The 71,274-nt window shown below is 43.6% G+C and overlaps 3 protein-coding genes across 7 annotated transcripts in view; all 3 read left to right on the top strand.

Annotated features, from left to right (window-relative positions):
* The window catches only part of tcf3b (transcription factor 3b), a 38,118-nt gene extending 14,804 nt beyond the window's left edge, over positions 1–23,314 (top strand). For 2 of the 3 annotated variants that reach the window (XM_083648197.1, XM_083648195.1), the window contains 18 exons: positions 1,449–1,522; positions 2,318–2,390; positions 3,362–3,402; positions 3,618–3,750; positions 5,058–5,104; positions 9,031–9,130; positions 10,001–10,101; positions 10,472–10,595; positions 10,775–10,833; positions 11,191–11,266; positions 13,332–13,393; positions 13,672–13,866; positions 14,702–14,813; positions 15,214–15,361; positions 15,771–15,824; positions 16,630–16,871; positions 18,016–18,167; positions 19,697–23,314. In XM_083648197.1, coding sequence (XP_083504323.1) covers positions 1,449–1,522; positions 2,318–2,390; positions 3,362–3,402; positions 3,618–3,750; positions 5,058–5,104; positions 9,031–9,130; positions 10,001–10,101; positions 10,472–10,595; positions 10,775–10,833; positions 11,191–11,266; positions 13,332–13,393; positions 13,672–13,866; positions 14,702–14,813; positions 15,214–15,361; positions 15,771–15,824; positions 16,630–16,871; positions 18,016–18,161 — 1,787 coding nt within the window. In that variant the 3' untranslated portion in view covers positions 18,162–18,167; positions 19,697–23,314. The remainder of the gene's footprint in view (positions 1–1,448; positions 1,523–2,317; positions 2,391–3,361; positions 3,403–3,617; positions 3,751–5,057; positions 5,105–9,030; positions 9,131–10,000; positions 10,102–10,471; positions 10,596–10,774; positions 10,834–11,190; positions 11,267–13,331; positions 13,394–13,671; positions 13,867–14,701; positions 14,814–15,213; positions 15,362–15,770; positions 15,825–16,629; positions 16,872–18,015; positions 18,168–19,696) is intronic. The other variant, XM_083648196.1, reaches the window with a different exon arrangement.
* A 7,934-nt stretch (positions 23,315–31,248) lies between these two features.
* Positions 31,249–40,228, top strand: mbd3b (methyl-CpG binding domain protein 3b). 3 transcript variants are annotated; one of them, XM_083647965.1, is made up of 7 exons: positions 31,249–31,316; positions 33,757–33,916; positions 35,555–35,692; positions 35,944–36,034; positions 37,304–37,481; positions 38,296–38,448; positions 38,807–40,228. In XM_083647965.1, the coding sequence occupies exons 1-6, from the start codon at positions 31,303–31,305 to the stop codon at positions 38,441–38,443; spliced, it is 729 nt and encodes a 242-aa protein (XP_083504091.1). In that variant the 5' UTR covers positions 31,249–31,302; the 3' UTR covers positions 38,444–38,448; positions 38,807–40,228. The 3 variants fall into 3 exon arrangements, with proteins under 3 accessions (XP_083504091.1, XP_083504090.1, XP_083504092.1); XM_083647964.1 differs by lacking the exon at positions 31,249–31,316 and adding an exon at positions 32,427–32,705; XM_083647966.1 differs by lacking the exon at positions 31,249–31,316 and adding an exon at positions 33,067–33,158.
* Positions 40,229–40,602: 374 nt separating this feature from the next.
* LOC310786059 (unconventional myosin-Vb) lies at positions 40,603–64,864 on the top strand (the record flags this gene model as incomplete). Its single annotated transcript, XM_083647242.1, is given in 36 exon segments — positions 40,603–40,629; positions 41,364–41,474; positions 41,614–41,782; positions 42,322–42,466; positions 42,692–42,848; positions 42,998–43,141; positions 43,341–43,422; positions 43,581–43,688; positions 44,302–44,414; positions 44,553–44,821; positions 45,015–45,096; positions 46,141–46,281; positions 46,714–46,845; positions 47,277–47,360; positions 47,573–47,698; positions 47,923–48,020; positions 48,147–48,233; positions 49,007–49,327; positions 49,843–49,999; positions 50,273–50,512; positions 51,212–51,421; positions 51,570–51,663; positions 52,376–52,524; position 52,666; positions 52,669–52,850; positions 53,187–53,278; positions 53,410–53,518; positions 54,003–54,102; positions 60,944–61,066; positions 62,294–62,445; positions 62,773–62,862; positions 63,185–63,323; positions 63,425–63,716; positions 64,251–64,425; positions 64,532–64,612; positions 64,703–64,864. Coding segments are annotated over 36 exon segments (4,944 nt in total).
* Positions 64,865–71,274: the final 6,410 nt, after the last annotated feature.

Below are 71,274 nucleotides of genomic sequence, written 5' to 3'. Positions count from 1 at the left end.
TAATTTGAGGTCCCCTCTCCTCCCTTTGAGCAGGGCTGGTGTGACAGTGAGAGAGGCTGGTCTCTTGAGGTCCCCTCTCCTCCCTTTGAGCAGGGCTGGTGTGACAGTGAGAGAGGCTGGTCTCTTGAGGTCCTCTCCTCCCTTTGAGCAGGGCCGGTGTGACAGTGAGAGAGGCTGGTCTCTTGAGGTCCCCTCTCCTCCCTTTGAGCAGGGCAGATATGACAGTGAGGGAGGCTGGTCTTTTGAGGTCCCCTCTCCCTGCTTGCCTGATTCTCCATGCCACTGGCATCAGCTCCATAGATCAGGGCTGTCGCAGCGTGTGTAGGTGCTTGCACCGCTCTGTTAGTCTCATCACTCATTCTCACTCGTCAGCCAGGCTGCTGATCTCACCCAGACCCCTCTCACTCTCCCTCCCTCTTTTCCCTCTCTCTCTCCCTCTTTCTATCTCCCTCCCTCTCTTTCGTTCTCTCACCCCTCCCTTTCTTTCTCTCTCTCCCTCTCTTTCTCTCTCTCTCTCTTTCTCCCCCTCCCTCCATCTCTTTCTCTCCCTCTCCCTCTCCCTCTCTAGTCCCCTTGCTTTCTCCTTCCATCCCCTCACTCACTCTTTCTCTCTCGCTCTCTCACACACATTTTTTTAATTAGGCAAAAATCAAAGGCGGAATATGAATATTCATAAGGAAACTGCATTAATATGCACAATTATGCAAATCAGCATGCAATTAAGCCTTGTGTCTCCAGAGAGCCTGGATAGCATTAGCGCATAAGACAGGGAGAAGGGGATGATGAGGGTATTTTGGAGTTTTCTGCTCCACCAATCTTTTGGACGTGTTTTTCCCCCATCTTCTGCCACACATTGGCCCTTTGTTTACCTAAAACATATTGGTTAATGTTTTGAGCTTCACACATTTGTTGTATGTCTTTAGTTTATGTCTTTATTTTCGATCCATTTTACCGAATGGATTTTAAATGTGGTTTAGATGGCACTTTGTATCCTATTGGGCTTCTTTAGAGACTATGAATCGTTTTCTACTATTCAGTGGCCATAAGGAGCACTTATTGATGGGCTTGATAATGACTATATTGAGCAGCAGCTCCCATAGGTTTTTCAGGAATAGCCCAACATTGCGTCGCATCGTTAATGCGACAGCGACATGCTTGTTGATCAATAGTGATGCTCTCTGTGTTCTGGCTGGTCCAAGCCCAGTGAGACCAGTTAATGACACTGCCTAGTTTAGAGGGGGACTTGTTGACAGGTTCCCCTGACTGATACGATTCCGGCATCGCAACATTTCCACATACCTGCAGTGACACATAGGATCATAATCTTGTATTGTCATTTGGAGAATGCTAACATTCTTTCACAGCAGTAGCCAAACCTCCTCCTTGTTTATGTCAGCTGTAACGCACTGGTCTCCCTGCCTATCAATCTAACAACGTGTCTTTCTCAGCACTAGATGAGCGCAGCGGCTCCGGGTCCTGGGGCTCGGCAGAACAGAACAGTCCCTCTTTCAACCAAGGACGGGTAAGCGCTAAACACACATACACACATGCACACGCACGCACACACACACACACACACACACACACACACACACACACACACACACACACACACACACACACACACACTCTAGGTAGTACATACCATTTAATGTGTTTTTTGAGATGTGCACATTAATATCTGATAGCATGACACTATCAACACGCTGTCTCGGTCATACGCATATGAATGCGTCCGCTCAGCCACAGAGGAGCACGCGCGCGCCCCCTCTCCCCCCCTCCCAGCCACCATAACAGCTTAGTGTTTTGGCATGCTGCGTGCCTTTTTGATTTGAAGTGGTAGTTTTACTTTCTACCTAATAACCTTGGCTCAGACTCGTGCGTTGGCACGCTCTCTGCTAGCCCTGAACCTCTGTGGAAGCCCACCGGTAATTGCAGCTTCACATCCGCCGTAACCGTCTTGGCACAACTCTGTGTAAATACAAGGAACAGGGGGTGAAATGGATGCGGCAGACTTTGATTACCACAAGTTGATAATTAAGAAAGTCGGTGTTTGAGATCCCCCGAGCGAGCGAGCGGATGCAGATCCGCTTGGCACGGGTCCTGTCGGTTGGACAGGAAGGCAGAGGGAGGGTACCCACTACTACACTACAGCCATACAGTGAGAACAAGACGGGGGTGGCCTTGAAGCACTGCTTATTATTATGCAGGTCTGTGTGTGTTAGTGTGTGTCTGCCTAATGTTAGTGGATGCATAGCTCCTTCTTCTTTTGGCTCATCACTTTGTTGTGTGTGTGTGTGTCATTGTTCCCACATAGGGCTATGGAGAAGGACCCCACTACAGTGAGCATGAAGGCCTGTCCTCTCCGTTCCTCAGTTCAGGGATCGCGGGTATGAGTGCCACAATTTTAAAACATTATATAGTGTGTGTGTGTGTGTGTGTGTGTGTGTGTGTGTGTGTGTGTGTGTGTGTGTGCTATCACGACTCACGAGTGCCGATTCGTCAACGATTTGTTGATTCCTTCGAAGGAGTCTGATTCGACTGCCAATCTCACAGTCGAATAGTCGCAAAATGTGGTGGTTATGAAACAAGGATCATTCCATTCCGGCTATATGGGGGTGCTGAATGTCTTGATTTATACATATAATTGCTTGGTTTCTCCCAATAGATTGTGATATATAGCCTATTTTGGTATAAGTATCAGCCTCTTAATACCGTAAAACCAAGTCCCAATTAATCAAACAAGCTCGTGACAATGGATTGCCTGATAGTCTTATAAAAAAAAGAACAACAAAAGAAAAGGGAATAGTCGAATATTCGTATTGAACTCCGATTCAACTGACAGAATTCTGAGTCGGGTACAGCCCTACTAGGGCTTGTACTATCCCCCAGTGTTATTTTAAAATGTCACATGATAATGTTTTTTTACTGTGGTCAATATGACTGTTTGTGCATATTTTTTTATGACCACAAAATTGTTATCTAGGCGGCAAAGTGTGTGTGTGTGTGTGTGTGCGCGCGCGCGTGCATGCCTATGTGCCTGTGTTCATTGGTTGAGTGTTGGGGATGTTAGGGCACTGGAGCAGAAAGCCTCCCCAGGGTTTTGTCTGGCAGGCAGCTGAGCCGACTGAAAAAGGGGAGGGCATCTCTGGACTTTTTCTACTTTCCAAAACCTACTTTTCATTTGCTCTAGCACACACCATTACCTCGTGTGTGTGTGTGTGTGTGTGTGTGTGTGTGTGTGTGTGTGTGTGTGTGCGCGCGCGCGTGTGTACATGTGTCTGTACATGTGTGTGTGTGTAAATACAGCTCAGTGTTTTACTTGCATAATCATTCAAACAATTGGCATTTTCTTTGGCAGGTAAAAATGAGAGGCCACCGTACACTCCCTTTGGAGGCCAGGTAAGTTCCCATTAGGCTAACTCCTAGCATCTCACTGCACGGCTGTAAATTCATGTAGGTACAGTAGCAGTATGAAGATAGCCCTGTTCTCTCACTTCTCTTTTCATGTGAAACACTTTGAATTGGTGCTTTCCATTTCCTGTTTGTTTGCACTGTGCGCTCCCACACCGCTGAATGTATTCTTAGTAAACGCTTGTCTCCCTGTGTTCTTCTAGCCTGGTTTCCTCCCAAGTGAAATAGCGATGCCCAGCCCAGATGCCATGTCCCCCTCTGGCCTGAAGTCTGGCTCCCAGTTCTACCCCTCGTACCCCAACAACCCCAGGAGAAGGCCCCCTGATGGAGGGATAGGTAATGGAACTGAACAAGACACACTTTTCAGGGTTGAGATTTCAAGCACACACACACACACACACACACACACACACACACACACACACACACACACACACACACACACACACACACACACACACACACACACACACACCTTTTTTGTGTGTGTTTCTGATCATATATCCCTGTATCTTCTGTGATCCCACACACAAAGACAGTGTAACAGTGTGTATTATTTCCGAACTATAATCATTATTATTTTAAAAAAAAATCCCACCCCCAAACAAAAAACAGTTCAACTCAACGCTGGATTGCAGATGAATCCACAGCAACATTCATTCACACTGACGTACAGGCACACACACATACACACTGGTCGTGTTTCCATCAACGTATTTTGGTGCACATTTTGAAATATCGCATTAGAAAAGGTCGAACACCAAAATTTGAGAGAGAGAAAAAATCCTAAATTTTGCAAAAAAGTTTATGCTCGCTTGAGGTGGTTTTTGCCTTCTTCGAAAAATGGATGGAAAACACCTTTTTGTAATAAGTTCTGACATAGCGATCATTGAAGTCACATGATTGATGAGCTGCACCCTACAGCTGGCAGCTCGTCCGGTCTGCTGCCATGTGTTCTGCGAATGACGCCATAATCCTGCAGCAGATCAAACGCTGTTCTGATCCGAACATGTTGCACCCAAAGGCTCTCACTCCGTCCCTTATAAAGGCTCTCACTCTGTCCCTTATAAAGGCTCTCACTCCGTCCCTTATAAAGGCTCTCACTCCGTCCCTTATAAAGGCTCTCACTCCGTCCCTTATAAATGCCCTTTGCTCACTCCCACAACTGCTTTGTGCCACTTGTTTCCAAGATACATGACGAGCGTCGCACCATACGCATTTCTCCTGTGATATTTATTTACTCGCCGCCACCAGAAAGAAAGAAATACGGCCACCAGCAGATTACATGACATAATAATAATTACTTCTCCTATGGCAAGTAACCATTCATTGCAAAGCTCTCTCTCTCTCGCTCTCTCTCTCTCATTTCACCCCCAGCTCGCACATGCAACCTTTATTTATTCTCTTGACAGCGGCTAATGGGAACCCACCTGATTCCAATTTGAATTTTCCAAAGTTCGCTTAGAATTTGCGCAAAACCGGAATGGAAACGCGGCTACTGAGGCAGGCATATCAAGACCTGACACTAACCACTGCACCTGAACTGACATAACATCGGCGAAATCTGTCATGACTAAATCCTTATTTGTGTTTTTGTCTCTTTTTCACCTTTGTCTCTGTGACGTCTGTCTGTCTGTCTGCAGACACCCAGCCAAAGAAGATTCGGAAACCCCCTGGCCTGCCGTCTTCGGTGAGAGCTCATTTCTGCTCTTCTGCTCGCCTTCACAGCCAGTCTAATCTCTCTCTCTCTCTCTCTCTCTCTCTCTCTCTCCTCTCTCCCCTCTCTCTCGCTCTCTCTTCTCTCGCTCTCTCTCTCTCACTCTCTTTCTCTCTCTCTCTCTCACACACACACACATGCACACACTGTGCTCCCCGCTCTGCATGAGCAGTGCTGTGACAGACAGGGGTGAGGACCCTCTGCTCAGTCAGACTCTGGGCGCGTTGACAGTCAGGCGACTCAGAGAGAGCCCCCCCAATAAACAACATCGCTCTGGTTGTCTCTGCACTGCACTCCGTTTCAAGTGGTGGTCAGGCTCTGGCTCTCTGTGGCCAGTCAGGGTCTGGCTCTCTGTGGCCAGTCAGGGTCTGGCTCTCTGTGGCCAGGGGGGGAAATTATACTGTGACTGTGTCAGGCTTAGTAACTGACCACCTCCTACTGACTGTGTCAGGCTTAGTAACTGACCACCTCCTATGTCCCAATCTGGAGAGGTCTTCATTAGCGCGCCGAGGCCCTGCAGCTGGGGGACGATGGTGGAGATGTTTCAGGCAGCCCAATGCAAAGTGGGGTCCAAACAGTATGTAGTTAACGGGGCTATCATCTAGTCCTCTTGATTTAATATGTTCAGTGACACGTTTTGTCAGTGGGCCCAGAATTCCTCGCAGCTGATGCAACTTATGTGTGGATGCTAGCAACCGCACAGAACTGGAAAAAGTCGCCACAGATATACAGTATACTGTATGTAGCTTGTATGAATCTTACAGTTGATTTAAAGTGATTTGACCATGAATCATGGTGCAGTTGGCAAATATAGTTTCCAAAGGCTAAATAAAGCTTATGCTTATGAGTTGATTACCAGCCAGCCATACCATAGGCAAGGCAAGGCAAGTTTATTTTTATAGCACATTTCAGCAACAAGGCAATTCAGAGTGCTTTCCATAAATCATTAAAAGCATCGAGGAGAAAAGGTTGAAAAAGATACATTTCATATAAAAGAAGAAGCAAAATATACCCTACATGCATATACATTTGCACCTAGTTCATAGAGGACACAAAGTACATTTACTCATTTGAATATCACATGAGATAAACACAACAGAAACTCCTTTTAATACAGCTAAATGTAAAGCCTCCCAGGGTCCTGAACTGATGCAGAGCTTTTCGTAAGACAGTCCAGATTATATTTCAAGTTTGGACGACGCTGGCGGGCGGTTGCCCGTGTTACTGTCGCTATTACAGGCTGCCGGAGCTGCCATTGGATCATCAATAAGAAATATTGTCATTACACAAACATTTTCTGTAACTGGAAGCCCGTGCCACGCCAGCGCTCGGATGACGGGAGTCTTAGTCACGTCACTGGAGCCCCGTTTCCACTACATGCCGATGATGCCGCGCCACGGCTCAGTCATTACTGAGCCCCGTACCAGTTCTGTAACCAAATGAAAAAAAAAATCTCAGAAAGATAACAGGTAAATAAGTAGAGCCATCAAGCACGTCACTGATCCTGTCGTCCACCTGTTGGTGCTGGTGTGTCTGTTCTGTTAGAGAGCCTGGTGAAAGTTCTGCGGCTAGACGCAGCTCGTCTTGCTGACTACATCATGGAGATTGAGTGTAAACACTCTTGTCTGGCGGAGGCCCCGTCTTTTTCACTCTCTGAACCCCAGTCATTCCCCGCAGTGTGAACGATGGCCATGTGGTTTTAGTGCAAGTGTGTGTGTGTGTGTGTGTGTGTGTGTGTGTGTGTGTGAACCCCCCCCCCCCCCCCCCCCCCCCTTTGCATAGCCGTCCGCCTACGCTTCGCCACATGATGGCCTGGGTGGGCCTCCCCCTGTGAGTGACCCAGTTGTGAGGCGCGGTGCTTGCGAGGCCTCTTAGCCCCGTGTCTGAGCCCAGATTAATGAAGGCTGATGATGATCCTGTGGTCTCTCCTCCCTCCCTCCCTCCACCCCTACCATCTCACACTCTCTCTCATCTCTTTCTAGTGCTGTTCTTGCCATCTCATTATAAATGAGTAAACACTTGCTAACGTCTGTTTGTCAGTAACCCGTTAAAGGTCCATCTTTTCCCATCTTCTATCTCCCGCAAACTGCTTGACTTGTGTAATCCACCGATACCTGTGCTGCTCCAGGTCCTGATGCTGAGAACCTTGACCCCCCCTCTCCTCAATCAAACCGAGAGAAACTTCTCTTCTGCCCCCTAGTCGTCCACTAGACTCAGCCAGATAACCCTGAATAAAGCGCGTTTGAGTTGAGTTTGATGTTAATCTTTCTCCAGGCCCCGCCCCCTTGTTGCAATCCATGTTTGGCCAGTGTTAGGACCTTTACATGGCCATAACCTGAATTACATTAAACCCCCTATTAGCCGAGGATTTTACCCTAGAAATCCCTTTTTCTTCCGGAGAATACAATTATCCAGCAGCAGCAGTCATTGTGCACGTCTCTGTTCCCATCTAGAGCGGCAGGATTCGCTCGACATTGTTCCCGGCGTGAAAGAACAACTCAAAGCCTATTGTTAAATGAAGCCATCTCCGTCATGTTTTCCCCTGAATTAACCGTGATCATTTTAAATCCCCTGCTTCCTTCACACTCCCCTGGCCATATCAAGCTTTGTTTAAGTCATTTAGATTACCTTCTTCTGCCCCCCCCCCCCTCACCACCCCTTATCTCTCTAACCATTTCATAAATCATCAGGGCCTTCATCCACCACCCCCCCCCCCCAACACCCCCCCACCCTTGCCCCTTTACCACCCCCCTACCCACTGCAACCCCCCCCCCCCCCTCTCTCTCTCTCTCTCTCTCTCACTCTCTCACACTCACTGACTGGATCCCAGCCCCCATCTCTCTCCCTCTCTTCTCTCCCTCTCCTCAGCCCAGCTGCCTGTGGAGTTGGATGTGGTCCAGGAACAGGCAGATGGCTCTGTAATTAGAAGTGCATCTCTCCATTCCCTTTCCACTTCTCCCTGTTAAATCAAATTACAGAAAAAAATCCCTTTTCTGGATTAGCATTCTTTGCAGCATAGCCTCCATTCTCCCTCTCTTCCTCTCTCTCTCTTTCTGCCTCTCTCTTTCTCCCTCTCTTCCTCTCTCTCTTTCTGCCTCTCTTCTCTTTCTCTCCCCCTCTCTGGCACATGTGAGCTAGAGTGAGCGCTGGTTGAGAGGATGGTGCCGGGGAAACTGAGGGCTTCTCATGTCCGCCTTCAATCTATGGCTGCGGCGCACATAGGAGGGGGGAATGTTACTTCAGGCCCGCCGGCGTCCATTTTTGTTAGCAATACCTGGGAAGGATTATTGAACCCCTTGCGGGACTCATATAAAATGTCCAATTTCATTACAGCTGTCCTTTGCATGTTTTTCCGTAACTTGCCCACCATAATCCAAATCGCCATTCATGTCGGATAAAATGCGATAGCGCTTGTTTAATGCTATTGGCAATGGTGAGTGTTGGCTCACTGAATGCATGGTATGTGTGCGAAGGCGAGCTGACACTGTCTATAGGGAGGGGCTGCAGGCCAGGCAGTCAGTGCGATGTCACTGGGCTCCTGGGAGCGAGAGGAAGCGCTCACTGTGCACTGGGATTCAAGCCGTCGCTGTGCCCAGCATGCCATGGCCGCTGTGCTCTCCTCCACAGGCAAGGAGCTGGCCCTGCCTGCCTCCCTCCCCAGCAGACTCCCTCTTGCCATCTTGTGGCCACTTGGAGCTACTGTAATTAAATGGCTTTGGAGAGCATGCAGGATAGGGTGGAGCAATACCCCTCACTACTGACACGTTTCATTGTATTGATGCTCAGGGTTATATGTATAGGGTAAATGCTATGCTACTTTAATTCAGAAACATAAAATATGTGTAGTCATTGTAGAAAGCATGGGGATAACTGCTCTCTGCCTGTGTGTGTGTGTTTAGGTGTATGCTTCCACATCTGGTGATGAGTATGCCAGAGACAATGGAGGATATCCTGGTGCTAAGCCTGGAGCCGTCTACCCTGGCTCTTTTTACATGCAAGGTAACCTCTCGCATAGTACTGGCAATAAAACAATATCAATTATCTTGATTAAAATTGTTCTTGATTTTGAATTATAAGCAGCTTGATAACCGATAATGACCATAGCAAAGTTCCTCTCATATGTAAAATATTATTCCAATTATTTTCAATACATTTTCATTGCTTTATTTTGTTATTCTTAATTAAAAATGGTTATAGTGTTGAAAAATATGACTGAAAAACGATTACACTCCTGCTTGTTGCCTCTTTATTTTTATTATTATTTTATTATTTATTAATTATTATTATTGTTATTTTTGTTTTATTCTGGTAATAAAGAATTGTTGACTGGAGCGAAATTCCATGATGTGAAGTCACCTTTAGGTGACAGTCACCTTTTTCATCGCCAAGCAGGAAATTTTTGAGTGGTTTTGTGTCTGCCCTGGTATCTGTCACTTTTTCACTATCCATAGAATCCCTGGAAATTTACCCTTTAAACTGACAGAAAAAAATAATAATTATATAACATTTTATTTACCGTATGTATATAAACAATACACCATATACAAAGAGAAAACTAAAACTTAACAAATTGTGATTGTGCATACAGTATATCTGGATTAAAAATTTACACCAGAATCAGAATTCTTTTATTTGGCCATATTATGTTTGCACATACAAGGAAATTGACTTGGTGTAGTTGGTGCACAAGTTACATGAGACATTGCCTGATATGAAAATGTTAATCGTGACCCATGACCCAGCACTACTTTCACATTATAACACATTATAGTACAATTTTGACATTAACCTTTTACATGTGCCTGTTGTCTGAATTTGTTTTGACTTGCTTTTGTGAACTCATATGCACAAATGTATCTCCACTTGCAGAGGACCCCTGGACGTCTTCTGGCTACTCTGCCATGCTGGGTAACTCGCCTCACATTGGACAGCCTGGCACCTTCTCTGCCATCAACCCACAAGACAGGATGGTGAGTCGTCACAGCCACAGTCTAATCTTAGACTTTGCTCTTTCTTTTCTATCTCGCTCTCTCTTCCTCTTTTTCTTTCTCGCTGCTCTCTCTCACTCTTAGATGTAGTGTTCTAATGTTGCATATGGTGAAACTAAGATCAAAACTTCTTAATTCTAGTATCTGCTTGACAAAGATGTCAGCCCCTTTTGTGTAAAATAACCACAGATATCATACCACATATCTGTAACGCCCAAATTGTTGACAGCTTTATTCAGAGTTTGAGTAATTTGACCATCACCTTTAGAAATGAATCCATTTGTCACACTGTTTGTTTTTGTTTTTATTGAGGGGTGTGTGCCTAATGAAACTGCTTGTATCCCCTCTCCAGAAGCGTCACCCCCTGCCTCTGTCCCCACAGAACTATCCTCTGCATGGCAGCGAGGTCAACGGCTTCCATTCTGCCCCCACTAACTACAACCACACATCCGCCATCAACGGGGACGGCATCATGGGTAAGGAGTTTTTAAGTGACCTCATCACACAAAACCAGACAAGAGTCTCAGTCGCACGTTTCGCTGATTGCAAATCGGTGTGTTGATTTAGCTTCCATGGTCGTTCCTTAGATTTTTGTATCTAAGAACAAACAAGACATGTGGCCCATTGTGACATATTATTATTTGTGTCTCCACAGCCAACCGAGGCACCACGGCTGGCAGTTCAGGAGATGAGATCGGGAAGGCTCTGGCTTCGGTGAGTTCTCCTTTTTCTAGTTAAAATCTACCAGCTTCACAGAATAGCAAATAGCATTGAAATGCATTGTTTAGGAACCAAATTTCCCACGGACCACTTCCATTGCGGATACCAACAAACCCCCCCCCCCCCCCCCCCATAAAATACAATTTGCTGATTTAAACATACAATAGCATCAGAAAGGGTAAAGAACAACATAAGGCTACTGTTTCTAAACGGACACACACACGCAACCGGCCCAAGCTTACTCCTCAGGGTTAATGTGTATTATGTAAAAACTGTTAACCAACCACTGCCCTAGGCCTAGTCTATGCCTTGCTGCTCATTACATTGAGGTGTTGTGTTTGACTATTTCAGATCTACCCCTCGGACCACAACAGTAACAACTTCTCCTCAGCTCCGTCCACTCCTGGGTCTCCTCAGGGTATTGCAGGTACAATGATGATGCTGTGCAGAATTCTCACATACCAACAATGTGAGGATTCCCTCCTCTAATATACAGAAAGTTACAAAATATAGGGTTTATAATCAGTGATGGGTGGTGGGTAAACAATGACCTCCAGTCAGTGATCATCATAAAGTAAACACAAACAATATACACAAAATTAATTTGATATTCAGAAACCATTCATTTTTGTTTTCTGAAGTTGTTAAACTGTGTGAGAGCAGGTACCCCAAGGTACCAGTAGCCAAGGAGTGCTACTACTTCACAAATGTATCAGAAAGTATCAAATACAGGTGCTCTTTGGGTCAAAGGACAACATGAGATTAAAAAAAAGGCAAGGTTAGACTTGATGATCAATAAGTCATAACTAAAAAATACCAAGGCACACTGCTTTGCAAAAGTTAAAAAAGCCTTTAATAAATGGACTTAACGCCTACGCGTTTCAACTTAGTCTTCTTCGGGGCATATAAAAACAAGTGACAACTCACAAATATATCAAGGCTGGTGTCTGTTGCAGCCAATCAGAGGAGCACTTACTGGTTAATTGACACAGGTGCTACATGTGAGAAGAATATGAACTAGACATCAATCAAGGTTAGTAAATGCATCAAATACATCATAAATGTATACAAACAGTCATATAGAAAAATAATTAGATAGAAAAATATAATATATGATGGTACAAATAGATGATTCATCAGGTTCCAACACTCCACCGAAGTGGGTTACCTGTAATGAGGAGAGATATTACTAAGGAGTGTAAGGGATTACATCACATCATATTTACAGATATGAGACATAGTCCAGCTCTTCATTCAGGCTTGGACTCGTAATGCCCATAACTTGAAGATCCAAAATGTTTCTCTTGCTAACACTTTCTTTAGTTTATCTCCTTCCCTTTTAGACATTTCTATAGTATCTATACCTATTGCTTTGAGTGAGTCTGGGTTACATCCATGGTGGTGTTTATCATGCTTGGCTATAGGGTATAGTCTTCGTTTCCTGTACGTATGGCATATTTGTGCTCAGAGATTCTCTTTAGTTTTCTTTTTGTTCTTCCCACATAGAAGTAGCCACATGGACATTGTAAATTATACACTACATGAGTTGTATTGCAGTTAATGAAACCTTTTATAGTATAGGTTTTATTTGAGTGCATCTACCACACTTGAAAGAGCCTTGTGGTCTGCGATCGAGCGAAGTGCCCTTTTTGTCTCCCGGTAGATGGCTATGGACCAATTTGTCTCCAATAGTAGGTGGGCGCTCTTCTGAAGCTGACAGCTGGTGCAGATGGAAATACATCTCCAAGAAGTGGATCACTTTCTATGATTTCCCAGTTCTTGTTGATGATTCGCTTTATTGTATTTGCTCTAGTGTCATATTGTGTCACCAAGTATAACTTTTGTTGTTCTGGTTCCTTTTGTTTCTGTTGCAGGAGATCTTGTCTTCTCAGTGTCTTAGCTTTAGTATAGGCCTCATTGATGGTGTTAGTTCTGTAGCCTCTATTTAGAAACCGTGTTTGTATTTCTGCCTTGGCTTCAAAATCTGGCTCTTGATTGCAGCTCCTTCTTAGACACTGAAATTGTCCATACAGGATGTTCTTCTTATGTGTAGGGGGGTGAAAGCTATCTGCCTGAAGCAATGTATTCCTGTCAGTTGGCTTGTGAAACACAGTAGTATGAAGATGTCCATCATTGTGTTTCATTATAGTAAGGTCCAAGAAATCAGTCTGTTTAAAGTCATACTGTGTACTTGTTAAACTGAGTGTAGGTGGGTTTACCCCCCATTTCATTCCTGGGTTTAATTCATGCAAACTCTAATTTGGTTAGAATTACAATTTCAGCAACAGAATCTATCATACCAGTTTAACTAAACTTGTTTAGTTTGATTACTGCCTTGGTGTTTGCATATGAAAATGAAGCAGTGGAAATTGTTTGGAGGAAAATGGCTCTTAGCATGTGGGCTGCAGCATAGAAACAACTCTGCAGCGCCACCTGCTGTTGAAGCAGTGAAATACCTCTGTATAGTTCTTAATAATCTATTCTCTCTGCAGGAGCTCAGTCTCAGTGGCAAAGACCAACCACACCCAACTACGAAGGGCAACCACACACACTGGTACGTTCAGACATAGCTCTGATTTTCATTCAACATTTATTTTAGTGCCTTTATATTTTATAGAAAGATTATGGTTAATTTTAAGTTTGTCTATAATGAACTATTTTACGAAATAGCTGTTCGACTATTGGTCTTAATTATGTAAATAAGTTCCCTTCATCCGTCCAGTGCAGTTCAGTGTGCTTGGGCTTTAATATTCTTCCATTTCTCAAATAGGTATTGTCTGTTACAGTACTTGTGATTTTGGTCATCATACATATTTCTTTTATAATATTTAGCAGAATAAAATGGAGGACCGTTTGGAGGAGGCCATTCATGTACTGCGCAGCCATGCTGTGGGCCAGGGCCCAGGCTTGGGGGGCGCCCACTCCGACATGCACAGCCTGCTGTCCTCGGTACACAACGGCCTGGGGGCCCTCTCTCCAGCTTTCTCCAATGCTAGTCTGGCCCTCAGCAACAGACACCCTGCTATGGTTAGTCACCAATTCTGCTCACGTTCTGTTTGGATTTGTTTGACAGAAATTTGGACTTTTGACGTTCTTTCATGAAACATCTCACAACAAAACTGAACCAAAATCCCCTGAGTGACTCACTTGTCCGTGTTTTTGGTTAGTTGCTAACTACTACATCCAACACTAATCTTGATTATTTTTTGCTTTCAATAATTCAGCTATTGTGCTTTTTCTTGGTTGAGATGATTCTGGTGGATTTTGAAGCCAAAATTAAAAAGTAAAAAAATCGCTAGCCATGCATAGCTTAGCATTTCAACATTTCATGCCAGTTACATTTTTAGTAAGTATGTTAGAATATGTAATTTTTTTGTCTTTATGTAATTTCTACTTTATTGCATTATATGCATTATTTCACTTAAAAAAGAACAGTTGGCAAAAATGATCCAAAAAGTCCCATTCATTTTCACTTCCGACAAAATAAATTTCACAACCACACTGTGGAACACAATGTCCAACTGTGCCATCTGCTGGCCAAAAAGTCCTGCCTAAAAAACCTTGATTATGGGCTGTGTTAGCAAGTATGACAAATACAGTACCTGAAATGATTTATTTCATCCCATTGTAAGCCAGCGATTTTGCATTGGCCTTTTCTCTTTATCTAACTACAAGGTAGCCTTCATTAGCAAACGCGCAAGCTGATATGAGTATGACTAGTCAGTACATTGCAACGCATGACCTTTTCTTTGCATGTTATTCTACCACATTTCCTGTGGGGAAACCCTGCAGTGTGTGTTTTCTGATGGTACAGTTGTGTAGATTGTGTAGATTGAGATCATGATCTCTTTACCTTCAACAGGGAGGGAACCACCATGAGGAGCCCACAGGCCTTCCTCCCAGCAGCACTCTGCTGCACGGTCACCATGCCTCAGCGCCCACACAGTCAGCTGGCCAACCAGAGGGTTTCACCAGTAAGTCACTGTCACACCACTATCTGCTCTCTTTTGTTAGCTAATTCATCTGTCAGTTTACATGCTCATTCTGCATGTGTTTCACTCTACCTCTTTGAATTTCTTTCACTGATCAAAAAGTGTGGTTTTAAATGTTGATTAAAACATTCAACAGATCTAGTGGGAGGGGGGAGATTGTTCCAACGTCTGGTTTGCCAGGACAGCAAAGACGCAGACCTTTTTAGTTTGGGAACAACATTTTTTCCCTTGAAATGAAAACTTAAAAAAAATATTTGTGGCAGAAAATAAAATGCATAGATCCTGTTTATTGATTTTACTCTACTTTACTCACTTGTCAGCTGAAATGGAAGGGTTTCAGTTCCTCAGTTGAGTCCTTCCATCTGTGTGTGTGTGTCCCCAGATCTCCCAGGTGGTGTCGCCCGTTCCACACACTCGTCCAGCAGCTCAGACATCAAAAGAGAAGGCAAGGAGGACGACGACAACTCCTCCATTCCAGACAAGTCTGACGATGAGTCCAAGGAGACCAAGCAAGCACGCATTCGAGCACGGTAGCATGGCTCCTACTCCATCCCCCATTCTTCTTACTCTGGATTAGTGTTAAACCTGAAATGTGTTTAAATGATTGAAATGCAGTTGTATTTAAGTGCAGACAATTTTATCCCTCAGAGGTGGAAAATGTCCTGTATTATGTCACCATTTTCTGGGTATGAGAATATAGGCGAAGCCACTTTGTTTTGGAGGTTTCAGCAAGGTTTCAAATGTGGCCCGTTAGACAAGTGATGTTTAGAAGAGATGTAGTTAGTGTATGTTTCTGTTATTGACTCCATATTGTATGTCGCCCTGGTGGCCCAGGCTATGTTAGGTATGTTTCTGTTATCGACACCATATTGTATGTCCCACTGGTGGCCCAGGCTATGTTAGGTATTTAACGCTGTTCCCCTCATTACATGTTTTCAGAAAGGAGGCGTTGGCCCTCCAGATCCTCTCCGGCCTTGCAGCCGAGAAAGATGAGTAAGTCTCCCAAAGACAAACCATTTCTTGTGCCTTGTAGCCTTCAGTCAAAGCACATGTTAGTGGAGCTGGTGCCTGAAATCATCGTGATCATCATCACGTTTCAACGTGATCATCAGTCATTGACTTTCGCTATTTGCAGACATATGTTGTATCACATTAAGCACAGCAGTAAACCATGCACACACTGGCAAGCTACACAACAAGTATAATAAAAGTAAACATTTCCAACTTCTGTCGGATAAACGTCTTGAAGTTTTTTATGATTACTTTAAATGGGAGATGTGCCGTCTTAGAGGATGTCTTTTCTTCCACTATTCACATTCACAACAAAGTATGTGCGTACTCTGTTCTCATTTCTTAGTACATCCATCCAATACTCTGTTCACCTATGGGCATGCAAGCTATAGTTAACATATCTGTCTACACAACCACGATATACGGCTAAAATGGCATTATTCGGCTAAATGGCACTAAAAGGGCAAAAATAACTAATCGGCATACTGAAATTAGTTAAAATGCACACCTATTATGTTGTGGAAAATGCAGCGCTGATTGCCAGTGAGCTGCCAAATCAAGAACATGTGTTTAGTGCTGATTTTAGTTATGTTTTATTACTACATTCCAAGGGATTCTGTATATTGTTGGCCATGGATGCGTGGCACCCACAGCATGATTCTCTATATTGGTGGCCATGGATGCGTGGCCTTTATACCTGCAAAGTTTCATTTGGAATGGGGAAAGTGGGTTTTGAAATCTCTTCCTACATATGGCATCAACCTTTTCCCTCTTTGTTCTCCTTCAGTCTGGACGAGGAGGATGAGGATGATGAGGACCTTCCCCCTGAGGTGAAGATGGAGCGCGAGAAGGAACGGCGAGTGGCCAACAACGCCCGCGAGCGTCTGAGAGTACGGGACATCAACGAGGCCTTTAAGGAACTTGGGAGGATGTGCCAGCTGCACCTCAGCAACGACAAACCTCAGACCAAACTTCTCATCTTGCACCAGGCCGTCAATGTCATCCTCAACTTAGAACAACAAGTCAGAGGTCAGTCCCCGAGCAGCAGGTTTTGGACTATCTTGTTCTAAGTTGAGGATGACATTGACGGCTTGATGCAAGGTTTACAGAAATGATTCTTAGTTAACCCATTGATACCTGATGCAGCATTTGCGTGTATATCCCTCATTTGCGTGTATATCCCTCAATTGTGTGTGTATCCCTTTAAGACCGCGAACGGCGTGACGCGGTTCGCGGTCTTAAAGGGATACACACACAAATGCTGCATCAGGTATCAATGGGTTAAAATAAAAAGATGAAAGGGTAGCACATCTCAAATTTCAAAGTCAAGGACAAAATACTCACATTTCACTGTCTTGTTTATTTGGTTTACATCACAATAGAAAATTCTTACGTGTTTCAGAATCAGCTTTATTGGCCAAGTATGCAAACACATACAAGGAATTGGGCTCAGATTAGCTTTGCTCTCAAGTACACACAGAGTACACAAGTACACACATATAGAGAAAAAAAGGAGAAAGAAGGTTACACATAGTCAAGGCGATCAAGGCAAGAATACTTTGTTGGACATGAGCAAAAAAAAAATATTGACTGCTATATACAATGTAGTAAAGTGGTTATTTTTAAATATGAATATATTAGGGAGTGTACAGTCAAAGTGTACGGTAAGTGTGCAACAACGCTACATTACAGGTTTGTGAACAAGGTTTATACAGATATTGCATTTTTAAATATGAATATATAAGGGAATGTACAATAAATGTGCAGTAAAATGTGCAGCACTAAACAACAAGTTTAGTAGACAAGGATTATGCAGATATTACACGGTACACGGTACGGTATGCCGTTCAATGTGAACGAGGCCTGAGTTGACAGTGAACACAGTGAACAATGAACATAAATTAAGTGAGTGGCTGGTTTAAGTGGTTTTAAGGTGTTCCAACAGAGTAATGTAATGGCCTGTGCGTAGAAACTGTTTTTGCGTCTATTGGTTTTGGTGTGCAGAGCTCTGAAGCGTCTGCCCGAGGAGAGGAGTTCAGCACAGAGTCTTCTTCAGAGTGGTTTAACCATACAGGTTCAGTTGGATAATATAAGAAGGGCAGAGATTCTTGGTTTTGTTTCCCTCCATTAAATACATTGTTTGCTATAAGGCCTGTTTCTCTTGTGCTGTCAGAGCGTAACCTGAACCCCAAGGCAGCGTGTCTAAAACGTCGCGAGGAGGAGAAGGTGTCTGGGGTGGTTGGAGACGCACCCATGCAGCTCTCAGGAGGCCATCCTAGTCTGGGGGGAGATGGCCACAACCCAGTTAGCCACATGTAATGCCAGGTAGGCCCTGCAGTTCACCTGATTTACTGATGATTAAAGGTCCTTACACACCAAGAGCGTTTTTTCCGTGCGATTAATTTGCACGTCAATATTTTTCGAACCTCTATCAGTCAATGCAGCCGTGCATACCAACAGCAAAGTTTCGCTGAGCTTTATTGCTGTGTTTTCGGACCAAGGTCGATTTTTCTGAAATTCGCGTTCGATGTGTACACATCTGTTGCTGTGATTGACAGGTGGGTCAAAATTCACATCGCAATTTCGTGCTGTATATTCGCATCGCTCTTGGTGTGTAACAGCCTTTAGGATGTAACCAAGGGCTGGGTGATCATATAATATCAATGTGATTAGATGTCGTCTGGGATTTTGGTTCATGTGATAATGCAAAATAACTGAAATGCTACCTGGTCTTAAAGGCTGCGTTACAGTGAAGTGTTAACATTTTCGGAACTCATTAGGCTGTTGAGACTAATGCTTGTCTTTACCTGTCTCATCATATCCACATTACTTTTCAAAAATGTATTGTGTGTAAATAGGTTACAAAAGCACCCATAGAGACACTGCATGAAATAGGCCACGCCCATCACGGGGGAAACCGCTCCATTCAGTCCCATTCACCAGCGTCATTTTCCTTGAATTAAACATAGCTAAAAGCTGTTGTGTGGTGGGCTGCGCAGACAACAAATGTAAAAAATCGCCAATTAAAGTTTTTTTGTACTCCCGAGCAAAACAAGGAAGCCATTGAGCATTCGCGAGAAGAAAATGTGGATTTAGCTGTCAAGGAAGTAAGTTGGAGTGTTCATCTTCCATATATATTATCTTTGTGTGCAACTACGTGACATAGGAGAACGCTAGCGCGTCTGATGCTATCTGTCTGATGTTACACCAGCGTTATTTTCATTAATTTAAACATGCCTAAAAGCTCATGTCATAGTATTTCACTTCAGGCTACTGTGTGGGATCGTTTATCCAGCGTTGTTTGGGCAATGAAAAGGGACACTGCTCCAGGCCAACTGAGTTCATTTTCTCGATGTACCTTTCCCTCTCCGTTGGAGGAAGTGTGAAATAATCTTTTGACATTATCTAAAAAGAAAATCCAAATCCCTGTTAAACCCCGCAAAACTATTTATATCTGATGAGAGTTCCTCCGTTCGCCCCAGTTAGCTGCGGTTTGTTTTGCTAGCTGCAGTCGCCAGGCAGTGCTTCCTTGTATTTTCCCCCGTCTTGGGCGTGGCTTCTGAATGATGACGCGTTTTGCAGTGTCTCTATACTCGGCCAATACCCTCAAAATATCTTTACATTATTGATATTGAGGTGTTCGGTGTAAAACATTGTGATATTTGATTTTGTCAATATTGCGCAGCCCTGTTACCTAAAACATGTTACAGGTTTTTATTCACTTTTTTGTTTTTTAAGGACTAGACTGGTTTGTAGGAGTCAATGGGATAAATATTATCATCAATATTTTTGCTTGATGTTGGTATTCATAATAGAACACTGTCACGATATTTGTGGTCCCTTCATTTTTACAGATCTGGTGGGATTTCCTTGGCTCTCAGAGGATGTGGCCTTAACAGATTCTTCCACCCATTCTTCTCAGTGTGTGTGTGTAGATATGGTCGTGTCTGTGTATTGTCCGTTTCAATTTCAAGATGCACATTCACACACTCTTGTACACACATGCATACTGCCAAAACTGACACAGCCTGTTTGTCGCACTCCCGACCATGACTACCAGCTCAAATGTGAAGAACTTTTAGTTTTGCTTTGTTTTTATACATGTAAGATTTTTTTTTTCTTTTCTTTTTTGGCTTCCATAAGACGATGGAACACCGGAGTACTTTTGTCCTGCCACGATTTGGGACTTTACACACTGCCGAGAGGTGCTCTGGTGAAAGAAAGGAGACCTGACAACCAACAAATTTAATCAAGGATTTGTGCCTAATTGTTACATGTTTTCTATGAGACATTTAAGCAAATTGCTTTACATATGAGGAACATTTATTGTGAGGGATTGCTTATGTGTATGAGCAATGATTTTTAATGTAGTATGTCATTCCCAGCGTGATGGTACAGTCTTACATATGTTATGTAACCAAGCCCATAGCTGAAGTTGAATTGTCTAAAATTCTGACGCCTTTCCCTTCATCTTGTTTGGCAAATGTTTGGGGAAAGCCAGTAGAAAAGTCAAAGGGAAAAGGTCAAAGTTTTGACAATTCAAGCGCAGCTTACATGAATTACAGGAACTCTGACCTACAGACTGTCTGACTGATGGCCTGTCTCACCCCGCAAGGCATCTGGAGAGTTGGAAGGGGAGACTCCTTCCTTGAAAGTTAGGATTTATCCAAAGTGGTAGAATCGGTCAACTACGAAACCTTCCTGTTTATTGACCGCACATTCTAGTGTTAACTCCAGTACTCCCTTGTCATAGGTTCAGGTTTTTGTACTGCTTTATTTACTAAAGCATAGGTAGACGAAACAAAGCACAGTTGTATATATATATTAGGCTGAAAGGTATGAGTGTCAACCTGCAGTGCATTTCGAAGTCTTGTATAAAAGCCATTTGAGACACGCTTGCTAAGTGATCAGCACTGTTGCTGTTGATTACTTGAAATGGTTTTTTGATGATGCCAGCAGACAAACAGCTCAAGTTTTTGCCCCTTAATTGATGTTCTAAACAGACTAAAAATGATCTAGGTTCCATTGACGGAGGGAATCTTCTCAACCCGCTGTAGTAGCAGACGAGTCTTTGCATAACAGAGGCTTTCTTTTCCTAAACGAGCATTCCCACTGAATTACTCAGCCCCTCACCTTCCTCCTGAGTAAGTTATGTTTTCTTACTGAGACAAGAGTGTGATGTGTAAATTCACTTCATCCATACATTACTCTGATATTGTTTCATTTTGCAAAATTAAATATATATATAAGAATATATATTTTTTGTTAGTCTATACATTGTAGATTTCTAAATAACAAATGGCAATATTAGTTTGAAGTTTAGAGTGTATTGTAGATCAGCTGAATAAGGGGATATTTGACATTTAAATGAAATTGTTCAAAGATTAATTCAAAATTGAACTGTACTTAGCTCAGCCAGGATGGCGGAGGGAAAGGATCAACTTGGGATAAATGAAAACGTTTGTAAGCCTTTGGTATATCCATTATTCCCCAAGTTGGTCGTCTAAAAGGTGACACAATGGCCTAAAAAATAGTTTTTGTTCATGGGATTAGAAAGGTGTATTGTCAGTTACCCAGATGAATTTTTGTGTGGATGTGGATGGAGTGTGTGCCACAGTCCTGTTGAAGTGTTCTTACTCTATAGCGGTGAGGCACCATGAGGCAACATGTGAGAAGGGATTTTTTTGTCTCTCCTAACAGTAATTATTATGCAACTGGTTTTTTGAATGTAGCTACCATACAAATGTGGATCGCCTTCATTTTCAAATTTATATTCCTGGGTTTTTGTCAGTCCAGTATCATCGTTTTCATTTCAGCATTTTTTTAAATGTCTGCACTCTACCAAGTGGTTCTCGGTGTGCAGCTCACTATAGTATCCTGCACATTTATTTTGGAGGCAGACGTCGGTATTTGAGTGTAAGATAAAAGATCATATGGAGAACAAAACAGTGTTATTGTGATGTTATTCCCATATCGTCTCATGTTGTGAATGGTCTTTACCAACATGTAATCACAGATGGGAGGTAGAGCATTTTGTGTGTCCCGTGATCTTGGTATTGAAAGATCTGAGTTTAATTTCATGAAAAAGAGATGAAGAAAAAGACCTATACAAATCAATAGTGTGGCCTTTTCATTCTCAAGACTTAAGATGTCATGATGGGAGAGTGATACCTTATCAGTGCCTGAACTTGTATTTTCATTTAAGACAGTTTTATTTTGTAAACCATATCATTTCATTTATCGCGGAGATTAAAGAGGTACCTGTTCATTCCCCCACCCTTCCCTCTCCTATTGCTTTTTCAATTTTCTGGAAGAAGTTTAAAATGGTATAAAGAGAATTTTTTTCAATGTATCTAGTTAAATAAATAAATGATATGTAGATCTTGTTTAGTTTTTATTCCTTTCTTCTAATTATTCAACTGGATTATGACTATTGTCCAACCTGCTGTTTTAGTTAAGGTCATGGGTTCAGGTCATGAGTTTCCATCTTTCTATCTGCCCCATATTGCTAAATCACTCAACACTACGGGGTTCCAGAGACTCTCATTGTCTGCTTTTTGATGCACATGTCCGTGTATGTGTGGCTTCAGCTTTGATTTTCCATAGTAACTGGAGCTTCTTTTAATAACTTGCAGCAAGTGAAGTTTCTGTGTGACAGAGTGCGAGTCCTCTGCTGCAGTGACTTTCACTATATTTAGTCTTCATTGACAATTTCCTTTACACCGCTGCCCTTTCACTCTTCTGAATGCCAGCTCTTTGGTGGCGCTGACAGTGACTTTTTGTGAGAGGTTCTGTACACTTCTTTCAAAAAGTTGTTTTTGAAGTTTTCTATTACAAGATCAATATGTGTTCTAAATATTGCAGATGTGTTCCTGGGGGAATTTGACATCTGGTTTGATGTCATTTAGTATTCTTTGAACATCCCACAATGACAACAACCTGTAGCCTACAAGCTATATACTCAGTTATTTGTTTGGGGGGTGGGGGGGGACTTGGAGGGTATGACTCAGTCTTGACACATTCTGTTTGAAAACTGAAGAAAAGCAACCTCAACAACTGCAGGAGCATACAATGTTAACAGCTAATTATAATATTAATATGAAAGTTTTCAGTTGATGGGCTTGAACTTGATTTGTTTTGGTATAAGAAAGCAATAAAAACTTGCTTTCACCCATTTTTGTCATACCGGTATCTTTGTTGAACTCAAAAGGGGGGAGGATTTGATTATTGAGTGTTTAAAGAAGTAGCTACATTCACAGCTACACAGCCTGACATCTTGGAGTGAGGACACAGTTCCTCTGAGTACCTCCAATCCCAGTCTCCTTTTTGTTATTTTGTTTATATATATAAATATATATATAAAGTAGTTGAGAACTGTCCTGTATATAACAGTAATGTAGCAATAAATGTGCCATTTTTAATAACAGAATTATACCTTTTCCAATGTCTGGCTTTTGAATCTTGTATACATAAAAAGGAAAATAAAGGAAAACATTGTAACAAAGGGTTTATTGTAGTTCGGAAAATGAATTTGTCCATATTGTCCTATGGTAATAGACGGTTTCACATATAAATGACATTTGTGACAGCCTAGACAGTGTATGCCATCAAAGGCATCATTTTGTTAAATTGAAGGCATGATGATACCATTAGATATAATTTCATTAAGAACTCTAGTAGCTAGAAAGTTTTCTTATAGACCATAATTTTATTTTAAAGCATTGCTCCTTTAAACAATATCAACCAGCTCCAGCCGGGGCCAGTACAGAGCACGCCCCTTGAGTACAGAGCACATCCATAGGTGAGTCCCTGCCTCTATCTAAAGAGCACCTCAAACAAACAGTCCAAAGCGCTCCTTCTCAAAATGTTGCATAATAATTAAATAATATGGCATGTTTTACATAAGCTATTCACAAAGCGATCTAGATGGATCAATAGCACTACAGGCGAGAGGAAAATGTAGCCTATGTTTGATCATATAGGGTGAGGTGTTCCTTTTTTTAAGATGAAATGCTGCTTTTACATTTCTATATACATGGTATATGATCATTATTACCGGTACATCTTTATCACACTATTACCCCTTATGTTGTTACTAAGCTGTAATGTAAAGTGCTACCAGTAGGCTAGTTCCTTGACAGCCTACTTGTATACTGCTTGTGTTTTTGCCAATGCCATACAGGCAGAAAATGTAATGCTGACAGTTAATAAATGTGAAAGGAAACACTGGGGGAAACAGGGAGAATGATACTGCCTCCACAGAGAAGCCAGTGACACACACAGATTGCAGAATCACTTTTACTAGTCTGAGGCCAAAAACCTCGTTCTGTGTCTTCCGGCTATGGGCAGAACGTAGGAACCCAAAGTGCTTCAAAGATGTAATGTTATGGATCCGGCAAGTTTCTTCAAGTACTTCTTTGAATACTTCTTTTGGTATGTCCATGCTTCTTATTTGTTCTCCAACTCGTAGCGACTGGCGAGGTTAGGCTGCCTACTGCTGCATTTCTATGGGGGACGAAAGCACTGCGGACCGGAACACGGGGCAGGTCATCCTGCCTGTAGTAATGGGTACCAGGCTCTTCCAAGAGCCTGGTGACGCGAGGCTACACTTTTACAACAGCGCTCTCCTTAAACACTGATGAGAATAGTTCATTGTGCAATCAAATCATGAAAACCTGTCTCACTGAATGGTCTCAGAACTTTAGACACTTTTTTTTATTGGTCATGGGCCGACTATTCCACTGGCTAGAGTATAATGGGGAGTTTATAACTTTATGACTCCCTGCCTGGAATATCCCTCTCTACATTCCATGATAATCCACGACCGGAGGGACCGTCATAAAGCGACACACACCATAGTTCTCCAGCTGCTCCAGCAGGACTTGCACTCTGCACTCCTGTTGTGTGTGTGTGTGTGTGTGTGTGGGGGGGGGGGGGGGGTAGTGGTTGAACATGTGCTGGATAAAGTTCCTGGGCACGAAAACCTCTTTGGGGAAAACGTCCAGCAGCTTGTTGTAGACGGCCAGGTCTCGCTCCACACCGAACTCCTCCATCTTCTTCAGGGCGGTGTAGATTAACTCCACATGTCTGCGGCGCCTCACATCCCTCTGGGTGAACACCTCCAGCACCCTGCTGAACGTGGCCTTGCTTTTGGCTTTGCTGGCCACGCGTTCAAACAGGTCATCGTGAGCCACCAGCGACTTGTCCTCTTTGGGCTCGACGAAGTCTGTGGGCATGGGTCACTCTTCAGGCAGGCTGGGCTGCAGTGCAAACGCCTCAGCACCTACTACGGGTGACAGTTTGTTTTGGTTATATGCAGTGGTGTAATATAGAAGCCCCTGGAAACCCAAATCCAAAATAACCATTGTTTACAGTCCAACTGACGCGAGAATTAGTTGGAGTAGAGTAGACAGAGCAATACTTTCTGTACGTGTTTTACATTTGGGTAGTCTCTATAAACAGTTTGAGACAGCATATGAGACATCATCAAATGCTCAGAAGCGGAAGTCTTGGTGTGGATGGCCGCTCTACACCGGAAACCCTGAAATATTGGCCATCTGTCCCAGAGTCTTATTAGTCAGACTGATAGACTGGGTGCCGAGATGAGGGTGCAGGTTACCTGACTCTGGGTGTTGGACAGCACTGGAGGCTGAGTGGAGTAGGCCTGCATGCTGGAAGGCAGACCTGGCTGAAGGGCCCAGGACACCCACACTCTGCAGCGAGCAGGCTTAATGGCACGCCCATCACCTGACCTACAGACAGACAACAGACCCATCACACTGCCCTACAAACAACAGACCATCACACTGACCTACAGACAGACAACAGACCATCACCTGACCTAGAGACAAACAACAGACCATCACACTGACCTACAGACAAACAACAGTCCATCACACTGACCTACAGATGAACAGAACATCACAATGATCTACAGACAAACAACACCATCACACTGACCTAGATAGACAACAGACCATCACACTGACATACAGACAAACAACAGACCATCACATTGGCCTACAGACAAACAACAGACCATCACACTGACCTAGATAGACAACAGACCATCACACTGACATACAAACAACAGACCATCACATTGACCTACAGACAGACAACAGACCGTCACACTGACCTACAGACGAACAACAGACCGTCACACTGACCTACAGACGAACAACAGACCATCACACTGACCTACAAACAGTGAAGAGGTGAAGCCACCATGACATTTCATTGACAAGACTAAAATAGCTGCCAAAATTAACACTGCATCAGTGATGTCATTCACAGTGGGATTTATGACATCACGGATGATGTCACAGTGAGATTAATGACATCACAGTGGGACAGAGAAACAGACAGAGCCCCAGCTCCCATTGATATACTGATGATGATGATTCTGATGTCATCAGTGATGATGTCATCAGTGATGATGTCATCAGTGATGTCACTTGAGCAATTTTGATGTCATCAGTGATGTCATCTATGGTCTCTATGGTCTTGAACCAGAAAATGATTTAGCCTGCATCTATTATTTGTAAAACACAGAAACAGAAAAGAAAATCTAAATTAGAAATCATGCACTTTTATAATGCTAATAATATGATAGTATACCAACAAATGTCAGCATGTTTGTTAATTAAAAAATCATATTTGTGAAATAATTTCAGCATAATAACACTAAATGTAACATTAACAACAATGCATGATCAGAAGTGTTTTTATTCCATAGAAAATAGTCAATGTTAAGCATGTTTTACCAAATGGTTGAGTTGCCACACCATGGAAAATTTTTACCATGAATTGCCAACTCAACCATTTGGCAGAGCAGTTTAAAAAAATGTTTTACCCATATAGGACGTTTTTTTGTTGCATCAAGTTACATAATTCTGTTGATATAATGTGTTGAAAAAAAACTAAGCTTACATTTGAAAATTCAACTAAAATTAGTCCACATGTCAGGAGTGATTTTCTTTTTCCAATTTCCTGGGAGCAGACCATTGATAGTATACTAGAGAGCACACTAACTGAAAAGGCTTACTGTTAAAAAGCAGAGTACCCTCTGGATTTTCAACCGAGTGGTAGAGATGGCTGAGTTAAGTTCACCACATTTTTCAATAAGAAATAGTGACTTAAAATGGCTCTACCAAATGGTTGAGCAAACTATTAAAGGGTTAAGTGTAGTCTTAGACTGAATTTCAATCATGGAAGACCAAATAAGGCATTAATAGAGCACCCCATGCTGTCATACCCCTCAGCCCAAATGACGTCACCTTCTCCATGACGTCACCTTTGCAGTGTGATGTCAGTTGCCCAAATGACGTCAGTTATGACATCATAAATGCCCTTCTCCTGGTACTATATAAAGCCCCCATCACCACAGCTTAAATCACACTTGTGCAGTCATCACTCACCTTGTGTCAGCATCACGCATTCATCCAGCATCTCCAGAGCAAGAAGCTTCATCCCACCACCTCCCCAGATCACCACCAATGTCATGACTCCTGTCGGAAACAGATCCCCTTAGGGGGGATGTGATGTCCTATCTCATACAGCAGGGGATGTCCTATCTCATACAGCACTGACGCCCCTCTCTCATAAGCAAGAGGAGCGTCACATCATGGAGTCATACGCCATACTCAAACTGTCTATTCTGATTCAATAAAGTTTGTTAAAATTATATTACGAGTCTCTCATGATTGAAATGATGATGGGGATCCATGGATGTGTGGGGATCTGGCAAAAATGCGTCAGCGACCATAAAAGCATAGCCTACTGCATTTTGCGACAATCGACTGCAGCTCTCCAACATACCCAGCTCCGGCCGGAGCATAGGGGCCGGAGGCAGTAACATTTAACACCTTAGCTCAGTGCTTTAACACTGCAATGTGATAGGCATCGGTGTCCTGATATAACCCCGGGCGGCTGCGCAGCTAGGTGATTATTTTCACCCGGCATAAGAATAGGCAGTCTAGGGTCCTTAACAGCCACTCAGCCATCACAGAGGAAACATAACGAACTTCAATAGGGAAGGTCAGAATGGTGCAGAAAATAATAAACATCGTTGGGGCCAAGTACATTTCTCTTTTAAGGACGTGGTAAGTTGAAATAATAGCAGACGTAGCGTAAGTAGTGTGCTAGAACGTTATAGCTAGGTTAGCTACTTGCACTTTTTCCATATTAGCTAAGATAACTACCATCGGCAAACTACGCTACGTACTGTAGTAAGTATTGCATTAAGAGGCAGGGTTTACTTAATTAATGTTAACATTTTCATTTGATGTAACGTTAACATTTATGCTAAATATTCAAATGTCTTTAATTGCCTTAGCCCGTTGGCTAACTTAATCATCTCAGGTAGTTAACTTTAGGGGACATTCATTGCTGTTGCTAAATGCTAAACTAATCATCCTTGGTTGGTTTAGCTAAGGTTAGATTGAGCGTAAGCTAACGTTAAAATAGTGAATGACCCTAAGGTAATGGGTCAAACCGGGTCAAAGGTTGTGTTTGTTGTTGATCAAATAATATAGTGTCGAAATTACAATAAACTGTGCATTTTCAGTGGTGCACTAGAGGCTGATCAGCCCCCTTTCATCTTTAACTTATTATAAGATAAAGATGAAACTTTAATGTAGTAAACAATGACACTGCCAGCAGTTTGTGAAATATTGAGATTGATAACCAAAGGCTTTGACTTAATTTGCTGTACAAGACTGTTCCATGAATTCATATGGAGTAATCCCACATTTTATTTATCAATTAGTTTACTCATCTTATTAAGTTGATTTGACTCTTTTTCATGTAAATATACGGTATATATTACTAAATAATATCAGGAGGATGCTGCAAGTATGATCATTTGGTATTAGAGCTAGTGTACTGTGAAATTGCCCAGCAGCTTATCTTTGTGGCATGCTTAGCCTTGCAGAGTAAGCACAGAGTGAAAGGCTGGGAGGGTGTAGTTCTGCTAAACTGATGCTGACCATTGAAAGTAGCTAGTAGTTATCTCAAATTTCCACTTTTTTACTGTGCATATCCAAATACGAATTTGGTAGCATTTAACCTACAATTGTCCAACAGGAAATAGCAGTCTGTAGCAGTGTTCAAGCTGTTTCCTGTGATTCCAGTTATCAGTAATTACAAACAAACATTACTGGTTAAAAGTAACTTGGGACATAGTTATAAATAAAATGTTTCCAGGCCACATTGCTGTAGTTCACAAATCTTGAAAACATGAATTTTACTAAGTTTATAAAATGAAAGCAAGTGAGTCTGTAAAATAGATACTTTGTCAGTAAAAGTTAAAATGTCATGCTAAAGTGAAGTATCATTATGGCAAGTTGGTTTATGTCTAAATTTCCCCAAGGTACATTAGATCAATATATAGAGAAACATAAGTTCACGGGATGGTTTAAATTCTGGTTAATTTATGACTCCCACTGTTCTCTTCTGTCCAGGGTACCAAACATGGTCGCCTGGGGAACTGTGGGCGGAGTGGCATTGATTCACTTTACAGACTGGCGGGTTTTTCTGGACTATGTCCCATACATTAATGGGAAGTTCAAGACTGATGAGACTGATGAGTAAAGTGTCATAAGGCTATGCATTGTGAGTGAGTTATTATTGTAGCAACACATCTTTGATTCACACAGTCATTTTGAAATGATTAGCAAATCCATACCCAATGTCTACTCATGTAGATCAGAGATGTACAGATGTGGGCCATGCCAAGTGATTGTACTGAAATTTAATTTTAGTAGCACTCTTGGGTCACTGATTGAATTTGCTGTCATGTTTGCTTACACCTGTCATATTGTCAGATCTCCACTAGTGCATCGCAAAAATAGCAATGCCTGTGACTCCAATATCTAAAACATTGATGCTGAACTAATGCTTACTATAGACTGCAACTCAATGAGACGCAGGTCAAGCTGCTTGTCAGTTGTCAAATGACAAGTATGTGCAGACGTAGTAGCTTGGGACTTCTGTACAAGCCAAAGCATTGCAAAGGGGTCAGACTGATTTTAAAAGATACAATGAGTTAATTGTGGCAAAAAAAAACATTTGCCAATTTTAAATCATCTACATTAAGCAGAACTAGCACAACAAATTCCAAGTGCATTGTATTATTATATTGTAGTGTTTGTACACCGCTGTAGCCCCTCACACCCATCTCGATCCAATTTCTGCCCCAGCATCATCACCACCGCCCTGCAACCCTTGTTTAGATGCATTGCAGTCATCATGTCAGACCTTGTTCAGTTGTGTCAGACAGGGAATTTCTCAAGAGGGCAGCAAAAGTCCAGCCTCACTGACAGGAAGGACATGCTTTTCACACATTGAAACAGAACTATTTATGTACATTTTGCTAATGAATGGGCTGTGTGTCTGTCTACAGGACCAGAACTTGGGGATGGGTGCAGACGTGCAGTGCTTACTCAACGCAGGGGGATGCCATTGCACTACAATCAGTCTGTTGCTGAGGGCTTGTTAGAATTTTGCACTACAACTCAAAAACAGTGCAAATACAGATGACATTATTTAGTGACTAAATAATGCCATCTGTATTAATGCTGTTTTTGAGGCTTTATTATATTTAATGTGAATAAATCTTCAATTGTCAAGTGTTTGTCAAATTATTCTACACATTGCCAAATATTCAAATGTTTTGCAGCAACTGTGCTTGGCCTGGATGTTTCCTATGTATTATGTGTTTCATGCTTCATATACCTGTACCAGAATTTTTGAATAAATATAACAATGTATATCTGTTTTTTTTTGTACATTATGTGCATTGGAATGCACCTGGGACAGTTTTAAAGGTCAGGATTTCTAGCCCCGATCTGTAACAGTTGGTCAGGTAATTTTAATTGTACTAGGCATCTCGATTCCTAGGCTCACCCGCCCTGTAGCTCACCGAGCTGACTGTAGTTTGCAGCTTGACTGCTGCGCGGCCTCGCCCGCCATGCAGCTCGACCACTGTGCGGGCTCTTTGCTCTTATGCCATCACTGCTGATGTCACAATGCCTATTACATCATCGGTGATGTCACAATGCACACTTGCTCAAGTGATGACATCATCAGTGATTTATGACTCATCAAAATTTAAACAGAACAGAAAAACATTGCCACATTTATATATTATTATAGATTATAAAAGCAGAGTGAAATAACCTCTGTAGTTTAGTTTGTAGTAACCTAACCTTAATTTATGTGACATAATTTCAAATGCATGCCTATAGTTAGTTACAGGCATATTCACATTTCATTATGATTGCTCACTGAGGATTAACTAGTTTCGGGCAGGCAGTCATTTATTTTATCAGCCAGACTGCGAATTTTGCGTGGATATTTGTCTTTCATTTCTCCCATCGAAGGGGGAGGGGACTGAAAGAGGAGAGGGGAGAAGGGATTTAACACAGCGAAAGGGAGAAAGCGAGATAGTGTCTTCAAGATGGATAAAAACGAGTAAGTATATCATCTGAAGGATCATGCAAAGTATCAGCTAGGGGGTTAATAATTTCAGTATTTGATGCACAATGTGTCGTTTTCATAATGCATTTCTAAAGTATGTTTATCATCGATTAGGCACAGGCGCTCGGTGGTCGCGGTGTGTTGCAAATAGCAATGCTGTGCAGTGATCTTCAGCTAGATTGTAAATGTTTTTATAGGTTTGATTGTGATGTAATTTTCTTGATGTTGACAATCAACGTTGAATTGAAGCACGGATTCAGCACACTGGATCGGCTGCTGTTTCGACACATTGATTTTAACCTCAAATGGCTAATAATTTTACTGCATCATGTTTTATACACAAAGCTTCCTCAAATGCATGACATGCTTTAAAATGGTGTCTGTCTTTTATCGACAAGACCTACTTTGTTCATTCATAAAAGCCGGCTCCAAGTCTGAATGACAAGGTAGGCTACATTGTCGTGATGAAACGATTCTCCAGTTTCACGTAGCCTACATGAAACTTTAAAAATCACTGGCTTATTGATTGAGCTACACATAAAGGAGTATGGCATTGCCTCTCGTAGGTCTAATCATTTCGTATAATCTAATTGCTGCCATCACTTCATGCTTAATATGTGCGATCTATACAGTAATTTATGTTGCCATTGGGTTAACATTACTGTAGTAGCCTACTGTCCACCAGCGTCAAGCGTGACAGAATAAAAAAATATTTTCCGGTCAAATGTTTTTGAAAATAAAACCCTTATTGATTGACATAAAGTATGCAACGTTTTTATGAATCAACCAAAGAACCAATGTGTAATGTTTGTATTTTTTACGATAGCCCGCAATACAATGATATATTATTAGTATCTAAACATCTATCATTTATCTTTAGATAATAATTCACTGTATTTTATTTTGATGGAATATTTTGAAGGGGAAGCCACCTACCGGTAATTTCATGTCCTGTCCTGCCCCATGCTCGCTGGCTTGACGCAGCCATACTGTCCTATGTTTTCCTCGCGGATGTAGCCCTTTTGCCCCCGCGAGACATCTAGGTAGTGATGTGGCTGAGGTCCGCGGCGGAGGGATCTTCTCAACGACAAAGAGATGCGATGTTGTCGTCAGCGAGATCCCATTACAGGGGACGCACGTTGTAATATGGTCGAAACAAAAGCGTGAGAACGAGGCCTACCCTACCCCCAAAACCCCCCATCAGACTTTTTTTTAAATACGAGTTGACTAGTCGCTAGAAGTTTAGTGGATTTCTAGGCAACTCGCGTGGGAAATGGAGAAGAAAAGGTGGGATTGCTCTGCTCTCCCCAAGGGCTGGAAAATGGAAGAAGTGACCAGAAAGTCGGGTTTGTCAGCTGGAAAAAGCGATGTCTATTATTTTAGGTACTACATGAACGAGGGTTACATAACTTACAGGTGCACAAGACTCCCGAGTTGGGGGACGGAAACAGATAGGATTAGTATAAGGGGGAAGGTGGACGACATAAAGTTTGGGGAGGGGAGGGGGGGTCTATTTGCAGCAGGGCAACTAACGCTAGGCCAACCAGGCCAGCTCTCATAATTGTAATTATAAGGAGCCTGTCCAGCACAGACACGTAACGTTAGCCTAGTTAGTAGCCTCGAGGCCTAGCTACAGCAGAACCTCCGTGTGATCTCACTGCAATACTCTTACTTCCTACTAAAGTGACTCAACAACGCCAGATTTGTTTTTATTTAGCAGAGGAGAAGAACAAGATGAGGAACAGAGGCAAGAGAGGGGGGAGGCGGGTCGGTTGTATAGTTTGTGGTAGGCTACTCAACTGTACCATCATACTGGTGTTAACTGTGGTGTGTGATGTAAGTTACATTTGCATGAGTTACTAGCACGTATCAACAGTCGTTCCTTTTATGTTGGTCATTGCACAGGCTCACCAAAGTTGTTCCTCCCAAAAGTGGAGTTACAATGTTTCCATTCTGAAACTTTTGATCACACGTTACTGTTGCTATATACCAGGCAGTGCGTGTACATTGTGTCCACTGTCCAACTTATTAGGGTTATTTTTAGCATTGATAATTACAATATTGTTGAATAGGTTTTCTGTATACCAGTAATTAAGTTAGTTCCTTATTTCATTAAAAAAATTGTTTTTGATCAGCTGTTAAGCTAACAGAACTTGGGTAGAGCATTCATCTAAGATTTCATCCAGTGTCATTGCTGACATACGAATGTGCTTTGCTTTTGTTTGCATTTGACTTGTTGCATGTTGTCCTTTTTTCTTTTTCTTTTTTTACATATTGTTGCTGTCACTGTGTTGGTGTGAGTTTGAAGTGTGACCTGTCCGTCTTGTTCTGCTGTCACCGTCTCTGTCCGCCTCCCGCCTCGCTGTCTTTTGTTAAAGATCATGTCAGGATTAGTATCATTCTGTGCTTTCTCGTCTCTCTGCCCTCCTGCTAGTCCGTCTGGGAAGAAGTTTCGGAGCAAGCCTCAGCTGGCCCGTTACCTTGGTAACCAGATGGACCTCAGCTCATTTGATTTCCGCACGGGGAAGATGCTGATGAGCAAGCTGAACAAGAACCGCCAGAGACTGCGCTATGATAACAACAACCAGAACAAGGTGAGGAGAAGACAGTCAATGGCGGTAGGGCTGGGCGATACGGAACCAAAATCATATCTCTGTATTTTTAGGCTGAATGTCGATACACGATATCTATTTCAGGATTTACTACGAAGTGAGCAAAATGTTCAGTTGTAAGTCAAAGCCACCTGTGAGATGTCACAAACACTTTTATTAAAACAAGATTGTGATCATTTCAAAATAAAATGCAAAGACAGAGTTTACTTCACTGACTATTGGTGCTTTCACAAAATATGTATACAATGAGATTTCTTTGATAAATAAAGATCAATAATATGGATATAATGACTAAGTGGGAAAAGGCACATAATAGAACAGCCGGCTGTAGCTCAGGAGCTAGAGCGGGTCGTCCACTAATCGCTTTGTATAAAAGAGGTCGGTGGTTCGATTCCTGCCTCCTCCAGTCTGCATGTCGAAGTGTCCTTGGGCAAGATACTGAATCCCAAATTGCTCCCATTGGTGTGCCAGCACCCTGCGTGGTAACCTGCCGCCATCGGTGTGTGAATGAGTGAATGTACCTACTGACTGTAAAGTGCTTTGGATAAAGGCGCTATATAAATGCAGGCCATTTACCATTTTACCATTTAACAGCCAGAACAGTCTGGTAAGTTCGGAAAAGCAACAAATGACAGCAACACTTATGCCATATGACGATGTTACAATATCCCAAATCTAAGGTGATATCTAATCTCATATCACACTATCAATTTAATATCAATATATTGCCCAGCCCTAAATTGACTGTGTGTTTGACCTTTGTGAGAGAGGATTGCAGTCTAGTAATCTGTTAATAGTACATATTAAGCACTGCTGCAAATGAAACACCCATCCCTCATATAAATATGTAGACGTACTAGCTTTAAGATTGAAAACCTCCAGTGAGGGAAACTCGTTAGCTCTGTGCACATTGTCTAAGGCACTCTAAATCCAGTAAGGAGGGAAGAGCCTAAAGCTTAAATGTAAAAAGCCATGATTGTCATAGTTTAGAGCCAATGTTTTTCGACCATAAGGTCTTCATCAGGGCAAGAAAGTCCGACTGACGTTCATATAATCCTCCTTCATGTGGATTTGATAAACCTGTTCAAACTGAATCAAGTTGGATTTTCCTCTTGGAGAAAGAGCAGGGTCGATCCTTTAAACATCTGTTCAACGTGAGAATTTGAGCAGAATAACGATGTAAACAGCTCATTATATCGAACATCAGGTGCATTTCATCAAAGCACCAGATGGCAATGTGTCAATTAATAAAATGTTGCAGCAGTAAAGGAAGAATTTGGTATTCAATTTAAAGTCTTTTAGAATTGAGTTCTAGGAGTGCTTTCTCATTTAAATACCATTTTTGAATTGGTAATCTATGCTGGCCCATATCATCTCTGCCTACATTGTTTTGTCGGTCTTCCTACTTGATTTGTACATTGGATCAGTCAATTCTGCTTTGTACTAACAAAGGCCTCCCTCTTAAAGCTGTGTGTTTTGTGTGATTCTCTGACTGGTGGCAATCATCAGCTTCATAAAATAACATGTTACTAATATATCTATTTTTCTCTCCTTGCTTCTTTGTCTATCGCCCCTCCTGGACTTGTCCTCCCTCTGTGTGTACGTGTTGTGTTTACAAAGGGCAAACCTGACCTGAACACGTCACTCCCAGTCAGACAGACGGCCTCCATCTTCAAGCAGCCGGTTACCAAGGTTACCAACCATCCCAGCAACAAAGTCAAGACAGATCCTCAGAAAGCCGTCGACCAGCCCAGACAGGTAAGCGGCCTCGGTGTCCCATTCAAACTGGCAAAGCACAATATGATATGACAACGATATGATGATGCATCGGTCCGGAATGAAAGGTGAAACTTTGCACCTGGAAGACCAAGACTTGAGTTTGACAAGCATGTTTTCCTGGTCTATTTGTTTTTCCAGACAGTGGATTTCTATTCTGTGGAAGAGTTGAATTTATTTCTCTCAAAACTGGCCACTGCTATAATGAACCCATGTTTTTTCTTTGTCCACAGCTGTTTTGGGAGAAGAAACTGGGCGGTCTTAATGCTTATGACATAGCAGAGGAGCTGGTGAAAACTATGGAGCTGCCCAAAGGCCTGCAAGGTCATATAATATTTCTATTTCTCATTGTTACTTCAGTTCAGATCAAACTGAACTAAAAACGTCAAATGTATCTGAACTGTGCATGAGCACAGTGACCACATTAAAGCTGTGAGTGTCCTTAACACATTGAGTGCCAGCGACGCCATATGGCGTCATTAGAAATTTACCGTAGGCTGCCAGCGACGCCAAATGGCGTCAATAACTCCAAATTGTTTTTTTGACGGGGGGGTGTCGATCTTAACCCTCTTACATCGCCTCTTACAATATGAGAGCTATTGAATGTGTCTAACCTATTTTACAGAACCCTTAGGTGGCGACAGCGCTGTCCAGATGAGAGAAAGTGGAGTTAAACACACAGAAGAAGTCGTTGGGGAAAAGGAAATCGCATCGCATCCGTCCGTATGCATCGATATGCATGAAGCATATAGCTGTGCCTGCAGCAGCCAATCTGCTGTCACAATTGAGCACCTCCGTGTCCGCTGCAACAGCCCATCCGCATGATCAGCCGTGGAGTTGTTATTATTCTCAACTGGAAGCATGGGAGCTGGTGACAAATACACGCGGCTGTAAAAAAGCTGGATGTAGCGGACTTTTCAGTGCAGAGCAAACGCAGGCAGCAGAAAGCCCCAGAGACACGCCCAGGAGGAGGAGTGTGCAGTTGAGGGGGGGGGGGGGGGGGGGGCACGCAGAGCAGCATACAACACCCAGACAGCAGGACAGGATTGGCAAACGCAAGCTAGAATATCTGATGCCCACCAGCAGTAAATCAAGACCAGCAAGAAGCTGCAACCAGCAGCGCACGCAGGGGCCAGCGCTGCTGGTTGCAGCTAAAAAATATTATTTGGCCAAACAAAATTCCTTTGTTTTCACTCTTTTATTGAAGGAAATTATTTTTGAGGTGTCATTACATCAGAAAATATTAGCAATGAGTCAATGATGTGCTTGAAATGCTTCCTTTCACAAAAGGCTGAATATCTCAGGTTCTAGAAAAAAAGTGGCTGTTTTTGGTCAAATCAAGCTATCTTCTCCGGCTCATAACTAAAGAACGGAAAATGGGATCAATAAACTTTTTTTTGCAGGTGATAGAAGAGAGTCTCATCGTTATTTGTGCGTGTTCAGTGTTTACATAGTAATATCACACAATATTCTGTGGGCTTCGAGAAATCACTGAAAACGCTCTGAAACTCTGGCACTGGGAGCGTCCGTTCTCCAAAAGTGGCTGGCACTCAGTGTTAAAAGTCTCTCATAACCGGTCTGATTTCCCCTCAGGTGTTGGTCCAGGCTGCACAGACAAGACTCTCCTGTCAGCTATTGCGAGCGCGCTCCACACCAGCGCCGCCCCCATCACCGGCCAGCTGTCTGCCGCTGTCGAGAAGAACCCAGGAGTCTGGCTCAACACCTCCCAGCCACTGTGCAAGGCCTTCATAGTCACCGACGAGGACATCAGGTGTGCAGAGTGCAGACACAACATACACTCGCACATGGATACGCTATGTACCTACAATATATAGTATCTTGAATGATATCGGATACAAACTGACGTGCAGAAAAGTCAGGTCTAAAATTTCAAATCCACTGCCTGAGGATGCACTGAATGTTACTGTACTAGGAATCGATTGCTAGGGCGGAGACTCTGGAGATAATGCGCCATGGCTGCAGTTCTGGAAATCGCCCGCTCCCAAAATCATGACAGACAGACACCGCCCAACCACCTAGGCGCCATCGTGCAACTGTGTGTGCCATCGGCTCATACTACATCACAGCTACTCGACTGACATCACTGATGACATCACAATTGCTCAAGTGACATCACTGATGACATCACAATTGTAAAACACACCGCCGCCACAGACACCACATAGCCAATTTTAACTAAGATTTGCACATTGGCTCCATTTCAGCCGTTTAACTGAACATTTAACCCCAACATGTGAGCAATTCCTCAAGTAATAATAATAATAATAATGGCCTATCTGTTTAGTGCATTTGATGTTGCGTCCCATTTTGTCACTAAGCACAATGACAACTGTAAAAGGGCTTGGAGCTGTAAAAGACAGGAAATATTTGATTACCATGACCACTAGTTTGGAGAGATGTAGATGTGACTTAATGAATAAATCTGCCACGTCTGAACTTGTGAGTGTTCTCTCTCTCTCTTGACATCTTTGATTCACTTAAAGACAACTGAGCTTAGTTTGTTCAAAGTTTCCGTAACTGTAACTGCCAGCGGTAACCATTTCCTGTTGTGTGTCTGCATGTAGGAAACAGGAGGAGCTGGTGTACAGTGTGAGGAAGAGGCTGGAGGAGGCGCTCATGGCCGACATGCTGGCTCACATTGAGGAGGGTGGCGGTGAAGGAGAGGCGCCGAAGGACGAGGGCAACGCCAGTGACGACATGGAGGATGTATAGCACAGGTGGGTCCGCGAGCAGCAGCCAATCACGCTAAAAATGAGCGTGCAATATTTCTAGTTATGTTCATTTCTGGGCCGCAAATCTTTCTAGCAGAATCTTTGTATGCAGATAAAATAATTTGGATGGAGCCGTCTCATTTGTGATTACTACATCAAAATCAAACCCCACGATACCTATTGTCACATTTTTGTATTGCCATATAGATAGAATTTTGATATATTGTCCCATCCCTTCTTTAAGTCATTGCATGTTCAATGCATTTCTGGCATGGATTTCAATAAATAATAGGTGAAATGCAACCTAAAAAAAAGGTAGTTTGAGAATAAATTTGATCTCATTGCCGACGCTTTTCTCTTGTAGGGTTTTGTGAAGTTCGGAAGGGTTTTGTTCAACACCTGTCCACACATGACCATGAACAGTAGGAGCCCTACACCAGTCCAACCCTGAAGAACTCTTCCCCAGCGTCTGCACCCCCACTTAAAAATAAAGCTCACTCGCAGCAGTACGACCTAAAGAACTGTCTTCCCCTCGCTTCACCTCTGACCCCGTGCTACGAGTCTCAAAACGCTGCCACTCACCATCGACCCCACTGGTTGGGACTCCTTGACTCCAGCGCTCACCAAACGACTCGGACCGAGTAAATCTAAACCGGTTGATGATCATGATGAGGACATTTTAAAAATTTTCCCTTTTACAAAAGAACACATCGGAACACTTTGATAGATTTAAAAGAAACTTATCTACATTGTGTCAGTGTTCAATGATAAGTGTATTTTTGACGAAAAGGCATTTTATGGGTTTGCATCTTTTGCGACAATCATGTCAAACCCCAACCTTTTATCGACACACTTTCAAAAAGTTGATTTGGGTGCTTTATTTTCTTTCGGGCAGATTGAAAATGAATGTTTTGTATGTCTCTTGAATTTTATGATGCACTCCATGAGTAGTACAACAACACAACACACATGGACAGTCTTTTGTAGTGGAACCATATGAGTAGAATTCAATTCTATTGAGTAGAACTAATTTGTCTCAGCCTCAGGGCCAATATGAAATAGTAAAGGAATACGGCTGCAGTTACTGATGCAGATGTTGCAGTCTGAATCGTGTGTAAATCCAATGGAGAGAGACGTATTGTGGAGTAAACCTTTTATTATATTCTCAAGGAAATATTATCTTTCATGTCAGTTGTGTGATGTGAGTCATGTTCAGTATTGACCAAAGAGGAGCCATGTCATTTTGGAGGGGGATTACGTTTTTTCTTTCTTCAGTTTTGCCTATCTTTTGTATTTTTAGCAAATCATCTGGCCCCCATTATTACAGTCAAAAATTAAGGAACCGTGATGGAGATGACCACAATGGGGAAGAAATGACTTCAAACCTCTTTTCTATTGTGTAAATGTTAGTGTTTTTAACACATCACCACATAGGTGCTTACTGAGGTTGTGAAACATTGCTGTTTTGTGCCAAAGCTTTGTTCCACAGCTTCAGTCCACGTTTTCTTTTGTATGTGTCAATGTTACCACACACATGCTGCCTGCTAGTAAACCCACGCACAAAATTGGTGACAAAGTAAATTGCAATTAAGATATTGTTTAAATGCCTGCATTTATTTTCAAGAAAGAATAATTTTGTATCTTTTACGGTTTACCCCTATTTCTCAAGGTTTGATGGTGAATCATGCGTCCAACTGAAATAACGAAATCCCCTACTCGATATCAGCAGGCTGATTGCTGAAATGAATTTGATTGTATGACTTATTAAAGATTAAAGATGAATCGTATGTCACCTGGGGGTACTGTTCCCATCTGTTCTTTCCGATCAAAGTGTAATGTACAAAGTATTTTTTTTTCTGGTTAAACTTGTTTATAATGTCAACTTGATAGTATTTTTAACATCCAAAAGTATCATTCATAAGAGCCACTCTGCTTGATTCCAGCTTGTTCTAAATGGATGAATCAGTGCATCCTCACAGATTAACAGTTAACCTGACAGTCCTCATGCCTCTGTGTTCGCCCGGACAAAGTGCACATACTCTCACAACTTGGCTGTTGTGCAGGGGAGCACAGGACGCCGGCCGGCACACAGAGGACTCTCTGTATGCTGCCCCCTTCTGAAGCTATCAATGCCTCCTCACCGGCTTTATATTAGTTAAGATGGCAACAATGGAGTTATACAGCAAGGTAAGGCTGGATTGAATTTGAGTTCTTACAACGATGCAATGTTTATCATTCTTGGCTGTGGCAATTATATGGTACCTTTTAAACAAGTACAAGTGCAGTATTTGTTAGTATTGAGTTGTTTAGAAACAGATTGTTGTTCACGGTCTTTTAGCATTGTTTCAGTTGAAAGACATTGTGCAATAATGTGCTTTTTTAAAAGATCAGTTATTTTGGACTTACACTTACAATGGGAAATAACTTTTGAACTGAATTTTGTGTTCCTGGTCCCATCCCTAACACTGGCACGTGTAATGATTCTCCGATTGCCTATATTTCACAAGGTTTGTTGGTAAGAGATGAGGTACATATCTGGAACTAAATTCATTTTTTGTTCAAGTTGTAATACTTCAATAAATGTGTTGGACTGGTTAAAAAAAACTCATGAAGCTGGTGGATAATAGCTAATCCAAGTTACAGGAGGATGACCAGTGTTAATTTTTAACACTGTTTAGGAGCCTTTTATGCTGATAGGAGACAAATGTCTTGTCTGGGTGGGGCCAGGAAGTGTAACATGTAGCTACACGGATGCTGACAAACAGGAAATAAAACGTTATGTAATGCTCTCATCTCCAGCTGTGTCTGATGGAATCTGAATCCATTCACCTCACTGTCTTTCCCTCTCCCTGTCTCTCATTCAATCTCACCTTCACCTCTTACTATTTTGACATACATGAAGCAGTGTGTTCCTTTGCTAGGGAGCGAGTGTGTGGATTCCAGACCCAGAAGCAGTCTGGGTTTCGGCCCAGCTCCTTCAGGAATACAACCCAGGACAAAACCACCTCCTGCTACAGCTCTCCGATGGCATGGTGAGACACAGTGTGCAAGACAGTTATTCTGTCATCTAAGAATCAGTGCAAACGCTCAAGCATCATGCCACTAAGCTCCATCTCCCTCCTTCCACCTTTATAAAGCACTAGCCTATAAAACCCCCCTCTCCACTGGCAGCAGGTCCAGTTCCCCGTGGCATCTCCCTCTGACCTCCCTCTCCTGGGGAACCCGGACATCCTGGAGGGGGAGAACGATCTCACCGCGCTCAGCTTCCTCCACGAGCCGGCCATCTTGCACAACCTCCGGGTTCGATTCCTGGACTACAGCAGTATCTACACCTACTGTGGTGAGCGGGCAGGTGGAGAGGGATGATGAGATGAGAGAAAGAGGATGAGATGGGGAGGGTGAAAAAAGAATAATCTTAAAACAGGGAAGATTGTCCAACCCAAAGTTGGCGAGCATGAGGGACAGAAGGTTGTGATGGTAGAGATTTTGGGTGGCAAACAGCCAGCAGCAGGCAGCTCCCGTGTGCTTCTGTCTCCATGATTATAGCTCATTGTGTCATCTTTATTACCACAGGTTTAAGGTTCACAGGAGCAACCCTGCCATATATATAAAATGGTCCTTCATAAAGAATAAAGATGTAGTTACTTATCTGCTATTAAAATGATACAAATGTATTTAGATTCGTAATTAGATTTGCATTGTGAATGCTAATGTTACTACGGGGGATATTCCGGTGCTTTTATTTGAAGGGATATCTAATATGTATATTGGGTACAGTCAAAACTAGGTGTAGTTAGAGCAAATTCTGTCGTTTCTTTGGATCGTTCTCTCTCAAAATGATGTCCTATCAACATCCGTATTCTCCCACTGTCCGTCCAGGTATTATGTTAGTGGCCATCAATCCCTATGATGAGCTACCCATATATGGAGAGGAGGTGATAGATGCATACAGCGGTCAGGACATGGCTGACATGGAGCCTCACATCTTCTCGGTGGCCGAGGAGGCCTACCGCACCATGACCAGGTCAGGGCTTAGGGGTCAGAGGTCAGACCCACAACAACCAGAAACCATTCTCATCCATTTGAATAGAAAACTGAACACAAAAATGTAATATTTCCCACTCCCCCTAGCTAATGGCATACTATGAAGGATAGTCAAAGCATGTGGTGTTTGAGATTCATGATGTAAAACAACTCAAACATTAGCACTAACTGGTGCTGGTGGTCAGAGTATCCCGTCTCTGTACAGGGAGGAGAAAAACCAGTCCATCATCATCAGCGGGGAATCTGGCTCGGGGAAGACGGTCTCGGCCAAATTCACCATGCGATACTTTGCTGTGGTGGGAGGAGCCGCACGGCAGACCACCGTGGAGGAGCGCGTTCTGGCCTCCAACCCTATCATGGAGGTGATTGATGGGGGAAGAATTGAACGGGCAGATGGAGCGATGGATGGATGTATTGGTTAGGAAGTCTCTCTCACTGAGGAGGTGACTATTGAGATGTTCCAACCTTTCTAAAAAGAAACACAAAGAAAACACTGGGTTCTTGTCCACAGGCCATCGGAAATGCCAAAACCACACGAAATGACAACAGCAGTCGTTTCGGGAAGTACATTGAGATAGGCTTCGGCAGGAAGGGCGACATCATCGGGGCAAACATGAGGACGTATCTGTTGGAGAAGTCTAGGGTCGTCTTCCAGGTGAGCTCACCTGCACTGCTGTAAAATAATAATAATAATTTCCTGAACCAAAAAAATGATCCAACACATTTAATCTTAAGGGATTTCTTTTCACAAAACAATCTCTCATTATGTTTAAAGCTGAAATGTTATGCTGCAAAGGCCATGTATTTAATGCATCTGTCCATGATTGTGATATATATATTTATGTGTATGTAAGGCATCGGCAGAGAGAAACTACCATATCTTCTACCAGCTGTGTGCTTCGAGAGCGCTGCCAGAAATGAGGACCCTCAAACTGGGTGAGACTCCACCACCACAGGCCACTCCTTCACTTTGTCTCAAAAGGTCTCCATGTCCACGACGTCCATAGATTGTGATGGTTCATTTTGGGGGAATATTGTCTCATTTGGGACATTTGCTTCCATCATGACTGGGTGTGTTTTGTGTCGTCCTCCAGAGGCACCTGAGCATTTCCGCTATACCAACCAGGGAGGAGAGATGCAGATACCTGGTACTGATGACTTGGAGGACCTGGAGCGCACTCGCAATGCTTTCTCCATTCTGGGTATAGTATTACCATTCACACACAGACACACAGACACACACACACACACACACACACACACACACACACACACACACAGACACACAAACACACGCATGTGCGCGCGGGCATGCATAGTCATTCTGTTTGAGGTCAATTTCATAAGGCCCTGAAATCATTTAAATAAATAAACCAGACAGTTTGTATGTTGAATCCAGTGTTGTAGTCGAGTCTAGTTGGACTGAGTCCTGGACACATTTTCAGGACTTGTGACTCAACTTGGATTTGAGCACTGATGACTTGGACTTGGACTTGGACTCAAGCGTTGATGCATTTGGACTCGGAAGTTGGAGACTTGGACTCCTTAATAGATTTTTTTTATTTTTGTAATAGGCCCTAATAATTTGGCATAAGATATTGATAGCTAAATTAATACTGTGACATTATTCAAATTCGTGCAAGGGTAGGCAGTTGTCTTACACCTATATGTAGATTTACACTAGTCGAATCGACTTGGACTTGACTCAGACTCTTCTTTGATGACTCGGACTTGGACTTGAACACTGGGGACTTGAGACTCGACTCAGACTCGATATATTAGTAACTTGACTACAACACTGGGTTGAATCTGCAGGTGTGCAACCCGAGCAACAGATGGAGCTCTTCAGGATCCTGGCGGCTGTTCTGCACCTGGGGGATGTCAACATACAAGCCAGTGGGAGAGGTGGCGATCGCAGCTACATTGATGTAAGACACGTTTGTTAAATGTACAACATGTCTCCCTGGGATTGCTTCAGGCTCTGTATAGACATTTCCACAACTATCTTCACATTTCTCTATCAGTGCACATACTGCAGCTGCCTTAAGTCCTGTGTCTTTTCCCAGGCGGAGGACCGCTCGTTGGCTGTCTTCTCCAAGCTGTTAGGAGTGGAAGGCTCCCAGATGGCCCACTGGCTGTGCCACCGCAGGCTGGCGGTAGGGGGTGACATGCTGGTCAAACCCGTGTCCGGTCAGCAGGCCGTGGAGGCCAGGGACGCGCTGGCTAAACACATCTATGGCCAGCTGTTCATCTGGACTGTCCAGAGGCTCAACTCAGCCCTGCGCTCACAGAGAGGGAAGCCCAAATCCTTCATAGGGGTGCTGGATATCTATGGGTGAGGGAGTCCATTTGTTTGGTGGCACGGGATAGAAGGTCATTCCTTTCCGCGGCCTTATTACACTGGAAGATTATTTTAAGATGTCAGAGAGATTAGACGATATTGGCTTTGAGGGTAAGAAAAAATGTGTGCGTCAGTATCTTCAATACATAACTACAAAGTTGAACTCAGCTTCCCCTCTCTCTTGCAGGTTTGAGACCTTTGACAGAAACAGTTTTGAGCAGTTCTGTATAAATTATGCAAATGAAAAACTGCAACAGCAATTCAACAGGGTAAGTCATGTGACAGACAGACAAGTCATCTCTATCTGCCCTTCTGTACTTGTGCATTTGTGCACACATGCATGGCTTGGAGCCAACGTCAGTGTACTTGCATGTGCCAATGGCCAAATCAGTGTCAGACTCTCCAATTCAGATTCCATTCAATTCAATTATATTTATTTCCAACAATGTTGGTTTATTGCCATGAAATAGTTTTGCCAAAGCACAAGCAACAAATAACAGATTATGGCAGAATCAGTCAGCAACTATGATGATTACACATTAACAGCAACAAATGGTTCAATAATGATAATATCATATTAATCAATCAGTAAATCAATATAAAAAAATAAAGAACGTGTGGCATGTACAGTACTGTTTTTTCCCCCCGCTGTTAATGTTCCTCCTGTCTGTATTTTTTTTCTGCCAGTCTCCTAGAATAGTGGTTCTTCTCAAATGGGGGTCCGTGGCACTTTGCCAGGGAATCCACAAAAAGTTTTCAGGAAAATAAAAATAAAAACGTTTTGTGTGTGCAAAAACTTCATAGTTCAACGGAAATATTGTATGCTTTAAATCTAAAATGATTCATGGATCACATTCTAATCTAACAAACCTATCAATTTAAAAGTCAAGCACGTTACCATGGAAACAATTAAGCTTAGCGGCCTTAGCCCAAAATCACGAATCAGAATGAGGGGGTCCCCGGTATATTTTCTATCTTGTAAGGGGTCCTTGGCTGAAAAACTTTTGAGAACCTCTGTCCTAGAATATGTTGTAATATCTATTTGTACAAATGAGTTATGTTGTTTTGAGGAAGTACTGTAGGCTTCTCTCATATGCAGTGTGAGATGCTGCTCTGTCGCCTCTCTTTGGGAGCAGAACAAGCACAGACTGTCCTCCCTGTGTGACGGGCTGTTTCTCTGGCCAAGCTAGCCTCACTCATTTGTCAACGATTTTCTCCATTTGTCATCAGTCACGATGGTTCAGAGTCAAATATTTGACTTGTTTGCTTTGAGATTGGTCTGATTTTTTTCTCTCCTGATCGGTCGTCTGCAGCATGTGTTCCAGTTGGAGCAGGAGGAGTATGTGCGGGAGGAGCTGGCCTGGAGCAGGATCGAGTTCAGTGACAATCAGCAGTGCATCACTCTGATAGAGGGACAGCTGGGCCTGCTCGACCTGTTAGATGAGGAGTGCAGGGTGTGTCTTTCTCTCTCTCTCTCTCTCTCTCTCTCTCTCTCTCTCTCTCTCTCTCTCTCGTGTCCTTCTCTTGCTCTCTTTTTTCTTTTTATCTGTCTATCCTTCTAAAAATTAGACTTGCCTCCATAGTGGCTACAGTTTGTTTTGTATGAGGTGTGGTGTCTATTCAAACTACTGGTACAGTATATCTGAAAGGAAAATGACTCTGTATCCTCACTATTGCAAGACAAAATGTTTCAGTCCAAAATGTTTAAATGTTTAAAAGTAATATAACTGCGGGTATAAATACGATCTGTAGAAATGTGCTGTTCCTTTTTTAATACCTTGATCTTTTGAGTAGCACAGAAATGGGAAGGCCTTCTGAAATGTCTGCGTTTGCTGATGCTCAACCAAACACCAGTCTCTTTGATCTTTGTCTGTATGACTGCTCAGATGCCTAAAGGTTCAGACGGGAGCTGGGCAAGGAAGCTGTATGAGCAGCACCAGAGCCCCAAGCCACACCCTCACTTCCGTAAGCCTCGCATGTCCAACAGCGCCTTCGTCATACTGCACTTTGCTGATATGGTGAGTCAACATTGTGCTGCTCTAAACAGATATTTTATATTAGTAGTAGTAGTAGTATTAGTATTATTGTTAGTATTATTATTTTCAGGGACAATGCATATTAATGAACATTTGTTCAAATGTATATGCCAGATTTAGCCAGAGGCTAGTTTCCATCTGTGGTCCCTGTGGCAGGTTGATGTTACAATATAAACATGGAAGAAACACATCATATATAAACAACGATTCAAAATACAATGCTTCAGCATGCGCTGGGACGCGTCATCAGTGATGTTAACTGGGGTCGTAAGGTGTTTTCGGGTCTATCCAACATCATACACCCTCGCCCAGTAGACCCAGCCGAGGCCAATTAAGACCCCGACCCCTTCAATTAGCTTTAAAAAAGGATGGCAGTATTTGTATTAACAGATGTTTTTAATTTCTCACATCAGGTGCAATATGAATGTGGCGGCTTTTTAGACAAGAATCGAGATACAGTCTTTGAGGAGCCCATTAATATTCTGAGAGCAAGTCAGGTATTTAGTTGTATTTATCATATCTCATTCATTCACTTCAGTTCTGTGTGAGGAAAGAATCGCTCACTTTCCTTTGATCTCTGGTCTGTGTCTGTGTGCACACTTGCACTTGTGTGCGTGTGTGTATGCGTGTGTATGCGTGCGTGTGTGTGTGTGTGTGTGTGTGTGTGTGTGTGTGTGTGTGTGTGTGTGTGTGTGTGTGTGTGTGGCAGTCAGAGCTCGTGGCTGAGTTGTTCCAGCAGGAGCCAACAGGAGGCAGTGTGTCCTCTCTGGCCAATGGAAACATTCGCTCAGGGAAGAGAGCCCACAGAGAACATAAGCTGAGTGTGGGCTTCCAGGTAGACTCAACATGCATGTTTACTGTGGACTGAGCAGAACAGTGACACCTGGTGCACATATTGTTATCACTTTCTGTCATTCTTTGTCTTTAATTTACCGTAATCACAGTTCAATTCATTCCTATACATTTTTGGTGAATATGTGTGTCTTGTGGTCTTAGCAGAGAGTTTGTAAGAGAGTAAGCTTTGTCATGATTTTTTCTCTCTCTCTCTCTCTCCTGTAGTTCCGTCAGTCCTTACAGCTGCTGATGAACACTCTGAACAGCACCACTCCTCACTATGTGCGCTGTATCAAACCCAACGACCTCAAAGAGGCTTTCCTGTAAGTCCGGCCCTGTCTTTATTTGCCTGCTCTTGACAGAATCAAATATGCATGCAGATCTTTGTATCATTTGTACTGAACGCTGCTGTGTGCACTAAGCAGGCTATAACAGTCTTTGCTTGTTAGGTTTGACCCTAAGAGGGCAGTCCAGCAGCTGAGAGCCTGTGGGGTTTTGGAGACCATTCGTATCAGCGCTGCAGGCTATCCATCCAGGTACGCAGTCCTTTATAGACATTCCTCTCAACAACGCCCTCATACAACACCAGCACTGAGTATCAGGTCTCGTTCATTTTATCTGCGAAAATCATGTCAGAATATCTGTAGCTGCATTCAGTGCTATACCTTTCTCCTCTATGTCAAGGATCATAAAAACAGATAGACTAGTGTCTGGTTTCCTGTTTTACCATTTAAGCCAAAGAACGCATTTGATTTTCGAACACATAATATGCTATAACAGGGCTTTTCAAAGTCTGAGACTGTGGGCCTCCCCTCAGACAAAGCTTGGACGCCCCCTTCCCGTGTACTTGCTTAGTTTACCTTAATTCCTGGATGCCCATGGGATCATCATGATTATATGATTTGATGCCACAAACACTCATCAATTGATCTAAGATAGCCTGATGTTGCTGTTGGACATACTTCAGCAGACTGCACCAACTACACGAAAAAAGGTCTGTCTGAAGGCATTTATGGGTTTCTGACTCTGGGAACGTGGGAAAAACTGTAAAATTCCCCCCAAACCACGGCATCTCTTTAAACAAGTAATACACATTTAGGCTATTCTATTTGATCTCCTTTTGATAACATTTACAACAATAACAACATACGGCATTGGAATAACTAATGTAGACCTACTATTATTTTCACTTCCATTCACTGAGCTTCCCCTGAAACTGTTTGGAGCCCCACTGCGTTGGTACATTTGAACTCTGTGCTAAAACAAGCTGATTCCTCAAGGATCTTCTGTACTAAATCGTTGTTGCCAGATGGACGTACGAGGAGTTCTTCAGCCGGTATCGTGTTCTGCTTGGAGGGGCTGCGAGTGAGGAGCGGGCCCAGGCCTCGTGCCGGCGGGCCCTGCCTGAGCTCATCCCGGACCCGGAGCAGTTCTGCTTTGGAAAGAGCAAAGTGTTTTTCCGGGCCGGCCAGGTGGCTCTGCTGGAGAGGCTGAGGGCCGAGAGGCTGCGTGCGGCCGGAGTCATCATCCAGAGCTGGGTCAGAGGATGGCTGGCACGCATCGCATACACCAGGACCCGCTGGGCAACTGTCACCATACAGAGATACTGCAGAGGAGCCCTGGCCAGACGGTGAGCATGGAGAGAGAGATTTGTGTGTGTGTGTGTGTGTGTGTGTGTGTGTGTGTGTGTGTGTGTGTGTGTGCGCGCGTGTGTGTGTGCGTGCGTGTGTGTGTGTGTTTCTGTGTGTGTGAGAGAAAGAGAGAGAGAGGGAAATATATTTTCTGGTACGCAATATGTAATTATATAGTGCATTCCATGTCACACTATTCCTTTTTTTTTTTTAAGGAATATGCCAAGTTTTTTTTTGGCATATTCAAAACAAATTAAGACAAATATAAATTAAGATTATTTGTCATTTATCAAAGCAACAAGTTCAAATTCTTTCACTTATGAGATAGTACTAGTCACCCACCATCGTTCTGCTATCCTAAGCAGTTAGCATGGAGCACCAGGATGAACGACACATGAATGACGTTTTCGTGTCTGTGTTCTCATCAGTGGCAAAATCGACCAATCTGCTAATCTACCCAAAACACAATATCAGGCACTTAAATTCTGTCTTGCTTCTTGTCTGTTTGCGGCAGGCTGGCCCTGACCCTGCGCTACACCAAGGCAGCCTTGGTGATCCAGAAGACCTATCGCATGGTGCTGGTCCGACAGCTGTTCCTCATGATCCGCCAGGCCACCGTCACCATTCAGGCCTTCACCAGAGGCACACTGGCACGCCGCAGGCACAGACTGGTCAGCAGTCAATAATGGACTCCACAAAATCTATCTGCTTCAAAACCTATTTAAAAATATCTTCACTTGATTTATTATCTGGTCTTGTTTCATTGTTACCGATTTCATACTGTAATTACTTCAAATTGATCTACTTCCTTGTCAACCAGACCTGTTGAGAAATCAATCATGACTACTTAGTTTTGGCGGTGTGTCCACCTTTGAGCTTGTTTAAACATCAGGCAAGTTAAACCAAGCTCATTTCACCTTTGAAACCATATTGCCCTCCCTCAGGTGGTGGCGGAGCGTGCGGCGGTGTTACTGCAGGCCACAGTGCGTGGCTGGCTGGCGAGGCGGGCGTTCAGGCGCGTCAGAGAGGCAGTGGTGTTCATGCAGTGTTGCGCGCGGCGCAGAGCGGCCAGGAGAGAGCTGCTGAAGCTGAAGACAGAGGCTCGCTCAGTGGAGAGGTTCAGAGAGCTCAACAAGGGCATGGAGGTCAAACTGATGCAGCTGCAGCTCAGAGCTGACCAGCAGGTGGGGCAAGAGTTGAGGAGGAGGGGTTTGGTTACAATGCTACACGTCTGTCTGAACAAGTCATTTAATCTTATAAATGTGTGCATCACGGTTGTGGCCATTCATGAACTGAACAGGGAATGCATGGTCAATTCCAATTGAATTGCTGGAGTTGCTGTTGGAATGTGAATGTTAGCCAGCTCTAGGTAGCACAATGTGAATTGGAATGTCAGGAAACAGAATTGAATTCAATTAAATTCCAAGAAACTCCACTCCTAAGAGAGGTTGTCTTGACTTGCTAAACATTATAACGTGATCAAACAAATAAAATATACATTCAATCATACTGTATGCATTGTATGTTATGCATCACGTACCACCTGGAAGGTACCTTTAACATTTTATGGTATTTAGTATTGATAATATACAGTATGTTTAATCTCTGATATGTATGTATATAAGAAAACAAGAAGGAAAGAAAAGACATAGAATTTAATAGAATTTAATTAATTAATTCCTGAAATTCCAATTTACCATAATTCAAATTCTGTTTTCTGTAGGTTTCGATGCACCAGTTGAATTGTAATTGATGAGTTCACCAACCAGACACGCCAGCAACCATGGTGTGCATGAACAGTAACAATGTGTGTTTGTGTGTGTGTGTGTGTGTGTGTGTGTGTGTGTGTGTGTGTGTGTGTGTGTGTGTGTGTGCGCATCCAGGCCAGGGAGAGTGCTGCTCTGAGAGAGACCCTCTCTGCCGAGCGGGAGGCAAAGGCTGCTGAGCTGGAGGCCCTGAGGGGGGCGCTGCAGAAACTAGAGAGTCAGAAACAGGAGCGGCCCCCACCCGGCCCAGTCATCAGTGAGAGGGAGGTGGAGGAGAACAGGAGAGCCCAAGAGAAAGCCACTCAGGAGATCCTTCGACTCACACAGGTGAGCCCGCCAACCCAAGAATAGCTTTGCACCTATCAAGCTGTGCAGGTGTTTGTATTTGTACTATTTTTACAGATTTTTAGGGTAGAGTGGTCTTCCACGATGTGTCTTCTTCTTCTCTCTCTCTTACTTTTCATCCTTGATAAAGGAGCTGCAAGCCCTGCACAAAGAACGGGACAGATTGGGGAAAGAGAAAGAGGATTTCTCTGCTCGCTTGCTTGAACAAGAAAAAGCACAGGAGGGTTAGTAGGTTTTCTTTTTGTCAGCATCACACCATCTTCAGTTTTCTAAATGTTCTATAACTTCAATTCATATGTGACCATTTATTTCTCTATTGCACACACTTTTTCACTTTTTATCAAGTTTTTCGTCCCAATTGTACTTGGCCAATTCCCTGATAGGATGCCCGGTCGTTGTGCAGCCCTTTCTATGAATTCGGGGAGAGCCGTAGACTAGCTAGCACATACTTCCTCCGATCCATGTGCAGTCTCCCCAGCCACTTCTTTACACCTTACAAACTTGGAGTTTCACCGGCAGGACGTAGTGTGTGCAGGGATCATTCTATTCGCCCCAGTTCCCCTCCCCCCTGACCAGGCGCCCCGACCGACCAGAGGAGGTGCTAGTGCAGTGGCCCCGACACATACCCTTAATCCTGCTTCCCACCTGCAGACACGGCCAAGTGTGCCTGGATGGATGCCCGAACAAGCGGGGGTTCAAAGTTCCTCGAACCTGCAACCCACGTGTTGATAGGCAGGGAATCTACCGCTGCACTACCTGGATGCCGCTCAATTGCACACACCTTATCTCTTCTTCTTTCTCTCTCTACCTCTATCCGTGTGTGTGTGTGTGTGTGTGTGTGTCTCTGTGTGTGTGTGTGTGTGTGTGTGTGTGTGTGTGTGTGTGTGTGTGTGTGTGTGTGCGCGTGTGTGTGCGCGTGTGTGTGCGCGCGTGCAGGGTGTGTCCGCCAGGCCGTGTCCCAGGCAAGTGCCGCTCTGAGGGCAGAGCTGGATGAGGAGAGGAGAAAGTATCAAGGTCTGCTGAGAGAGTTCACCAGACTGGAGCAGAGATATGACAACCTGAGGGAGATGAGTCTGCTCAGTGAGGTACATGCATCCACCCACTGATCTTCTCAGTGTCCTAGGATTATTCTATCCATTTTTCGATGGTTGCTCACACTGCATCAAGCGCTCATCGTGGTCACTCAAAGTGTTGTTTTCCCACACGACAGCGCCCAGGGGCCGCAGCACACAAGGGCCACAGGCGGACCGACTCCAGTCAGAGTCTGAGCTTCGAGCCCTTCTCTCCCACCCCCACTTCGCCATCCTTCTCCATCCCCCCACTCTTCCCTTCCCCAGAGGAGGTCCGCAGGGTCAGTGTGACTTCTCCCACCCTGGAGAGGAGCGTTTCCGTCCAGGGCTGCGAGATGATGGTGAGAGACGTAGGGTCACAGGAAAACAAAGCTCAAAGGAGAATAGACCTTTTCCTCAAATAAATTACCAGGATATTCTGTTTTAAAGTAATGCGTTCCTGTTTCATCATAAAATTGCATCGCCTAAGATGGTTGAGAGAACCTTTCATCGATAGTCATACACGTCTAAATGTTCCTCCTCATAATTGTCTATGCTTAATTGGCTTATATAATAATGTGATAGTATTGTATTGTTCTTTGATCTTCTTTGATTCGTAATCAAAACTCAGAAGACCACAGAAAAGCACTGCCTAAGTGCGCTGACTGGAAGCGAACACATTATGTTTGCACTTATAGGCGCCATTGATGGAGAGGATGGACGTGCCTGCAGTGAGGATGAGAGGAGAGGACCTGGCACACGCCTACGATGCTGTACGAGTGGCCAACAAGTAAGTCTGTCACTATTCACTCACTAATTCCCACCAGATGGAGCTACCCACTAATTTAGTGCAACAGTTTTGATGTGAGATGATTCAGAGTTTCCTCCATCCTGTTTCGTCTCTCCCTCTGTGTCTGTCAGGTTTCTGGAGAGCCAGCTGCGGAGTCAGCGCAGTCAGTGGGAGGAGGATGTGGAGGCTCTCAAGCGCCAGCTTAGTAGAACCATCTGTGATCCGTCCTCTGCTGCAAAGGTATGGACCTGATCATCTGGTCATCTGTGCTGCAGTCTGAGGGATACTGATGATGACAACCCTATGCATGAAGGATTGTTTAGGGCAGTGATCAAGCTCTACTGGTCTCTGCCTCAACAGTTTCTGCTCCCCATCTGTGTGTGATTATGATGCCCTGTGTGTGTGTGTGTGTGTGTGTGTGTGTGTGTGTGTGCGTGCGTGCGTGTGTGTGCGTGTGCGCGCGTGTGTGTATAAAAAACAACGGGTGCTAAGATAAACAATAGAGGTAATGTACATAATAGAGAGACTATGGAGACAACAATGCAAATAATAATTCATTATAATTCCCTATTATAAATCATTCAGGTGGAAAGTGATAGCTAAATGCCTGAAATTTAAAATGCAAGTGTGTGTGTGTGTGTGTGTGTGTGTGTGTGTGTGTGTGCGCGTGTGTGTGTGTGTGCGTGTGCGTGCGTGCGTGTGCGTGCGTGCCGTTCATATGCAGGAGCTACTAGAAGCTAGAGATCTGGAGTGTGTGAGGCTGAGGAGGGAGGTGAAGGAACTCAGAAACACAGTCACACTCAGACGACTCCTGGCTCGAGCAGGTGAAACATGACATGATATGATATAGACCAGGGGTGGGCAACTATTTTTCATGGGGGGCCACATGAGAAATCCAGATTGTTGCCGGGGGCCGAACAAATATTGTCATGCCGTAATGGATGGGCAACTTTGATGATAGAGAGGGCCACAAAAAAAGTCCTCGCTACCAGATTTTGCTGAGGGCTGAACGGCGCCAGCGCGAAAAAATTGGGGCATTTGAAGCCAGGTTTAGAGGAATAACTCATTTTAAATTAACAGTTGTGATGTCATTATTCAGTCTTAACCACCAATATTTGATCCTTTTCTCACTCACTCCTATGTCACCACACTCTCCCTGCAGGGCTTGAAATTAACTTTTTTCACCACCTGCCAATATGGCTGCTAGATTTTAAAGTTACCAGCCAATTAGAATTTCCACTATCCGAAATGTTTTTCTTGAAATAAACCAGAATATGAGTGGGTTAATTTAAGCATAAGTATCAGTAAGTGGCCGGGATTCTCAAAGCCTGTGTTGAGGGTCACACGAACATGCACTCTTGAAGCTAAATAAATCCAAAACCAACAAGTTAATTATTTAAATTTCTACTTCAATGTAGAACAGCCATTTCTTACACATGAGATTACTTTTGGCCTTTTAGTCATAAAGATTATTGAAAGATATTCCATATTCCAGACTGAAATGCTATAACAGAAGAATATTGGCCAGAATGACATGAACATTTGGACACTTATTCAGCGGGTATCTTGCATGTTGCGTTCAGGTGCACTGTAAAAAAAAAAAAAAAAAAAACTTTTTTTGCAATTCCATCGCGGGCCACACAGGGGGCCGTATGTTGCCCATGTGTGCTTTATAGTAACGTTCAGTCATAACTCATTTATAATTAAGCCCATAGTTAATGAACTAATCATGTACAAAACACACACACAGTCACATATTTTATACTGTATATGTTGTAAGCCTAATTTTTGCCATCACAGCTGCTTTTTACATATATGGGATAATACAGGCTAATATACAAGGTGTCCCAAGCTCTGAGTCATTATAAACTCAATTAGCTACATAAGCTAATGTTCACATTCAGTCCTTGTATATTTCTCTCATGTGTTCATCATTCCTTTCCTCCTCTGTGTGTGTGTGATTGAGAAATGAGATGCAGGTGGTGTTCATCCTAATTGGCCTGGTCAGGTGTCAGATTGCTGCTGGCTGATTGGCTGGTGGAGAGCATTTAAGCCAGCTGATGCTATCCTGTCGCCCCTTGCTCTCCTCATTCCCAACGATGATGGCTGCTGAGCTGACTGCTGTGTTCTGTCAGGTAGGAACTGTGTGTAGACCTACTTTAGTAGTTCTGCAGAACTTTATTAAGATGTGTCTTTATCTTGGTAGACCTGTGCAGTCTAAACTGTAAATAGTTACCTTCCAGATCTACACTTTTGTACACTGTAAATAACACTTACCCAAGTAGCAGAAAGTAGGGGGAGAAGCCCTTTAGTTTTTTGTAACATTTTCTGATGTTTATTTTGTAGGAGCTTATAGGTAAGAGCTGTGTCTCTTATTTAATCCATCATTTTCTTTTCTTAGGTAAATTTAAGGTTGGGGATTAGTTTGATTGGTTAATTGTGTTGGGGCCATGCTGTGCTCTGAAACTAAACCTGCTACTTGTGAACTTGTGATGGTGGTTTGGCTGATCATCCTTGGGAGTGGGAAGAGTGGGGGCACTTTTGTGTTGCGGTCCGGTTCCCCGAGGCCGGTTCCTAACATAATTGGGTGCTCGTCTGCTTTTCTCATTCATCAGCACGTCGTTTGTGTGTATATATATATTTTATGTTTGTCTGGTGGGCAGTCTTTGTGCAGGTGGTAAATGGTGTTAGTCAAGGTGCCTTTGCATGGAGCTGAGGAAGCTCATGGTGGTAAAGCTGGTGGAGAGGTTTGTTGGAGGAGGAGCCGGTCAGAGGGGACCAGTAAGACTGAGGAGGGGCGTGACAAGGCAGGGCCGTCAGTAGCACCGTTTCTCTTTCTGTGTAGACCGCTACCCTACAAGAGTCTCCGTACATAGACTTGCCTGTCACTCTGACTCCCAAGCCGTCTAAATCAGCGATACAGACGTAGTTACAAGTGTCACAGAAACATTTCAAAGCCACATATTGAGAAGAAGAGTTCATAGCTTCTCGACATTGGGGTTAGAAAGCTCGTCGCTGCTCATAAATGCCTCTTTTCATCTGAAGTCTGTGCTGGTGATATTTTTTACCGAGCTTTCGGCCAGAGTGGCGCTGTTGAGCGCTCTGACGGCTGGGAGCTCTAACCTGGAAAAAATATCACCAGCACAGACTTCAGATGAAAAGAGGCATTTATGAGCAGCGTCGAGCTTTCTAACCCCGACGTCGAGAAGCGATGAACCCTTCTCAATATGTGGCTTTGAAATGTTTCTGTGACACTTGTAACTACGTCTGTATCACTGATTTAGACGGCTTGGGAGTTAGAGTCACAGGCAAGTCTATGTACGGAGACGGGAATCTTGTAGGGTAGCATAGTCTACACAGAAAGAGGAGAAACGGTGCTACTGACGGCCCTGCCTTGTCACGCCCCTCCTCAGTCTTACTGGTCCCCTCTGACCGGCTCCACCTCCAACAAACATCTCCACCAGCTTTACCACCATGAGCTTCCTCAGCTCCATGCACACCATTTACCACCTGCACAAAGACTGCCCACCAGACAAACGTATAAAATATATATATATTCAGACGACGTGCTGACGAACGAGAAAAGCGGACGAGCCCCCAATTATTTTAGGAACCGGCCTCGGAACGGGACCGCAACACAAAAGTGCCCCCACTCCCAAGGATGATCAGCCAAACCACCATCACAAGTTCACAAGTCGCAGGTTTAGTTTCAGAGCACAGCATGGCCCCAACAACAAACTCCCCAACCTTAATCTTACCTAAGAAAAGGATGGATTAAATAAAAGACAGCTCTCACCTAAGCTCCTACAAAATAAACATGAGACAATGTTACAAAAAACTAAAGGGCTTCTCCCTCCTACTTTACTTGGGTAAGATGTTAGTGTACAAAAGTGTAGAGCTGGAAGTAGCTATTTACAGTTTAGACTGCACAGGTCCACCAAGATAACACATCTGAAAGTTCTGCACTGCACAACTAAGTAGGCCTACACAGTTCCTACCTGACAGAACACAGCAAAGAGTTAATACAGAGCCATCATAGGTTGGAGTACAATGAGTGGACTGTTAGTTCAATTACACACTAATGAAAAGAATGATATGAACACATGACACAGACTCAAACGTACTAATGCATTAGCTAGCAAATACAGTTTTGAATGATAGCCCAAACTTTTATTTCATCTTTGTGTGTCTGCACTGTTAAATTAGTTGATCCATCCCCTGCCACCGATGATGGCTGCTCTGTTGACTCTTTGTTCTGTCAGGTAGGCACTGTGTGTAGGCCTACTTTAGTAGTTCTTTAGAACTTGAAGATCTGTCCTTGTCTAGGTAGACTTGTGCAGTCCAAACTGTAAATAGCTACCTTCCAAATCTATACTTTTTTTACACTAAATAACTCTTACCCAAGTAGTAGGAGGGAGAAGCCCTTTAGTTTTGTAACATTCTCGTGTTTATTTTGTAGGAGCTTATAGGTGAGAGCTGTGTATTTTTTTTTTTTTAATCCATCCTTTTCTTAAATAATTTTAAGGTTGGCGATTAGTTTGATTTGTTGATGTTGGGGCCATGCTGTGCTCTGAAACTAAACCTGCTACTTGTGAACCTGTGATGGTGGTTTGGCTGATCATCTTTGGGAGTGGGAAGAGTGGGGGCACTTTTGTGTTGCCGTCCCCTTCCCCGAGGCCGGTTCCTAACATATTTAGGGGGTCGCCCGCTTTTCTCGTTCATCAGCACGTCGTCTGAGTATATATATATATTTTATATGTTTGTCTGGTGGGCAGTCTTTGTGCAGGTGGTAAATGGTGTGCATGGAGCTGAGGAAGCTCATGGTGGTAAAGCTGGTGGAGATGTTTGTTGGAGGAGGAGCCGGTCAGAGGGGACCAGTAAGACTGAGGAGGGGCGTGACAAGGCAGGGCCGTCAGTAGCACCGTTTCGCCTCTTTCTGTGTAGACTATGCTACCCTACAAGAGTCCCATCTCCGTACATAGACTTGCCTGTGACTCTGACTCCCAAGCCGTCTAAATCAGTGATACAGACGTATTTACAAGTGTCACAGAAACATTTCAAAGTCACATATTGAGAAGGGTTCATCGCTTCTCGATGTCGGAGTTAGAAAGCTCGACTCTGCTCATAAATGCCTCTTTTCATCTGAAGTCTGTGCTGGTGATATTTTTTCCAGGTTAGAGCTCTCAGCCGTCACAGCGCCACTCTGGCCAAAGGCTCGGTAAAAAATATCACCAGCACAGACTTCAGATGAAAAGAGGCATTTATGAGCAGCGTCGAGCTTTCTAACCCCGACGTCGAGAAGCTATGAACTCTTCTTCTCAATATGTGGCTTTGAAATGTTTCTGTGACACTTGTAAATATGTCTGTATCGCTGATTTAGACAGCTTGGGAGTCAGAGTGACAGGCAAGTCTATGTACGGAGACTCTTGTAGGGTAGCAGTCTACACAGAAAGAGGACAAACGGTGCTACTGACGGCCCTGCCTTGTCACGCCCCTCCTCAGTCTTACTGGTCCCCTCTGACCGGCTCCTCCTCCAACAAACATCTCCACCAGCTTTACCACCATGAGCTTCCTCAGCTCCATGCAAAGCCACCTTGACTAACACCATTTACCACCTGCACAAAGACTGCCCACCAGACAAACATATAAAATATATATATACACACACAAGACGTGCTGACGAATGAGAAAAGCAGACGAGCACCCAATTATGTTAAGAACCGGCCTTGGGGAACGGGACCGCAACACAAAAGTGCTCCCACTCTTCCCACTCCCAAGGATGATCAGCCAAACCACCATCACAAGTTCACAAGTAGCAGGTTTAGTTTCAGAGCACAGCATGGCCCCAACACAACTAACCAATCAAACTAATCCCCAACCTTAAATTTACCTAAGAAAAGTAAATGATGGATTAAATGAGACACAGCTCTTACCTATAAGCTCCTACAAAATAAACATCAGAAAATGTTACAAAAAACTAAAGGGCTTCTCCCCCTACTTTCTGCTACTTGGGTAAGTGTTATTTACAGTGTACAAAAGTGTAGATCTGGAAGGTAACTATTTACAGTTTAGACTGCACAGGTCTACCAAGATAAAGACACATCTTAATAAAGTTCTGCAGAACTACTAAAGTAGGTCTACACACAGTTCCTACCTGACAGAACACAGCAGTCGGCACAGCAGCCATCATCGTTGGGAATGAGGAGAACAAGGGGCGACAGGATGGCATCAGCTGGCTTAAATGCTCTCCACCAGCCAATCAGCCAGCAGCAATCTGACACCTGACCAGGCCAATTAGGATGAACACCACCTGCATCTCATTTCTCAATCACACACACATATTAGCCTGTATTATCCCATACATGTAAAAAGCAGCTGTGATGGCAAAAATTAGGCTTACAACATATACAGTATATAAAATATGTGACTGTGTGTGTGTGTTTCGTACATGATTAGTTCATTAACTATGGGCTTAATTATAAATGAGTTCTGACTGAACGTTACTATAAAGCACACATGGGCAACATACTCCTATGTCACCACCTGCTCTCCCTGCAGGGCTTGAAATTAACTTTTTTCACCACCTGCCAATATGGCTGCTAGATTTTAAAGTTACCAACCAATTAGAATTTCCACTAGCCGAAATGTTTTTCTTGAAATAAACCAGAATATGAGTGGGTTAATTTAAGCATAAGTATCAGTAAGTGGCCCGGGATTCTCAAAGCCTGTGTTGAGGGTCACACAAGAACAAAAATGCACTCTTGAAGCTAAATAAATCCAAAACCAACAAGTTAATTATTTAAATTTCTACTTCAATGTAGAACAGTCATTTCTTACACATGAGATTACTTTTAGCCTTTTAGTCGTAAATATTATTGAAAGATATTCCATATTTCAGACTGAAATGCTATAACAGAAGAGTATTTCCCAGAATGACATGAACATTTGGACACTTATTCAGCGGGTATATTGCATGTTGCGTTCAAGTGCACTGTAAAAAAATAATAATTTGCAATTGCAAAATTGCAATTCCATCGCGGGCCACACGGGGGCGCCCGCGGGCCGTATGTTGCCCATGTATGATAGACTCACTCAATCAGCCTTAATGACAACCCAACCCACCAGGCTGCTGCAAGTCACAGAAACAGGAAAGTGGGAGGGTTATCACACAATCTATATAGCCCCTCTCCAGCACCACTGTTATCATGTGAATACCTCATAACTCCAATATTGGTGATTTTCCTGTTTTAACTTAACATGAAGCACTACATGGTGTTTTATTTTAGGTTGAGGAACCACTTTCAATCAACTCAAAAATGCATGGTGGTCAAGTTAGAAAGAAGGCTGTTTTTCCTCAGCCCCTGAAAAGTTGACATTTTGAAGATACAAGGTATTCACCTGACAGTAACAGTGTATACTATATATGTACCTACATTGGTACCATGACCCCATATTTTTCTCCTGGAAATAATAATTGAAAAAGTGAGAACAGTCTGAATAAACACTAATTATGAGAGAAAAAACTCTGATGCAATATGGCGTTTGGTTTCATCAGGGAATACAGCATATAACATACGTAACTTACAGATGAATATTGACTCTCTCTCACATCTGTGTAGTCTTGTGTTTGCTCTGCTGTTGTGTTGTGGTGTTGTCCCTGTCCAGTCCTACCATCGGCTTTCACCACAGACGGTTCGGGTCCATCCCAACCTAAACCAGCGCCAGTCAGCGGCCTGCTAGAGTGTAGGAAGAGAGACGAGGCCAAGCTCATCAAGAACCTTATCACCGGTGAGATGGTTCCCCCCTGCCTTAGTCCTATCTATCTATCTATCTATCTATCTATCTATCTATCTATCTATCTACTTATCTATCTATTGTATCTATCTATCTACTGTATCTATCTATCTATCTATCTATCTACTGTATCTATCTATCTATCTATCTATCTATCTATCTATCTATATACTGTATCTATCTATCTAATTATCTACACTATCTATCTATCTATCTATCTATCTATCTATCTATCTATCTATCTATCTATCTATCTATCTACCTACCTACCTACCTACCTCCACAGCAGGTCCAACTGTATTTGAAAATTTACTCAAATCAATATCCATCTCCTGGACATTGTCAATAATAGATAGTCAGTCTGTGTGGGAATGCCCACAAAATGTTACTACGGCTGGCGCGCGAGACTAGATGCTGGGGTAAAACCCCCCATACAGTAGAACTCAATAGGCTGACTCACCAAAGGACGCGGTGCTACGGCTCTACACTACATGGTTGGGGATTCAAAAGCAGGTATATAGATGTCTGTTCAGATGTTACGTTCACTGCGGGTGTTGAATCCCTGATCCTGTCTGCCCTGGCTGGGCTAGCAGCTAAATGCTAACTCTGCTGTGGAAGAACGGGAGGATTTACCCCATGCGGATCCATTGAACGTGCATCTATTGATGAGACACTGACTGTATCTATTGTACAGTTTAGTATGATCAGGAATTAATGACGGGAAAAGAGGCAATAATTTCAAGAGAGAGCCATTCATACAGATAATACGCTGCTAAGCTAGATACAATAGGTAATAAATACCATAGCAAACAGCCTATGCCCTGTTGGAAGAAAACCAGCACCTCTTCAGCAGAAAAACTTCACTCTGTAGAGGGGTTACTACAAGGGATTTGATGGTGACATTTCACACTGTTTAACATAAGACGTGTTATGATTAGTGATACTCAACTGGGGTTCATTATCATTCTCAAGTCACATCAATCTATGACACCCCAACCCGTCTGAACAACCAATCACAATGGAATTACATGGTGGTCTCCCAACATGGCTACTACGGCTTTTTTGAATGCTTCTTCAACATCTTCATGTGCAGAATTTCTAGCAGCGCCTCTGAATATGACTGACTCACACAAGAACTTTTACAACAGGTAACTCTAGAATAGCTGGCGAATATGACCTGGCCCTGCTCACTGTCCCTCTGTGTGTGTGTGTGTGGTTCAGACATTCGTGTGGACAGCGCCCTGTCTCTGCCTCCTGGTCTGGCTGCCAGTGTGACGTTCCTGTGTGTGCGGCAGGCTGACTGCAGCGGAGACCCGAGTCGAGCTCGCTCACTCTGTAGTGCGACTGTCACCGCCATGAAGGGAGCGCTGAAGGTAACCTCAGGCCATAACCTGCTCCATGGACCAGATGGTTGGGGTTTAACGCCTCGGGGCAGTTCAGATTAGGCTGTCACTTACGGAAAGGAATATACAATTGACTTTGAAACACTTCCCTATGATTGTCAAAACATTTTGGCACTGATTGCGTTGTCCTATGTCTGTGTCACACCCCAACAATCTGGCTCGTAAGTTGGAAGAAGCCAACTATAAAAAGGCCAAACATTTCACATAGACACAACCACATTGAACCCCCCCCCTACACCGTCAGCATTGATCTCCAAATGATGACATATGCTTTTCTTGTCTTCCCTTTCCACGCAGAAACATAGTAACGATGTGGACATGGCAGCTCTGTGGCTGAAGAACGCTTGTCTGTTGCACGACCTGTTGAGCCAGCACTCCGCAAAACAGGTAGGAGAAACATTAATTTATTATTTGCATCTAATTGTTTGGAGCATCTTAGAAATGGCAATGGATAAAGCTGATCGTAGTGCAAAGATGATCATAATGCTAAGGAATCAGGGTCTGACTCGACATAGATAATACTCTCAAGACTTTTCCCTAATTGTGTACACAGGCCAGCTAAAATCACAGCTAATTAATGGTTTCAGACAGACTACAATAAAAACAAATGCAGGAACGCAGCAGTCTACAAATTCATAGAATGTTAGAATCTAAACGTATTGAAGAGTAGTCGGGGAGCATTCATGGATCTGTGATTGATTCCTTTCAGGCTGTGACCCTGGATTCAGAGGAACTGGTTCCTTTGACCTGTGACCTGAGTGACTTGATCCGCGCCCTCAGTGACCTCTGCATCCAGGCCTATCAGCAGCTCCTCTCCATCACTGAGTCACATCTACAGAACATCATAGGTACCACAATGACCAAGAAGATGCTGCTACTGCTGACGACTCCTCTCTCCCCTCCACTGTTCCTCTGGTCTCACCTCCCCCTCCCTCTCTTTCTCCTCCAGTTCCTGCCGTATTGGAGAGCGAGACCATCCCGGGTCTGTCTGGTGTTAAGCTGGGAGGGTCTAGGAAGCGAGCTGGCTCAGACCCCAGGATTTTGGACGGCAATGCTCCCACCATGGCCTCAGTGCTGAGGGAGCTGGGGGCCCTTCATACGGCCCTGTCACGTCAGGCTCTGCCCCCAGCGCTGATGGAGCAGGCCTTCCACCAGCTCACCTACCTCATCTCCACCTCCACACTCAACAGCCTGCTGCTGAGGAAAGACATGTGCTGCTGGAACCGCGGCATGCAAATACGGTAGACAGACATGCAACGTGTTCTCGTACAACTGTTTGTATGATACAGTAAAAAAAAGTCAGCAACTTTGATTTGTATTATACCTAGTCATGAACGGATCAGTTCTCTAACTAGGTTAATCAGATCACTGCTAAAACAACGTCCGTTAAGTTTAGGGTTAAGGTTAGGCCGCAAAAAACAACTTGTCTAAGGTTATGGTAAGGTTTGGGTCATGGTTAATCAAGAAAAACTTTGCTGAAAATGAAAAAATCACTCTTAGCAGAAAACGTATTTGCAAGCATTGTGAATTAAACTTGGGTAGCAGGAGTTAAAGGCAAACCTCGATCCCCACTCCCTTACTTTGCACTCGTTATGGTGGTATTTCAATGTGAAATGTCAGTTTCAGCCACTTGCATCCTCTGTTTGTAGAATATCATATGAAATGAGCATGCAATACTTTTCATAATTATAACTATGGATTTTACATGAGATCAGGCTGATATGTACAGACACACATAGCATCATTCTACTCATCACTCTCTTGTTTCCCCCAAGATACAATGTGAGCCTGCTGGAGGAGTGGCTGCGTAGCCACGGTTTGCAGGCAGGGGGCAGTGTGGCCACACTGGAGCCACTCATCCAGGCAGCTCAGCTGCTCCAGGTGGGGAAAAGGACAGAGGCCGATGCACAGGCCCTCGTTCAGACCTGCACTGCCCTGTCCAGCCAGAAGGTGGGTCTCTGTCTACTGCAGAAAAATGAGTTGTGCATCTCCAGTGTGTACAAGGCTCAATGTCTGTCTCTTCAACAGTCTGTTGCTCTGTCATTTTGTTCTACAGATTGTGAAGATTTTGACCCTTTACACTCCAAGCGGTGACCTTGAAGAAAGAGTTACACTGAATTTCATCCGCTCTGTCCAGGTACTGGCTACAGGGGTGAGGACTGTGAGTTTGTTTTTGATAGGCCTATTATGTGTCTCTATGTAACCATCTCTGTCTTCGCTCCCATAGGGGCTTCTCAAGGGCCATTCTGACGGTCAGCCTCCACAGCTACTGATGGACGTGAGGAGAGTGTTTCCTGTCACATTCCCCTACCTGCCTCCGCCCGTCCTACAGGCCGACCAGCTAGACATCCCAGACTCCCTCAAGATCTCCTTTCTACGCAGAGCCTAAAAGCAGGCAGACTGATCATCCAGTGCACCTTCACTTAGGATTATTTTGAGCAAATGTACAGTGGCTAGTCTAGAGTTTCAACATATTAAATCCTCAAGCTACAGTGAATTTAGTATTTGGAAATCGAAGTAGAATAGTGGATTTCTTTTATCTTTTACAAGAATGTAATTATTTTTATTTTTATCAGTGTGGTTGGTAGCCCATAGCGCCCGGCGACCTTCATTGGACCAACTTCAGATGTTGTCGTCACTGGTCGGATGACGATCTTCTGCATGTTTTTAGTGGGGGGGTCATGTACGGAGGAACCCCCTGGGGAGTACGGGGAGAACATGCAAACTCCACACAGAAAAGCCCTTTTGACGAGATAGCCCACCTGGGCAGTGGGCACTGAGGATATGGGGGGGGGGGTCACAACTCCAGCGCCCACAGCGTCCCAGGTGGGAATCGAACCCAGGACCTTCGAGCTGTGAGGCGACAGCGCTTACCACTGCACCACCGTACCCCCTTCAGTAAATCAGTATGTCAAAGTATGTGATTTTGAAATGGAAAATGTGTAGGAACCCTGAAAAGTGTAACTTCTCTAGTGTGTGACAAATACGGAGCAAAATTAAGATACAAGCTCGTTTCATATTTTATTGGAAGCAGAAACACAGCGAGACTGTAGTCCCAGTAACCTCAACCCCCAATAAGAACAACCAGAATAATAAAAAAAACTAAAACAAAAATTTTGAAACATCTCGTGTTGTATAAAAAAAATTATCTCATGCGAGTACTTTGTACCACTACACATCATCAGTAATACATATTTATATATTCACAAACCTCTGAAAAATAGAAAACAATAATGAAATATCAAAATAAATCAAAGAAGACATCAATTGGCAAATAACATCAAATAATTACGCGTGCTGGCACAAGAAAGTTTTTTTTGTTTTTTGTTTTGTTCCTATCATGCACTGTTTCTGAAAGTACATGGCATCACTGTGCATGTGTATGTCTGTGTGGACTGTTCAGACAGAACATGCCTGTCTGTCTGCTTGTGTCTGTGTGCATTTCATTGTGCTTCTAGATATCTCTGTCCTAAACATGTGTGTATATCCCTGCTCCACATCATGCCAGCCTGTGTACATGACCAGTAGTACCCCGACAAAGACACGGAACCTCTGTAGGAGTACGAATCCCTGCGACTAAACTATCATTGTCAACAGCAACAAATAAAGTTTGTTTGTGGCATCTCCAGCCAGGTGACAGTTGCGTCCCTGACTGTACAGTATGTGGCTTAATTAAGTCTGTGATCTACAGTCTTCTTAGATGCAAGACCCTGTGCACACCATGGAGTGACACAACCTCTTTAGGTTTAGGTTTAGTTTACTTAGCTTTATTTTGTATGCTCAGTATAATGGTAAATAACACCAGTTTAAAAAGTAAGTGGCGTTTTATTTAATTGAGCATAAGCATAAGTGTTTAACAATGATATCAGTTTTGTCCATATCGGTTGGACTGTTTGTTTGTACAAATCAGCTGTGCATCTCCGGTGTGTACATGGCCTAGATAAAAGTCAGATCCAGGCTACGTTATCTTTCAATAAGAGCTACATGTCCAGATGGGCACCCATACACTCGATTCCCAACCACCCAGTCAGCCTAAGAGCACAATTCAAGTCAACAAAAGAGCAGCAAACTCCACTTCATACAGTCTCTGAGCTATTTACAATGCCCACTGCCAATAATAACAATCGTTCTCTCCTAGTTTTCATCTATGCTGAAAAGCTGTTCAAACACGAGTCCGTTCTCTAATCAGTTCTACCACAGCTGTGATATTTGGCCCATTTCAATAGAGACAGCATTTATACAACATATCAGACAAACACTTGTGCTGATAAGCATAATAATCCACAATGTAAACATAAGACTGTTTCAAAAACTACATGATCTACATACATTTTATAGATTCGATGCATAGAGTTCCGTTCTTACACTTTGCTGAATAGGGGGTTCATGAAATTCAGATATTCAGTTACTACCATGTCAAGTGCTTTTGGGGGACAGGCTCTCATTAGTGGCAACCGAAAAAGGGGGCAGCTACATAGAAATAGAACAGAACAGAGCAGAACCTCCAGTCAATAAAGAACTTTGGACTTTTTCTGGAGACTCTCATCCTATCATTTCTTTCCATAATGTTGATATTTTTTGTTCCTACAACAACATACACATAGTTAAATCAACCTTTTGGAAAATAGCAGGGCATTCAGTGGAAATGTAAGTTGAGCTGAGAGACATGCCACTTCTTAGGTCGGCCAGTAGTAAGTAACCACTGATTTAATACGGATCCTTGAAACTACTGTAAAAATAAATAAAAAATACAATTAAATAAAAATGTATAATGGTTTCAGCAAAAACCCTGTGCTTCTAAATCTTTACATAATATACAAATACATCTCCATATACTCTGCACTACTTACAGTAAGCAGGCTATACTGTAGACCCTCGTTAATTTACAGTGCCAGGCCAGGTGCGGTCTGGATCTGCAGCCCTTTAGGAGAGGTCTTTTCTTCTCTGCCTTCTACATCAGCTCATCCATTAACATGGGTGCGGGGACATTTGGGATTTGTGCTTTCCCTGGGAGGGGGCTGTGGCGAGTGTGGGTTTGTAAACCCTGTAGACATTTAACACAGATTGATGTTACTATGGCAACATAGAGGTTTTTCTATCACCTCTACTGGGAGGTATTGATTTGATTGGCTAGTTGTTTTTAACGAGAGGAAGTGGCTTTTTTTTCTACTATTGTTTTCACTCACAGCGGATCTCAATAGTATAATAATACCTCTCTATCAGGCACACACACACACTCGTACAACCAGTGGGCCTGGCTAGCCATGGAATGTTACAATAAGACAAGGATGAAAATAACCCTCAGCTCACATCCTCTCACAAGTAAAAGACACTTAGAAAATTCAGAAAAATCTACTTAGTACATGAGCATCCTCCCACATGTAATGTTCTTTGTTTGTGATGGCTTTCTGTGATTACATTTGCAGGTAACAGGCAACACTGGCGGCTACATGAGGTCAACACGAGAACATCTTACAAACTCATACAGTAAAGGCTCCACACAGTGTGCGTCATACACACGCTTGTCCTGGACAGATTCATCTCTCTATACAGACACTATATAGGAGACAGACATACTAGGGTCAACGAGACAAAAGGCATTAAGGGTGTCAGGCAGTGTGCTCTGTTACTGGTAGACAAAAAGACAGGGACAATCTTTCAAGTACAACACCTCCACCTAATAGTCCTCTGTTATAACCATACATTATGTCCTAAACAGCTTATATGATAGATATAGATAGAATTATTAAAATATAAATATAATTTGGAATAAACAGAAAGTAAATATATATATTTTTAATTTAACCATAATCTTTAAACGATCAGAAGTAAATAGTGCTTTATTCCCAATGTCTGTAACCACACCCCCATACTGGAATGTTTGAGGCCTTGCAGCCCTTTTTTTGTCAGTGGGTCTGTTGGACAGTTGGTCGTCTTGTGCTTATGGCAGGTCTTGGCATATTTGAGTGATTATCTGTTGGCACATCTGGTCCCCTCTCTGGGCGGATGCAGGCCAGTGAAGGGACAAGATGAACTGGAATGTAGGGGGTAAAGAAAAAGGCAGAGGGAATCGAGAGAAAACCCAAGACAGTAAAGGCTACAAGAAGTTTCACACCCTGATCAGTCAAAGTAGGTATTTAGGTATATGTACTGTATATGTGCGTGTGTGTGTGTGTGTGTGTGTGTGTGTGTGTGTGTGTGTGTGTGTGTGTGTGTGTGAAATGCTAGTTTGAAATGGCATGATGGACCTCTGTGGAGAGAGGTTGAGAGGAAGGTAGATATACGCTCTATGATTTAAACTCTATATAGAGATGTATGGTTCATCCGATTTGTCACCAAATAAGTTCTATTTCATCCCTGCTGACCGCCAGAGGCGGTGCTTAAGCACTGAATATTCCCCTTCGCGCATGCGCAGTTCGAGTATGTATACCAACAATGTCACCTGTGACCCACTGGATGACCGGACAGAGGTTATATCTTCCGGTGTCATCAGGGATCATTTCCTTTTCAACTTCTCGCGCGCAGAGTGCTTTTGAAAGCATTACGAGATACTTCATATTAAACGTATATTCCGTTGCTAGTAGTTCCACGGCCGTTGTTGGTCGGAGCAGCGAACGTTCGCCCTCCAGGAGCTGCGACGGAAATTTCTTCCTCGTATGAGAGGAGTTATTTTTTGTTCAGGTGGACGCTGCGGCGTTCTTTCGCCGGTAAGGCAGTGTTTTCCACTTCCCTCTCCGGACAAGGTGAGGTGACTTCATAATTGTTTGCAAAGCTGTATCTTCAACGATACCTACTGCTGCAGACTTGCCGGTGAGTGTTGCGTTGCGCAGCCTCCTCCCGGCATTACAAGTGTGGTTTGTTTAAAAGAGTAACGTTATCTGTTACTGATGTTTGCCGGAGGGTTGCGTTAGCGCTTCCCGGTTGTTATTGGTTATCGTTATTGTTATGTAACTTGAACGTATATTGTTAGCGGTTGCATAAAGCCGCGTAAAAAAAAAAAAAAAAAAAAAACAAGAAATAGCCTCTGCTGGTGTAGGCAGCGTACGCGCTCCCTCCCCCCAGTATATGGTCTCATTCTGTTCACTAACGTTATAGCGTCAGCGCTGTGAGTAGTGTTTTCATTTTGGATGAGTTTAGATGTTGTTTTGTTTGGACTGCTAGTGACAGTAATATTAATTAATATATATATTAATTAATTACATTGTGTGTATATATATATACTGTGTAGGAGTAAGCCTCTGCTGCCTGCTGGTATAGGCAGCGTACGCGCTCCCTCCCCCCAGCATACAGCATCTACAGTAGGGACCAGTTGCGTCCGCGCTCTGGGCTAACTGTGAAGGGTGTGCATTAGCCGGTGTGGTGGTGTTCCTAACTGGTGCCACCATGATGGATAATGCACATTATTGCACATCCTGTGAGGCTCCTCTGCAGCCAGAGGATGGCCATGATCTCTGCCCCGCGTGCCTTGGCCCTGTGCACCTGAGGGAGGCACTGTCGGACAATCCATGCATGAACTGCAGCAACATGCCTAGGGCAGTTAGGGCGGTCAGACTGGCAGAGCTGGAACACCCAATGGGCGAAGGTGACATCCCCCCATCGGGCCAAGTGTCTCCGCTCCAACGTAGGAGCTCTAAGCGTCTGGCTGAGGCCGCTGCGGTTGGACCCTCCAAGAAAAAGACGAAGTCTGACCGCAGTGGGCTGTCATCAAAGGTGGATCAGCTGTCCGCTGAGCTGGCCCAGATGAGGTCCATGTTCATGGCTCACCAGCCTGGTGGCCCTTCAGAGGAGGCTGAGGTGCCCACTCCTCAAATGCCGGCGCTTGCCCCAGAGGAGGATACACTCTCCCTGGCAGCTTCTGCGACTCACTTTCGTGATTATGGGGAAGACTCATTGGATGGGGTCTCCCGGGCATCAGGGCCTGGCTCCCATTCCTCCGCTCACAGTTCACTGGCTGAGACGGAGGACCACCCCATGCGTACGGTCATGCGCAGGGCGCTAGATCACCTACGCATGGATATACCGCAGCAGGCGGAATCGGCTCCCGCAAGCGCCTTCTTCAGGCGCAGGCCAGCCTCCACTGCCTTTGAGGTCCCTCACTCAGTGGACTACATGAGGGAGTTGCAGGCCTGTTGGAGGGACACTGGAGCTTGCTCCCGTCTCTCTGCTGATGGTCGAACCCTGGCAGCCATGCACGACACGGCAAGAGTTGGCCTGGATCACATGCCAGCTATGGAGCCTGCCATCGCATCCCTCATTGTTTCCCCAGATGAGGCTCTGTGAAGGGATGCTAGGTGCCCCCGACCCCAGTGTCGGATGACTGACAACCTTCTCACAAGGGCTTATGGTGCGGGAGCTCGGGCCGGTCGTATAGGCAACTCCCTGTCACACCTCATGCTCGCCCTCTCTGCTTCACTACAGGAGGGCAATGTGAATGCTGACTCCGTGGCCTTCTGTGATGCGTCACTGGAGGCGTTTGGCCTTATGTCCAGGGAAATTGGACGGATGATGTCCGTCCTGGTCCAAACTCGTCGCCAAGTCTGGCTTTCACAGTCTAATTTGACTGAGGCGTCGAGGAGGACTCTCCGTAGCCTCCCAGTGGAGCCAGGAGAGATGTTCGGGTCAGCGGCACAGGAAGCGCTGGAACGAACCATCCAGGCTGGGCAGACCAGGCAGCAGCTGGCAGGTCTTCGCCGTATGCCTCCGCCCACCAGGCCCAGGGGCCCCTCGGCTGCTCCCCGAGCCCGCTTTCCACCACCAGCGCACATCAGTAGCCGTCGTGAACCTCAGCAGTACACGCAG

The sequence above is a fragment of the Poromitra crassiceps genome, assembly GCF_964638095.1.
Source record: "Poromitra crassiceps genome assembly, chromosome: 12".
Lineage (NCBI taxonomy): Eukaryota > Metazoa > Chordata > Actinopteri > Beryciformes > Melamphaidae > Poromitra > Poromitra crassiceps.
Note: the sequence above shows the minus strand (reverse complement) of the source record. Positions and strands in the feature narration are given on the sequence as shown.

Bases quoted from the DNA above. Each gene is read 5' to 3' on its own strand.
- mbd3b (XM_083647964.1), top strand. From the start codon at position 32,596: ATGGAGAAGAAAAGGTGGGATTGCTCTGCTCTCCCCAAGGGCTGGAAA. The intron at 33,917-35,554 runs GTGAGGAGAAGA...GTGTTTACAAAG, and splicing joins ATAACAACAACCAGAACAAG to GGCAAACCTGACCTGAACAC. The intron at 36,035-37,303 runs GTCATATAATAT...ATTTCCCCTCAG, and splicing joins GCTGCCCAAAGGCCTGCAAG to GTGTTGGTCCAGGCTGCACA.